Raw genomic sequence first — 57,615 nt, forward strand, 5'->3', positions numbered from 1 at the left:
ACATGTTAATGACTGCTTCCCAATATTTCAGCAAATCTTTTAAAACTGTGGAGGAACTGGATCAATAGCAAAGGAGATAATCTAAACAAATATAAGAAGTGCTTTGTACAGCAAAGCACCTCTATCATTGAACCTGTTCATCCTGGCTATTAATTATTAGACAAAGGGAAATAAGATTGACTAACTGGATCTAAGATATTACAGTGTTTCTTTATGAGGCAGAAACAGTTTACTGATTAGTTCTATTAAAAGCCTCTTTCAACCAGGTAATATTAACTAACATTCAGTTGTTAATTTATTTTTTGAGGCAAAGTCTTAGATGAAAATATGGCAAATCAATTCCAGGTACCTTTGCCTGAAACAGATTGTCTGGATTTGCTTCGGGTAAAAGTTCTAGCTTCAGGGCTAGGTTAGGCAAGTGTCCTTCATCATCAACCTTATTTGTGACCTCTTATACTGAGAAATGCAAAATGGACTTCTTTCGACCTCTCAACAGCTTTTGATAGAACATATTATGGTATCTTGCTGACAGGGTATGCAAATTGGGTGTAAGAGACATAAGTAAATATTGGTAGGTTTCAGAAAGTGGCATGGGGAATTTCTGTTTAATACTATGGCAATTGTGCAATGGGATCAAAAATGATCCATGGGATTTCCCATTGTTTTCAATAATCATATGAATTCACTGGATAAGATCATCAGAATTTTGAATTAGGTCTCTGACAACAATCAAACAAGTAGTAAATATCTGCCCATAATACCACTTCTGTGAGAGTACCACTGATTGCTAATTGCTTCTGAGTGCAATTCAAGGTCACCTCTAGAAGCCATGATTTAGGACCTAGATAAACCTTTGCCAAGGAGTTTCTACCATTCAATATGAACTAGCTGGGAAAACACTTTCAAGTCCAATATATAAAGGATTGTCGTTACAAGGGACCATCAGAGCATGCCTCTTCATTTGCTACCCCTTTCCATTTGAACATAGCTCAAGAAAAATATGGATATTGATTAAGTTGACTGGTACGAGTAGGATCTTTTATGTACTCCCTGCCATTTGTTGTTGTATTTCGTATATTAATATAAATAACATTAAAAAAATTAAAAGTACATTTTGATAAATACATCTGTGCTACAAATATATTTTATCAAACAGACAAATAAAGTATTATTTTGATAAACAGTTTTTCCTCTGGAATTTCCAAGATAGCCTATATGATCGTAAGAACTTCCCCTTGTTTTAGCTCAGATTGCTACATGTTGCAGGTCCAAAGTATCCCAAAGAATTAGATTAATAGGACCTCTCAGGATCCCATTCTACACCTTAACTGCTATAGTATACTGACTCTCATTGATCAGGAATATCTATTGGATGGAATATAGATTCTTTGAACACACAATGAACCTCTATTTATTATCACTCCACCGAAAAGCTTTCTTAAACCAGATTTTTGTTTCATATGTAACACCAATCCCTTTATTAACAAAATGAATTCTAAGTAAATAGAAAAGAACTCCCTATTTCTTTCAAAAAGATGTGTGTTCTCCTATATGTCTTCCTGTGTGCATATATGCATATAAGTGAGTGTGTGTGTGTATCTACACATAAGATTAAGAAATAATTTCATCACCAGAAAAAGTAAAATTACTTCAGAGTTATTAGTAAGAAGTTTTTATCTGTAATTTAGCAGGGCTACCAAACATGAAATCCAGACAATCCATATATGGCAACAGAATTAGTTTCCTGTATCTTTTTACTGTGGTCTAGTTGTCAACTGAAGTTTTTCAGCCAAGATATAGAAGCCATAATTAAGTGATTATATTCTAATGTCAAAATAAAAAATATATGAGTAAAGTAAGTAAGTGAGTGTCTCGGTCTTATAAAGAAACCATTATAATGAAAGTGTATGTGTGCCTCAGTCATCAGAAAGTATATAACTCTAACAGCTACTCATGTCCTCAACAGCACTTGAAGGTTAACAGTACTTTTCTATATATTTCACAATGCCTTCAATCTTTCACAGCTTTTGCCTTCATTTACAGTACTTGTCTCACTTCGTATACTGCTTCTTATTAGGTTTTATCTTCCATTTTTTAAAACTGACCACCAGGCCACATTCTTTCCTATAGAAAATACTGTGGTTGTTCTTTTATATAATTTTGGTTAGAATCCATTGACACATGACTTTCAGTTATATCAATATCTGCCAGCTCATTAGTTTACAAGTACAGTATAAGTCAATGAATGGCTAAATAAAATTTCTCAATTTCATCATATATAAACCAGTATTTAAACCAATTATAGGCTGTCAGTTGTAAAATTAATATATAATAGCTATTCAAGTTGAGCTAGAACAGACTTGTTCATACTATTCTTACTATTTAGAAATGTATTCTTTCAAAATGCATTCTTATTATTTTTATATTTAGAAATCTGCTTTTATAATATTTAGCCTATTCTTTTTTCTCCAGTTATGTTGAAATCAATTGCACACATTCTTATGTAAAACTGTAAAACATTGCAAACTTACTATTTAATATTAAATAATAAACTTTTTAAAACAAACTTGTCCCAGGATGTACAAACTTAGTGTGGAAAGTAAGAAGCTAAGAAAGGTTAGAAATGTTCTGAGTGAATCAAATATGTAACTTTTTGTTCTCTTTGGCAGCATACAATCATATAAAATTGTATAGTCCCTATATATTTCTTCTGAATGTTGAGATTAGCTTTATAAGCAATTACGTAAAATTATTACAGTTTATCTGTCTTAAAATAATGTACATACAGTATATCTGAACAATACTTTTGGGTAGAAGTAAAAATCTGTTATCTCTAATAGCCAGATAATGCCTCAAGCCCCAGGTTAAATGCAACATCTAGGAATATCTATGAACATTATCTTCAGTCTTTTCTTTCAAAGAATTGTAGGTGGGGACAGGTTTTATGAAGAGATATTTGGGGATTAAAAGCAGAAACTGGTAGGATCTTTTATGTACTCCCTGCCATTTGTTGTTGTATTTTGTATATTAATATAAGTAACATTAAGATTTTTAAAAGTACATTTTGATAAATACATCTGTGCTACAAATATGTTTTATCAAACAGACAAATAAAATATTATTTTGATAAACAGTTTTTCCTCTGGAATTTCCAAGACAGCCTATATGATCGTAAGAACTTCCCCTTGTTTTAGCTCAGATTGCTACATGTTGCAGGTCCAAAGTATCCCAAATAATTGATTTCAATAAGTAAAATCCAGACATGTTTGGTTTGGTTCCTTTACTTATACCAGCCTCTGTTTTTAATCCTCAAATATCTCTTCATAAAACCTGCCTCCACCTAATAAATATGTGTCCTGCTTTGTTAATATAATAGCTAACTTATTATTCAGTTGTTTTCCTGAGGGATGTGAATGTCTAACTCAGATAGAAATAGATGTAGCTTAATAATGATAATTTGTATTTCCAAATATGAGGAACAACAGCTATGGTTTGTTTCTTTATTCCTGAAGTTCTAATGACTCTAAGTTCTTCTAATGACTCCTTGCACATGACTGGAGGTAATCTGTATCTTTACAGATTACTCCTTCATTTTACTTAACACTGTAATCATGTCTTTCAAGTTACATCAAGTTAGAAAATAGACACCACAAAAAAGACTGGATCTCTATGCCAATGTTGGAGGGGATAATACAGAACCTGGAAAACGTGTTTGTTTGTTTGTTTGTTTGTTTTTGTTTATTTGTTTGTTTGTATGTATGTATGTATGTATTTATTTGTCAAAAATATATAGGATAGTAGTAATTTGTATAACATAGCGTAAGTAAAAAGTAATGATAAAAGAGCACAATAGGACAGTAGGACATGGATGATAAGCAGAGCGGTCTGCTTATGCACGCCTCTTAGAAATGGGAAGAGGTTGACTGTAAACAATCTAAAGTTACAGTTTTGGGGGTTTGGGAAAGAAATCACAGAGTCAGGTAGTGCATTCCAGGCATTGATCACTCTATTGTTGAAGTCGTATTTTCTGCAGTCAAGTTTAGAGCGGTTTACATTTAGTTTGAATCTATTACGTGCTCGTTTATTGCTGCGGTTGAAGGTGAAGTAGACATTAACAGGAAGGACATTTTGGTATATAAAACATTTTATATACATTTTATATACGTTTTGGTATATAAAACTTGGCAGAGCTTTCCTTTGCCCTTTTTATAGTGTACAAAATCAGATGTGCTTATTTTTTTTTATGTTCTTTCCTATGCTCTCTTCTTTCCAAGGATTGAGCTGTCTTTTACTTGTTTATTATTATTACTTAATAGTTCTAATAACTATCAATATTATCTCTCCATTCCTATCTATATAGTGACATCCCTTTAACACTGCCTATATTTATGTCCTCCCTTCTTCTTCTTCTTTTGATGAAGACTGCAATGTCATTAAAAGATCTTTCAAAATTCTAGTCTTTATTATGGATTTTTGAGAAAATAAAAATGTCCTGACTTTTAACTGTCTAAATCATATCATAGATCAAGTTTACTGTTCCTTTTATTCATATTTGTATGAAGAGCAAGATATAAAAAACATCAGAGACAGATTGAAAAATGTATTTTTAAAATGATCACCTCTAGCAATAATTAATATATAAGCTCAAAGTACTGAAACACAGCCAACGATGAATTGGGCACTATGCCTTCAGAGAAATAAATGTTAATGCACTATTACCTTTCATCTTCAGAAAGATGAAGTATACATTCATGTTTTAAAAAACAACTAGAGGCAATCATGTTAAGCAAGCTTCAGCCTGCAAATCTACCTAATTTTTATTTTCAGCTATTTATTTTGGTTTTTAATTATTTTCATGCAGAAAGGATGCAACTTCATGATAAAGAAATCATTATTTCAATTTCTATCCTAAAATCTTTGAATAGCTAAAATGCTCTGAGTCTTACTTCATTTAAAACTTTCACAGTAATCCTCCCGTCATTAGAAAATCGAGTGTCCATAAAATTGCTTGGTTTTGGCAAAATCGAGCATTGTTGAATGCAATGGAACTGTATGATTCCTGGTCAAAATATTTGCAATAGTTCCCTGTCAGGAATTCTAGCTCTAGTACATCATTTTTCCTGCAAATAAGCCTCATCAACTGGCCTGATAATTTGTAATAGCACTGATGTCCCACAGAGGCTTTTTCAGGAGGCAATGGACTTTCTTGTTTTTTTCTCAGATGTTTCGCTTCTCATCCAAGAGAATGAGAAATGTCTTTAATCCAAGATGTTTCGCTTCTTGGATGAGAAGTGAAACATCTTCGAAGAAAAAACAAGAAAGTCCAGTTGCCTCCAGTTGGGACAACCATGACCTGGATGACTGAGGATCTCTACGGACTTTTAATAGCATTGATTATACTTATGGCAGATGGTTTGCCAATACAACAGGTTGACTACATAGAGACTAAGACTGTATCAGTGAAATCAATTTTAACCTCAACTCCTTTATTCAAAGAAGAATAAAAATGTAAACATTAAAATATTTAAAATGTAGAATCTATTCTCAGCAGATGCTTTTGTTTTTAGTTGGGCTGAATTTGAAGTCATTTATTTAAAATGAAGCAACTTACCATCTGGTAAAGAATATTTGGTAGAGCTCTGCAAATCCAGTGTGTGGACATTTCAGATGCACGGAATAACTGCACATTTGAATATCCTAAAAGGAGTAACAAAAAAAGGAAGATTTTAAAAGGAAAGGCAAGTTCATGTTTTAATGCTTTTATTTTAAATAAGGCAAGTTTATATTTTAATGTATTATTTTAAATGAGACAAACCATGCCCTGTTTGGTTATCATTTAAGAAATATTTTCTCTATCTAAAGAGAAAAACAGAATGATTATTGGGGAGCAAAAAGCAATGGAAACAGGGGCAACTTTTAATACCCTACTGGCTTCTCCATTAAATAAATCTCCCTCCCTCCCATCTTCCTTCCTTTTGCAAGAGGCAAATAAATAGCTGTTGATGGGTGTGGAAGGGAGCAAGGGATTGCGAGCAAGACTAACCATAAAGTCACTTTTTCAGTGCCATCGTAACTCCAAATAGTAGCTAACTATAGTAGTCATTAAGCAAGGACTGTTTATGACAATTCAACAAGTTTATATTTATTCCAATTTTCTTCTTCACATTATTCTAAAAGAAAGTGATCCGTGAAACAGTTCATATGAATTAGTCAGATTTAATCCAAAATAGTTCCACCTAAATCCTACCAATAAAAAACCAATATTTGAACTTTATTATTATTTATTATTATTATTATTATTATTATTATTATTTATTAGATCAATTAAATGCGCAATCTCAATCCTACCAAATCAGTTTAAATATTTAACTTATTTATGGACCAAGCTAATAATATATTTGTGAAATAAAATAGGCATAAACTATGGGTTTATCTGCTTAGCCTTGTTCCGCAAAATTATGCATCATCTAGTTTGATTTAGAAATTTCTCAGTGAGACTTTTGTTACATGGGTTGACTGTTCCCAGGTCTATCCTTCATTAAATTCCAAGACCAAAAGTTTGCTTTAATCAGTTTAATTCAATTATCTTTTAAGTGAGTCAAATAGATGTAGAAATTCAAAACCATGTTGAATACCTGTATAGATTGCAACAGCATCAGTTAGTATGGGCCATTAACCAATTCTTAAAGGTAAGAAAGCATGGTATCATCTCTACTTGTGTCCAGCTTACTGAAAAGACAACCTGCACTCAGAATTTCTTATTATAATTCGGCACAGTGATACCTCATCTTACGAACTTAGTTGTTTACGGGACGAGGCTTGTAAGGTGAAAAGTTTGTAAGACGAAACAATGTTTCCCATAGGAAACAATGGAAAAGCGATTAATGCGTGCAAGCTCAAAACTCACCCCTTTTGCCAGCCGAATCACCTGTTTTTGCACTGCTGGGATTCCCCTGAGGCTCCCCTCCATGGGAAACCCCAACTCCAGACTTCCATGTTTTTGTGATGCTGCAGGGGAATCCCAGCAGGGGAATCCCAGCACTGCAAAAACGGGTGCTTCGCTGGCAACGGAAGTCCGGAGATGGGGTTTCCAGCGAGGGGAGCCTCAGCGAAATTGCAGCATCACAAAAACACAGAAGTCCTCGAAACCCCACCTCCGGACTTCAGTGTTTTTGTGATGCCGTGATTTCGCTGAGGCTCCCCTCGCTGGGAAACCCCACCTCTGGTCTTCCGTTGCCAGCAAAGCGCCCGTTTTTGTGCTGCTGGGATTCCCCTGCAGCATCGCAAAAACACGGAAGTCCGAAGGTGGGGTTTCCCATGGTTTGTATATAGGTGTTAAGTAAAGTTGCTTAAAGTTGCAGGCAAGACAGAAAAGATCTTGGATAGGTAATTTACTATACAGTCGCAATGCTTTTAGCATATAGATAATAATGCTGCTAGACAAAAAAAATCCCACTTATGTCCCATTAGTTAAGGAATTTAACACTTTTGAGTATATTGTTTTCCAACCATACAATATGTGTGACATATGCAACCAGACAATGTTGGTTTTATGATACCTCAGGGTGATCATATTTTCCCACCACTGCCCACATTCTCTCAACATGTTGATGCAAGTGCTTGTCAACAACACTTTTAGTTCTTTTCTGTATGTTTTGGATGCAACATTATCATATAATAAACGTGATCATAGTGTAGTTTCTCAGTGCAACTACACAGTTGCAAACTCAATCTCAGTTAGGAATGGGTCAGCTTGCCACAGCAAACTAGCTGCAGCAAACTCGCCGCGGCCAAATCACCACAGCCAACTTGCAGCGGGTAAACTCACCACAATCAACTCACTGCAAGACAACTCATAGTGGTGGGACAATTTAACAATTCTATTTAATTATTTAAAATAAAGAAAAAATATTTTAATTTTTGTTATTCAGGTTCATTCTTTCTTTCTTTTTTGCATCTTTTCTTTAACTCATTGCCGGACTCCATAGTGTCATCCCCAAACCCCCAACACTTTACCCTTAGATTATCTACGGTTGACCTATCCAGATTCCTAAGAGGTCAGTAAGGGATGAGTACAAGTGCACTAGAGTGCCTTCCGTCCCCTGTCCTATTGCTCTCCTATATCTCCTATATACCTTTCTTCTATTCTTATATCTCTTCTTCTATTCTTTCATTGATATATTCTATTCCTATATCTTCTTTTCTATTATTTCTTAGATATATTTTACTATGAGTATCTCCTCTATTACCTTCATCATGTATTTTACTATGTGTATATTGATATATACCCACTAAAACCCTCATTGTGTATTGGACTTTTATATCCTTTCTTTATATATAATAACTCATGTCTATCCTCTTCAATATGTATTGTGCATTGGACAAAATAAATAAATAAAAATAAATAAAATAAATGATTCTATTCCACCATATCTTTGATATTAGTGTAACTCTTGTCCTGTGGTGAGATGGCCAGGGGAAATTGTCCTGCAGCATGTTGGACATGGGAAGTTGTCCATGGTGAGTCAGTTGGGGCAGATTGGTCCTGATGAGCTGGCTGTGACGAATTGTCACAGACCCATCTCAGTCCACGTCAGAAATGTACCCCAGTACTTTTTACAACCTGATTACAAAAGTTCTTTTTTCCCCTTTAGGCAGCTTCACAAGCAGACTTGAAACCTGTTTACTTGATAAGAAGAGAAGATGCTTTTCCACAAAATATTTTGTCCTTTGAGTGGGGGAAAGATGTTATCTTACATTTGCTGATGGTCCTTCTCTTCACTAGACTAGCTATGCCCAGTTCCTGCAACCTTTTATTTATTTGTTTTTGTTTTGTCAAGTACAATATTGGTAGTATACAAAGATATAGCAATATTTATATACATGATACTATAAAAGAGAAAGATTAGAACAGGGGATGGAAGGCACACTGGTGCACTTATGCACGCCCCTTACTGACCTCTTAAGAATCAGGAGAGGTCAACAGTGGATAGTCTGATGGTAAAGTTTTGGGGATTAAGTAATGGTACTTACAGAGGCTGGTAGTGAGTTCCATGCATCAACTACTCCGTTACTAAAGTCGTATTTCCTGCAATCGAGTTTAGAGCTGTTTACTTTAAGTTTGTATCTGTTGTGTGCTCGTGTGTTGTTGTGGTTGAAGCTGAAGCAGTCGTTGACAGGAAGGACGTTGTAGCAGATGATTTTATGGGCTATGCTTAAGTCGTGTTTAAGGAAATGTAGTTCTAAGCTTTCTAAACATAGGATTGTAAATCTAGTTGCGTAGGGTATTCTGTTGCAAGTGGACAACCTCTCTTGGTATGTTTCAGTGTCCAGTCCCCTCATCATCCCGGTTGCTTTCTTCTGCACTTTCTCTAAAGTTTCAATGTGTTTTTTTGTAGTGTGGTGACCAAAACTGAATGCAGTCCTCTAGGTCATTGATGGCGAACCTTTTTTCCCTCGGATGCCAAAAGAGTGTGTGCACATGCTATCACACGTGTGAGTGCCCACACCCATAATTGAATGCCTGGGGAGGGTGAAAACTGTTTCCCCACCCCGAGGCCCTCTGGAGGCCAGAAACAGCCTGTTTCGCAACTTCTGGTAGGCCCAGTAGGCTTGTGTTTCACTCTCCCCAGGCTCCAAAGGCTTCCCTGGAGCTAGAGGAGGATAAAAAGCCCCCCCCCAAAGGTTCTCTGGAAGCCAAAAACAACCTCCCAGGGCCTCTGTGCAAGCCAAAAATCAGCTAGCCAGCACACACATCCACATGAGCTGAGCTAGGGCAGCAGCTCGCGTGCCAGCAGATATGGCTTCACAGGCCACCTGTGGCACCAGTGCCATAGGTTCACCATCACTGCTCTAGATCAGGGGTAGGCAAAGTTGACCCTTCCATGACATGTGGACTTCAACTCCCAGAATTCCTGAGTCAATCATGCTAGCTCAGGAATTCTGGGAGTTGAAGTCCACATGTCATTGAAGAGCCAACTTTGCCCACCCCTGCTCTAGGTGAATCTTCTCTAGAGGTGACACAACAACAACTCCCTGGGCAGCCAGGAACAAGGGAACTTCTGGAGTTTCCCGCAACAGATGCAGCGATTTATATTTTATTCTCAGTGGGTGTGCACGAATCAAGACAAGGGGGCCGTCTTTTTTTTCCTCAGGAATATTATATAGTAAAATCTATTAGCTGAAAGATAACCACATCGGCACAACGTCGTTCTTTTGCAGCCAAAGGGCTGTCTGAGGGAGAGCTGGGGGGAGGTGGACCCCTTCCTTTTCAAAATCTGGCTCTCTAACGTCATCCGTCGTTAAGCCCCGACTTGTTTGGTACCCAGGATCAAAGGGGGACTGAAGCGGGAACGCAGCCCGGGCAGGAACTGCCGGATCCTCCCTTCGCAACCTCCCCGCTCTTTGTAGTCTCCTTTCAAGTCAAAAGGGTGTCCGGTTTCAGGCGGCAAGCCGTTGGCCCCGCCCGGCCCCCGCCCGGCCCCCCGCCCCGGGCCACCTCAGTCCCCTCCCTCCTGGGGTTGCGGCTGGGAAGGGAAATATGAAGGGGAGTAGTTCTCGGTGCCACAGCCGCCGCTGTTGCCGCTGCCGCGCTTCAGCAAAAGCCGCAGGAGGAGACGCGGAGGGGGGGGAAAGACGGCGGTCGGCGGCCGAGGCTTGCTCTGAGGGAGGCTGAGACTTCGGGCAGGCCGAGGGCCGGGAAAGCCTTAGGAGCTGGGCGCGCACCCCGAGCCCCCTCGCCTCGTCCGGCACGCGGCGGACCGCCTTCCCTTGAACACTTTTGGCCGGCGGTGGGTGGGATACTCTGAGGGCGGCAGCTGCCTGAAGACGCTGAAGGAGTCCCGCGCTGCTTCCTCGCAGTTGGGGGTTCGCCCCGAGCTTGGGAGGGGGAAGGCGCGAGGGTTTTGAGTGGGGAGGGAGGTTGGATCCCGTCAGGTGGGTTGCGCAGATCTGGACTTCACACCCCTTTGCGCGGAACGCTTACATCCTTTTGCGCGCTGGGTTTTGTCTTCTTTCTTTTTTTAATGATTATTATTACTAGCGCGTGTTTGGAGCTTCGTGTGCGGGAGGGGACTTGAGGGATTTGGAAGACCTTCAGCGGCGCGGAAGAAAGGAATTATAAAAAAAAAAGAAGGGCGCAAAAAAAGAAGTTCGGAATAGAGAAAGCGATTGAAAAGCTGGAAATGTCCCATACCTGCTGCACCTTGTTTGGGTACCTGTCCCTAGTCCTGCTCTTGCATGGTGAGTAGTCCGGAAAGAAACAGTGCATCTGTAATAATCTTTATATTATTCTTACAAGAGTAATTCTTGCATTTTTTTAAAGCCAAACTTAGGGTAAAGCTACAAAAGCTATGTCTTGTCTTAACTTCTATGTATTTACTAACCCTGTTCTCTCCCCCCCCCCCTTCTTTAGTGGTGGGTTGTCTTATATCATTTCAAGCCTTTTTTGTTGTGGGAAATTATATTTATTTAATATTTATTGGAGGTATTCTCGAGACAGCCAAGTCTCTTATTTTCTTGGAAAAAACTGAAAGAGGCACATTGATGAACAATTTAATTATGCAACACTTGTAAGGCTGATATTTTTTTTACCCTTAAAAATGTCAGCTCCAAAAGCAGGAATTGCTGTATAGGTGCATTCATTATAAAGTCTGTTTTTAACAGTTGCATATTTGATATATAAGATCCTGAAAGATCTAATGTAAGATTTTGCTTTGTTATCCATATTAATAGAGTCCCATTTTTGCCTGTTACAAAAGAGCTTCACAAAAGAGCTTCCCACATTTATTTTCTTAAATCCATACCTTATTAATATCATCATGGGCTTAATAGAGAGGCCAGGTTAACTTCTAATCCAAGAAGACCTAGAAGAAAGGGTATCAGGCCATTGACCCAAACCAGTGTTTGCTCCAGATGCATTGTTCACTAATAAAATGATTGAAGATTGCAGTCACAGTTTTTTTTGTTTAATGATGACATGTCAAGATGTGTTCTAATGGGAGGGGGGGGTTTCCAAAAGTTATGTAACATAAAAGTAACTACAGGATCACCCCAAGCATTTGTAGAATTTACATTCTGTTCCTAGCAATGCCTAGCTCAGCATTCCACAAACGAATAATGAGATCCATAGTGGTCTTTTGTAGTTTGACCCCAAAATTGGTATCCAAGAGTACTGAACACTGTTTTTAAAGGTATGGTTTTTAGTCATTGTTAAATATTTTAAATTCAACTTAAAAGAAGGGTATAACTTCATTCTAGTAGTGGAGTCTAGAAGCTACAGTACATGCTATGTAAGAAAATAAATTTCTTGGCCTGCCTTGACTTTAATCTTCATTAATGTAAATTGCAGTGTTATTCCATACTATTAGTGATGTAATGTACCTCTGTCATGATACCCTCCAGTTTTCTTATTTTCTAGACTGTAAAGTCTATTATTTTAGTCTTTTCTCAAGTGGAAGATAATAACTGCATCACTTTTGCACCTTTTCCATGCTTTTGAGATGAGATATCTAGAACTGAAACTAAAATTGCAGATGATGTAATACCATACATGTCTGTAATAGTATTATGATATACCTGTTATTTTCATTTTTAATTTTTTTTTACTGTTGCTGCAAAATCTAGTAATTGTATTCCCCTGATACAATTCCAATGTCTTACAATAATCATAGCTGCTTCACATGTCATCATAGTCTACATGTAATTGGGATTTTCTATCTTCATTATGCATTACTACTCTATTATTATTTTACATGATTTTCATATTAAATATTCTGTTTGTAATTTTATTATCATCACAAAGTGATAATGTTGAGTGCCTTCAATTTTCAAGAACCCATTGTTGTATTTTTTTGTATTTCTCCATTCTGAATCATTTGATTACATTTGTAGCCCGATTGTATCGTGTTTTCTTCATCTATTATCAGAACAATATCTGCCCACATAATTTTTTTTTCCCCTGTTGCTTCCCTTTTGCATTAAAGCAAATTTCAGGGAGTTTGAATTAGTGAGAGAAATATAAGAGAAAATTCAACTGTGCAAAAAGCCCATTTATTTATTTATTTATTTATTTATTTATTTACTTATTTACTTACTTACTTACTTACTTACTTACTTACTTACTTACTTACTTACTTACTTACTTACTTACTTACTTACTTATTTTATTGGGTTTGCATGCCGCCCCTCTCCGTGGACTCGGGGCAGCTAACAACAGTGACAAAAACAGAATGTAGAAATCCAATACTAAAACAGCTAAAAAACCCTGTTATAAAACCAATCATACATACTAACATACCATGCATAAATTGTAGAAGCCATGGGGAAAGATTATCTTAGTTCCCCCATTCCTGACAGCAGAGGTGGGTTTTGAGGAGCTTATGAAAGGCAAGGAGGGTGGGGGCTATTCTAATCTCTGGGGGGAGGTGGTTCCAGAGGGCTGCGGCCACCACAGAGAAGGCTCTTCCCCTGGGCCCCGCCAACCGACATTGTTTAATTGACGGGACCCGGAGAAGGCCCACTCTGTGGGACCTAATTGGTCGCTGGGATTCGTGCGGCAGAAGGCGGTCCCTGAGATAATCTGGCTCGGCGCCATGAAGGGCTTTATAGGTCATAACCAACACTTTGAATTGTGACCAGAAACTGATTGGCAACCAATGCAGACTGCGGAGTGTTGGTGTGATACTTGTTGCATCTAATTCCACAATACATCCATAGGGGTTTTACTCTTTTTGTCCCCATCCCATCTTATTCTTTAGTTATATATCAAAAAGAGGACTTTTAAGTTTGTATAGGAGTTTATGTTTATATAGAAGCCTATTAAAAATTATGAGGTCTGGTTCCCAGCTAGGATAAATGAATGCTTGGAATTCTAGTCCAGTGACATTATGTTTTCCACCTTACCATAAATGTTATTTGATATACAGTACATGTTTATCCATTGGATGAATGAGTATCTGAATTAATAGAAATTTGTTTAACATCAGCATTTGAACAAAGATGTGGATTTATACAGATGTTTTAAATACATATATATTACCATCCCATCTGTTTGGGCACTCTCAAATGCAGAAATGCCATTCCATCATGATTAAAAAATATGTGCCTTCTAGGTAACTTGTCATTTTATAGATAAAAGGATTGCTTTAAAAAAAGTACTTAATTCTCCTCCAATAACATATACAAACTATATAAATATATCTGGTTGAAACAGACATGCATGGACGCCAAGGTGTACTTTAAAATTCTTTGGTCTGAGAGTCTAGAAGTTAGAACGGAAGGTTTGAAGTTAGAGGCTAAGTAAGGAGAGAAGGTATAATTATAGGGTTAGACTCATAGGTTCATCTGCTTAGAATTACCAAGCTGTTTTAAACTTCGGCTGAAATGTGAAACAAATCAGGGCCAGTAGTCAGATCAAACAGCCTCTGCCAAGAGAATTTGAAATGGGGAATTTTGCTTGTCCCTCCCTCAGAGTACTATCAAACTTGGAACATGAGAAAAGAAAAAAGAGGGAGGAGAAAGAATCATTTGTTAGGACTACAGTAAGCATAGATGTGAAGACTGCAAGAGAAAACCGTAACCCTTTTGCATTGAATAAGGACAGACAATTGGATGGGCAGTGATGGCTTCTTATGTGTGAGTGATTTTTTTTTTGTTGCTAAATTTATGTAACATGCATAATGATGAAATCTGTTTATGAATCAAAGAATCTATACAGTAAAGCAACTGCCACTTTTATTTTTTATATAATGCAGCTAACTCAGTGGTTCTCGACCTTTCTTATGCCGCAACCCCTTAATACGGTTCCTCGTGTTGTGGTAGAGCCATAAATCTAGCGCCGATTCTCCCAACAGAGCTTTAAGCTGATTGGCAGGAATGTCAGAGGGACACCCCCACTGTAAATGCTTGATTGATCGGATTGTAAAACGGAGCCAGAATAGAAGCTTTAGTTCCTAACACCATGGGAAATTTGTCTTTTCCCATGGTCTTAGGCGACCCCTGTAAAATGATGGTTCGACCCCCAAAGGGGTCCAGATCCCCAGGTTGATAATCACTGAGCTAACTAAAGAATCTATCTGTTTCTGATATGAGTCTTAAACCTTTTATTATTGTCATTAAAAATTTTAAAAATTTTTTTTACTGAACTAATATCCCTTAAATCACTGGTTTTCAATCTAGTTGTGTGTCTCTGTGCGTGTGTGTGTGTCTGTGTGTTTTGCATGATACACCAAACATAGTATCAAAGGGCCTGGGGTCCACCTTGGGAAATAAAAGAATATTTTAATGCTTATATATATTCTGTCATTACATTTATAATGTATTGCCTCAGCAATTGTAGTCCTTGACTTGAGACTACAATTGGGGCCAGAATTTCCATTGCTAAGCGAGGCGGTTGTTAAGTGAGTGACATCCAATTTTATTACCTTTTTGCCATCATTATAAATAAATCACTGCAGTTGTTAAATGAATCACATCACATGGTTGTTAAGCAAATCCAGCCTTCCCCATTGACTTTGCATGTCAGAAATTGGTTAAAAAGGTCACAAATGGTGATTACAAGACTCTGGAGCTGTCATAAAAAACATGCTGGTTGACAAGTACCAGGATTTTGATCATGCGATCATTGTGTGAGTACCAGTTGTAAGTGACTTTTTTTCAGTTCTATTGTAACTTCAAGCAGTTGCTATTAGGTAGATAGGCAGGCAGGCAGGCAGGCAAGCAGATAGATGATAGACAGGCAGACAGATGATGGATGGAAGATAGGTAGGTAGGTAGACAGACAGACAGATACGGTAGATAGATACGGTAGATAGATACGGTAGATACGGTAGGTAGATAGATAGATACGGTAGATAGATAGATAGGTAGGTAGGTAGATACGGTAGATAGATAGATACGGTAGATAGATAGACAGACAGACAGACAGATAGATATGGTAGATAGATACGGTAGATACGGTAGATAGATAGGTAGGTAGGTAGGTAGGTAGGTAGATACGGTAGATACGGTAGATAGATACGGTAGATAGATACGGTAGGTAGGTAGATAGATAGATAGATAGATAGATAGATAGATAGATAGATAGATAGATAGATAGATAGATAGATAGATAGATAGATAGATACTGTAGATAGATAGATAGATAGATAGATAGATAGATAGATAGATAGATAGATAGATAGATAGATAGATAGATAGATAGATAGATAGATACGGTAGGTAGATACGGTAGGTAGGTAGGTAGGTAGGTAGGTAGGTAGGTAGGTAGGTAGAGGGATTTTTCAAACACTGCTAGTTAGGTGGGATATAAATTTAGGCTTACTCAATTAATAAGTTTAGGACAGAGGACCAAAATATTACATGTAATTAATTTAACAATTTTTGCCTTAAGATGTGATGGATTTGTCAGACTATTAACCCTGATAATCATGCAGGAGTTGCATATTCAGGAACAGCCCATTTCTGAACTTAGGTTTCTTGCATGCAAATACACATTGCCTCCCATGTCTTGTTTGTGGGTTTCCTATAAGCATCTGGCAGGCCATTGTTGGAAGCAGATGGCAGAGATAATCTAAATGGACTTCTGATGTCTTTGATTTTTGTTCTAAACATGGAGAGTCTTTGTCTATTATTTCTATGACTCATACTCTCTGAATCTTTTCCAATTCCACCACTGTTCAAAACTTGAAAATCTTGTCTGGAAGATTATATCTGTCGAAGCTGCATAATAGTAATATTACATCCCGATCTCTGGATTTTGCTTTTTCTATGGCAGATTCAAGCTAAATTATTCCTTCAGGTCAACTATTAAAATTGACATTTATCATTAATGATTGATTAGGCAAGATAAACTGAAAAAAATCTGTCAAGATACTAGATAAAATAGTCCCAAGCAGGACTACATGTGGCAATTCATAATTTATTATATATTTTAAATCTACAAAACCTGTTATATATTTAAAAATTGAATTATTTTCCTTATCTACTGACATTATGCAATGGAATAAATCATAAATTGAGAAAATTCACTGTATAGAGGGAATGAGAAAAAAAGAGTAAGAGAACATCTTATCTTAGTAACTTTGAAATTACCTTTATAATCTTATATTTATTACCTGTTGAATGTTAAAGGTTTGAATCATGTGACCAAATATTTTTCTTAACAAAATTCTGATTAAAATGAGCAGTAAAATTAATTTAGAACAATGGAATTAAATTTATTTTACAATAAAATAGGATAGCTTTCCAAAATAATTAACATTTATATTGTACATTAAATGTAATTTTGCTTTTTCAAAATAACTATAATATACATATACTGTATTATATGGTACCTATTGTAATTGACTCCTTTAATTACATGGGCAAGTACATGCAGTTTTGTTGGGAAAATTTTTCAGAAGTGTTTTGTCATTGCCTTGTTACTAGGGCTGAGAGAGAATGACTGGCCCAAAGTCACTCAGCTGGCTTCATGCCTGAAGCAGCACTAGAACTTACAGTCTCCTAGTTTCTAGCTCACTACTTTAATCATTTCATCAAGCATGTTCTTCTCCCACCCTCTTTTTTTCTAAACAAAACATTAAAATGTATCCATATGTTAAGACTTAGAACTTGGGCTGTGGCGGCATCAAAATAAGAACTACTCTTGAATTTTCAGTAAAATTATCATTTCAGATATCCATTTATCCTAGAAAGTAACTTCTGTTAAATTACATTAAAATTCATAATTAATAATTATAATACATTATTCTGTCAAATTTGTTTTTTGTGTTTATTATTTATGTGATCTTGTAAGTATATAAATGTCCTTATTGACTGAAGACTTTCATATATACGGTAATATAACAATGTCACTAACATATTTTTAATTGTGTACTACATTTTGTAGAAAAACATTTTTCTTTTGGTGTCAGCTAAATATTCAAAAAATTGAGAATAAAGAATGTTCATCTACATTATTTAAACTTTGGAAGATTCTTTCTAAATTACTAAATAGTGAATTTACCTAACAAACTGTGCTACAGACTTTCATGGGATTAAACTGTTGCATTTTGTTCATTCTATGTTCTCTTAGATGCTTATCATGGATGGTCACACCATAACAGCCAAATGTTTAGACAGGATTTGGCATTTTATCCACCTATCAAGTCCTTCCCAAGGATCTGGGATAGGCAGATGTTATTTGATGCTGTTATTTATTTATTTATTTTATTTTATTTATTCATTTGTCCAATACACAAATACATAGGAAGAAAAATAGACATGTAGTAATATATATAAGGGTAAAGTGAACTTAGAGGAGAGGATATATGAAAGAAAGAAAATATATATGATAAGTGAGAGAAAGGAAAGACAATTGTACAGGGGACGAAAGGCACACCAGTGTACTTATGTACGCCCCTTACTGGCGTCTTAGGAACCTAGAGAGGTCAATCGTGGAGAGTCTAAGGGAGAAATGTTTAGGGTTAGGGGTTGGCACAATTGAGTCCGGCAATGAGTTCTACGCTTCGATAACTCGATTGTTGAAATCATATGTTTTACAGTCAAGTTTGGAGCGGTTTGTATTAGGTTTGAATCTGTTGCGTGCTCTTGTGTTGTTGCGGTTGAAGCTGAAGTAGTCATTGACCGGTAGGACGTTGCAGCATATGATCTTGTGGACAATACTCAATTCGTGTTTTAGGCGCCATAGTTCTAGGCTTTCTAGGCCCAGGATTGTTAGTCTATTTTCGTAGGATATTCTGTTTCGAGTGGAGGAGTGAAGGGCTCTTCTGGTGAAATATCTTTGGACATTTTCAAGGGTGTTGATGTCTGAGATGTGGTTAAAGCTGTCCCAGCAAAGCTACCTTTTGAGGTTGACTGATGGTGATTTTGTCAATACCTGATGGTAGTATTCCAGCTACTTTGGGATTGTACCCAGTGTGTCTATCACCATTGGTACTATCTTTGCTTTGCTGACTTACCACAGCTCTTCTTTTCAGGCCAGATATTTTTATAATCCTACTAGTTGTTAAATTTAAGACCTTTTACATATAGATCATGCAGTCTATCACTGAGCTTTAGCTCCTCCCCCTTTATAAGTTTTTCTCCTTTACTAAGTTTCCATCACAATCACAGATTTAAACATAAGCAAGAAAACATAAGAATACAATAATTGCTGAACAAAAAAATAATATATTTATCCACAGTATCTTGCAGTTGTTCCATTTTATATTAAATCCTTGCAAAAATACATGTTTTGAAGGGATGTATACTGAAATATTTATTGGCTCACTGGGGGAAAAATAGGTACAGAATTTCAGAAGAGCATCTGATTATCCTATAGCAACTTGGCTCTAATAAGTTACTGTCATTAGAACTCCATGAAACTTTCATTAACTAGCTCCAAATGGAAAGCATTTATTACAACATTGTGCATTCTCCCATCTTTCTGTTTTAAGTGGAAAAGTTACTGTGTTATTAATAATTTACTAATCAGTTTGTATGGCCCTCCAACTCCCAATTGTGACTTTCACCAGCTAGCATTAGCAGAAAAAGACATAAACAAAAGGCAACAAAATTAATTTTAAAAAGACAGCTATTGTTAACCGCAACAACTCTTAACTCTTACACAACAAGCTTGTCTAAGATCCTAGCACCCAATGCCTCACAGAAGAGCTCCTCAAACTAACCACACTGCTTCATTCTGGAGCAGTTGTCTCTTCCAGGTGGATACTTAATGTGTTGTTTGCATTGTAGTAGTCCAAACAAGAGGTGATCAAGTTTGAGAGATCTTGAATAGGGCTTCCCAATCCAGGAACTGGTGCAATTAGTGCATAACATAAGTTTGTTGAAAGGCTTTTCTAGCCATTGCAACAACTTACGGGATAGGAGCTTTGAGTTCAAGAAGATCCCAAATGTGTACCAATTCTGTTTAGGGAAGCACTACCCTATCTAGAACTAAGCAGGGGAAGAGCCTTCTCTGTGGCGGCCCCGACCCTCTGGAACCAACTCCCCCCAGGGATTAGAATAGCCCCCACCCTCCTTGCCTTTCGTAAGCTCCTTAAAACCCACCTCTGTCGTCAGGCATGGGGGAACTGAGATATTCTTTCCCCCTAGGCTTCTACAATTTATGCATGATATGTTTGTATGTATAATTGTTTTTTATAACAAGGGTTTTTAGCTGTTTTACTATTGGATTGTCACATGCTGTTTTTACTACTGTTGTTAGCCGCCCCGAGTCCACGGAGAGGGGTGGCATACAAATCCAATAAATAAATAAAATCCAATAAATAATGATGGAAGGTCATCAGCTCTGGGGAGCCCTAAAACCCACAGCCATTTGGTTTTGAAGTCTATTCTTCTTCCAGACCCTCATAGCCCTCAACACTGGCAAAGAATCTAGGTGGAATCGCTTGGTTGGCCAGGTATAAAGATGTGCAACTGAGCATCATCAGCATATTAATGTTGCTTAATCCCTTAATCTAATCTAGAGGCTTCATGTAAATGTGAAATAAAAGTGGAGAGATAAGCTCTAAGGAACCTCACAAAGTAAAGGCCTAAAACTAGACCTATCTCCCTACTAAAATGATTGGAATTATCTCACAGGTAGGAGGAAAACTACTGTAAAACCATTCTGCCCACTGCCCCCATTCCTAATTTAATATCCTATGATGGTCCAGAAGGATACCATGATTAATGACATTTATTCTTCCTTCCTTCCTTCCTACCTACCTACCTACCTACTTACTCACTCTCAGGGGGGCTTTATTGAAGGTCTTTGACAGATGAGAGAGGGCAGAAATAGCTTGGCTGACCAAAAATTCTGAACAAATGCAACATTAATATGCTGATGGGTGTTGAACTTGCCGCATTATGTTGCTATCACATGATGTATCATGGTGTTTTTTCTCTTTGCAAAGTGGGGTGGGTGTGGCCAGCATCAGACACATTGAAACAGCAAACCACCAGTTTGACACCCTTGCAATTATAGCAACAAATATCCTAAAGCAATGCAAGTCCTTTCAGCAATGATTTGGGACGCAGGGAAAAGCATTGATGTAACTCAGAAATTGTAAAACTCCTAACAAGTTTCTGCTCCAAAAAACATGTCGCAGATTGTAAAGCTTTATATCAATACTGTCATAACAGAGTGAATATTCACAGGTTACATATTTTTCTTATTTATTTTTACCCTACCTTTATTAATTTTATAAATAATTCAAGGTGGTAAACATACCGTATTTTTCGGAGTATAAATTGCAACTTTTACCGCCCTAAAAGAGGGTGAAAATTTGGGTGTGACTTATATTTGGAATGTTGCTTTTACTAAGGTTTTTTTTAAGCCCTAACGAGGTGCTAATACAATCTTTTGTGCTTTGCTAGCTAAGTGATCTTCCCTTTGCTTGCTTCTTTCATTGCTGCTCCCTCCGACAATCAGCTGAGCCTTTTTTCAGCCCTTAATAACAATAAAGCAATCTTCTGTGCTTTTCTAGCAAGTAATCGTTTGTTGTGAGCCGCCCTGAGTCTTCGGAGAGGGGCGGCATACAAATCTAATAAATTATTATTATTATTAATCTTCTGCCTTTTTTTCCAGCCCTAATGAGGTGCTAATTAGTGAAGGGATCTTCTGTGCTTCACTAGCAAAGTGATATTCCTTTTGCCTGATTTTCTCATTATTTCTTTCTGAGAGAAAAGTGAAGTGTTTTAAAAACTATTTTTTATCCCCAATTAGGGGATAAAATACAAGCATGTGGGCTCAAACCCAGCAAACTAATGTGCTGAAGTTGACCAGGCAAAAGACTAGTCAGATTAATACCTGTTAGGCAGATTATTTTTTCCCTATTTTTCTCCCCCAAAACTTAGGTGTGTCTTATACTCCAGTGCATCTTATACTCCAAAAAATATGGTATATGCTACTACTTCCTTCTTTCGTTTTTCTGACAACAATCCTACTTGGTAGGGCTGAGAGAAAGTGACTGATCCAATGGCATTCAGCTGACTTTCAGGTGGTACTTTGATAGACTAGAACTCACAGTCTCCTGTTTTCTGGCATAGTTGTATCAATTTGGATTTCCCTCAGTTTCAGAATTTTAGAAATGGAGTAAAAAAAATACTGTATTTTTCAGCCTATAAGATGCTCCAGACTATAAGACACACCTAGATTTTAGAGATGAAAACAAGGATGGAAAAAATCTGGCTCTGTCAGCTAACATCCATCCGGTATTCATCTGATCTGTTTGCTGTGGCCCATTCACCACCACCCATTAGCCACTACTACCGTGGCCTGTTCACCACAGCCCATTTGCCAATGTGCCCTCTTTACCACGATGCTTTCACTGTGGTCTGTTCGACGCCATCCATTCAGTGTGGCCCATTTGCCACAGCCCGTTCACTGTGGCCTATTTGAACCCATTTGCCATGACCCATTTGCCACCGCCATGGCCCATTCACTGCCACAGCCTGTTCTGGAACAGCGGATCAGTGCCACACCAACCTTCTATTCTAGAGGTGGGTATGAGCTGGAACGTTAAATTGTATTTGTCACCGCGGCTCATAAGTGCTTGTGGGACCAGCGCGATTTTGTTTCTGCACCTGTGGAGGTAGCAAAATCGCGCACGTAGCCGCAAGTGTGCCCCTGTTTCAGCAAACGTGGAAGCAAAAAAACCTCATCGAAACACGCGTACCTGCGGCTCCGTGCACAATTTTGCTACTTCCACAGGTGCAGAAGCAAAGTTGCGCTGGCCCCACAAGCACTTACGAGCTGCAGCGACAAATGGCCCCACAAGCAGTTATGAGCCGCGGCAGCAAGCGCCATTTAGTATTCCAGCTCGTAGCCCACCGCTTTTCTATTCCCTCTGCAGTATTTGCTGTATAAGATGGACAGACATTTCCACACACTTTTTGGTGGGAGGAAACTATGTCTTATACTCCCAAAAATATGGTAAATGGCAGTTCTATACCTCAACTTTGAACGGCATTTATATTTTTTACAATGTATTACAGGATGAAGTGTTTTCATGGGATATTGAATGCTGTATCTAAAGTATATAAAAGAGATATTAAAAGTATATAAAAGTATATAATAAAGACTTGTTTTTCCCTTTACGGTGATTAACAGATCAATGCTACATAGAAAGTAAACTAATCCTGCTATAACTTGTCCAAATATATATAAAAGCTCTTTTCTAGCATAAACAAGAAATTTAAATATATACAAAGAAAGATATTGGGCTCTGCAATTAAAAACAATTTGATTGTTTTAAGGAACAATCCTGTGGAATGAGAATAGAAGAGGGTGCTGAAAATAAAGGAATTACTATGAAGGGCAAAAGGCTCAGCAGATGCTCCTGATGCCTTTGAAGATTAGTTATAGCTTGAAAGGGCTGTTTAACTATGAAATTTAACCCTTTCAAAAATGGGCAAACAGGTGTCTCTTTTCTTTCCTCCCGTTTCTCTTCCTTCTTTTTCTATCCCCATTTCTTTTTTCTTTTCTTTTTTTGAGGTTTTTTTCAAGAAGGAGGACACATGAGTGTGTGTGCGCACACACAGATTTGTAATATGTGTAATATCAATTTGTTGATAAGAAAGAATAGTTGGAAGATTTCATTACTTTTGTTAAAAGTGTAATTTATTTTACTAGCATTTGATTTCATAGCCATTAATTTAGTCAATATTAACTCCTTGCATCCCACGCAGGGGAAGGGGGAATAATAGCTGCTGGCAGATATCCAAATTGGCACGCATAAAATTAAACATATCTCTTGCACTCAGTTACTGACAAAAGGGAATTTTTAGAATAGGCTTGAGCTGATTTCGGTGACTCCAAGTTGATAAATTTGGAAGCTGGGTACTGCACAAAGTGAAGCTTTTTTTTCAATGTAGCGATAGCATGCATGTAATTCGCTATATGTTGGATCCAAGTATTAGAATCTGTCAGTCAGTAAACTTTTTATAATATCTCTACAGTCTTTCAAAATTTCCATCCATCATAATTTCCATTTCAAGCAGATGGTCAGTCTCCACATGTCAAGTTATCCCTCATTGTCAATAAGTGAAATTTATTTTTCTATATCTTTATTTATTTATATTAATCTACAGAATGTTTATGTTTCATTTTTGATTATCCAGGGCTGGGAGAAGGTTCTGCACTTCATGACAGCAGGACTCATCCTCAAACATTAGAAAAGAATGCATGGCGAACTTTCAAGGAATCTCAGTGTCATCACATGCTGAAACATCTTCACAATGGAGCTCGGATTACTGTACAGATGCCACCCATGATTGAGGGACATTGGGTCTCAACTCAGTAAGTTTATAGACAAACAAAAGGATCATATTCAACAACACTACAGGCTAAAATATTTTTCATTTGCAATCAGTTAAAGGATTGGGGTGCATTAATATACTCCCCTCTCTGCCCCTCCCCCTCTCCCCTATCTCCTCCCCTCCCCGCCTCCTTTCCCAACCCTTTCCTTCCTCCTTCCCTCCCTCCCCACTCTCCCCATAAGTATCAAAGTCAATTATGATTGTAACTTGTGGCTGTTGTGATTGGCTGCAGAATTTTGTGACCATAATCGATGTTTAATGCCATTTCAAATATTTTCTATCTTCCTTACTTGGAAATTGCAGCATACCAGAAAATTGTTCCTATGCTGTTCTTGTGTTGGGACTTAAATATTATAAGAATAATTTCATGACTTTATGTTTTATCTTCTGACATTTGTACGAATTCATTTATAAATTGAAATTACAGAGTTATAGTTGACAACCCAAGCATTTGTAAATGTTTAATTGACATTATAGATATTCTTTTAGAGTAAGATTTATTTTATAATCTTCTTTTATAGTGTACTCTAAATGTATTTATTTATTTATTTATTTATTTATTAGATTTGTATGCCGTCCCTCTCCGTAGACTCTAAATTATGTTCTTAGAAATATTCTCCAGGTATACAGTCCCTTCAAGTAAAATCCAGCAGTCCGTACTCAGACAAAACCACAATTAAAGTTAATGGGACGATTACTTTGACAATTACCAGTTTTCATTCAAGTTACTAAAAAATCCTGGTAGAAACTCATTTCTTAGGCAAATTATTTCTTAATTGGCAAAGAGCCGAGGTGGTGCAGCAGGTAGAGTGCAGTACTGCAGGCCACTAAAGCTGACTATAGATCTGTAGGTCAGCAGTTCAAATCTCATCACCGGCTTAAGGTTGACTCAGCCTTCCATCCTTCCGAGGTGGGGAAAATAAGGACCCGGATTGTGGGGAAAATATGCTGGCTCTGTTAAAAAGTGCTATTGCTAGAGAAGGACGGCATAAAAAAATTGAATAAATAAATAATAAATAGACAAATTGGTTCATTTCATGCATCATCTTTTGCATTTATAGTCTGTATACAAACATTTGATACAGATATTTGTTTAGTATATTAGTGTAGCACATGCTACATTATTAATCTAGAGTATAGTTATGCTACCAATCCAAAATTTGGTAGATGGGTTCAATCTTTTAATAGGAATGTGGATGAAGCATCTTTACAGAAATTCCACTAAACTATCTCCATACAGCCTACCATGAATTCTTAATATATAATAAAAAGGAAGAAAAAACAATAAATAAAATAGGAAAACAAAGTGTAGTGCAACAAGTATGAAGAGAAATAAAAGGCTCTTACCTGAATTGTTCTGTTAAAAAATCAAAATAAATATTGTTACATATAGAAACATTAAAACTCAAGTATTTCTCTTATCATTATTATAAATTCTGTGAATATGTTGTTACTTAGAGATGTATTAACTCCAGAACCTGTTATGACAATAACTAAGTTTTATAATTTCACACCTTAACAAAGGTTTTTTCCCCCCCTCCTTTGTTTGACTATAGTTGTGAAGTTAGAGCAGGTCCAGAATTCATCACAAGATCCTACAAATTTTATCATAACAATACATTTAAAGCTTATCAATTTTACTATGGAAGCAATCGATGTAAAACCCCAATCTACACCTTGGTTATCCGCGGTAAAGTCCGCCTTCGTCAAGCATCCTGGATTATTCGAGGAGGGACCGAAGCGGATTATCAATTGCATAATATTCAGATCATCTGCCACAATGAGGCAATAGCCGATAAACTAAACCAGTTAGTGAACCGTACGTGCCCTGGATTTGTAGGAGGAGATAAACCTTGGGAACAGAATGTGAGCTATGATTTATGGAGAGAAGAGAATGGCTATGAGTGCACAAAGGCACTGAATTTTGCTATGCATGAACTTCAACTGATTCGAGTAGAGAAACAATACCTTCACCATAATTTAGATCACTTAGTAGAAGAACTGTTTCTTGGAGACATTCACACAGACCCTGCTCAAAGGGTGTATTATCGCCCATCCAGTTATCAACCTCCACTCCAAAATGCCAAGGTACGTGAACATTTCAGTTCTTTTACAAGACATGTAAATGAAGTGCAGTGATACCTCATCTTACAAACGCCTCGTCATACAAACCTTTCGAGATACAAACCTGGGGTTTAAGATTTTTTTGCCTCTTCTTACAAACTATTTTCACCTTACAAACCCAACGCCGCTGCTGGGATACCCTGCCTCCAAACTTCCATTGCCAGCGAAGCACCCGTTTTTGCGCTGCTGGGATTCCCCTGAGGCTCCCCTCCATGGGAAACACCACCTCTGGACTTCCGTGTTTTTGTGATGCTGCAGGGGAATCCCAGCAGCGAACAAATGGGTGCTTCGCTGGCAACAGAAGTCCGGAGGTAGGGTTTCCCAGCGAGGGGAGCCTCAGTGAAATCACAGCATTGCAAAAACACAGAGGTCCGGAGGTGGGGTTTCGAGGACTTTGGTGTTTTAGTGACGCTGCGATTTCACTGATGCTCCCTTCGCTGGAAAACCCCACCTCCAGACTTCCATTGCCAACGAAGCGCTTGTTTTTGCGATGCTGGGATTTCCCTGCTGGGATTCCCCTGCAGCATCGCAAAAACACAGAAGTTTGGAGGTGGGGTTTCCTATGGAGGGGAACCTCAGGGGAATCCCAGCAGTGCAAAAACGGGCGCTTCGGCCGGCAAAAGGGGTGAATTTTGGGCTTGCACGCATTAATCGCTTTTCCATTGAATCCTATGGGAAACATTGTTTCGTCTTACAAACTTTTCACCTTAAGAACCTCATCCCGTAAGCAATTAAGTTTGTAAGACAAGGTATCACTGTATGTTTTTAAATTTTCTTGGCCCAAAGCCAAGATCCCATGGTCCAGATCCCATGCAGGCTTTGTCTGTTTTCACTAATATTCTTTATCAGGGTTGCTTACCTTGTCTGTCAGGTATGCCTTCTAGACATTATTATCCAGCAAATATCTGACAATCCTATCTGACAATCAAACTGCCTCTTTGCAGGCTTATCACCCATGTTGCCATTTTCTCCGTGTCTTTTTAATTTGCACCTTGGATGCAGACTTGTAAGATCAAATCTGTTTCATATTTTTAATATTTTAATTGGAAACAATGTTGCAATGTAAATATCACAATGGTTGTGGAAAAAGAAACAATAAAGAGTAGCATTTCATTGCTTTTCAATATTTGCCATTTCAAAGTGCATTTCATAAGATTTTTTTCAAGGCCTAACTTTATTTCATCTTTTATGTACTTTATTTACTTAATTTGTTTTATAATATTTTCTCCTTGCTCTTTATCCCAAATATGTTCAGAATGGCTTATATGTTTCCTTTGTCGCTTCTGAAAGGGGGAAGCAAACTCAGACAAAATTTGTTAAAATGTATTAAATATTAGTCTGCCAGCATAGTTGATAATATTCCTTCCCTCAAAATCTTAAAAAAATATGGAAATTATTAAATGGAAACTCCAGTGTCTTCCTTTTGAAAGGAATTGATGCAATCCTCCTCAATGGGCGGCATTCGTTTATATCAGAAGTGGGGAACAATGGCCCTTTTATGAGGGGAGTTGAAGTCCACAAGTCGTAAAGACCTCTGCTTTATATAATCTTCAAACATCTTTGGATCATAATCATTTCATTGGTGGGGAGGGGGGTGGCATCCATTTAGAATATGGCCCTTTTATGACTTGTGGACTTCAATTCCCAAAATTCTCCCAATTCCCCACTTCTAACTTAGAACATCACAAGTTGCAATGAAAATTTAAGGGGCAACTGTTTGTAACAGAATAGAATAACACAGATTCAGAATAAACATATCATCATATGAATCAAATAATTTTTTGCCTTATAAGTTTTGATTGAAATGTAGCATCCAAGACTGACGAAAATTTAAAAAAATTCTCTCATTAATACTACAATTATTACAATGCTCACCACATTATAGTGCAATATCTCAATAGATTTTGATATTTGCATGGTGTGATTATCATTAAAGCTTCAAAAAGGTTAATGCTAATGGGGAAGACTTTTACAGAGAGAGAGGGAGGGAGGGAAAGAAAGGAAGGAAAGAAGGAAGGAAGGAAGGAAGATCTGAGAAAACAGAAGTGGGGGGAGAGTGTGATAGCAGTCAGCCACAGGGACAAGAGCTTAAAGTAGAGTTCCTCAATTGGTGATATTCAGAATAACCTGGGGACCATTCCAGTGTACTGACAGTTTGGCTTATTGATCAGGAGGATTCAGGAGTAATACACTTCCATACTACAGCTAGAGTAAAGAAGTCCACCCAGTTGCCTGTTTTGATACCTATTTGAGGAAGACGGGAACTTGGGAGGAGCTGACAAGAATGCAGAGAGTGGTACTTGGTCATGAGATTAAGATTCTATAGAGTAGTATTTTTAAACTTTAGAATGCTAAAATGTCTGGACTTCCCAGCTGGATGGTGAATTCTGAGAGTTAAAGTCCAGATATATTAAAGTTGCTAACATTGGAAAACACTGGTGTAGAGATTTACTTTTGCATTATGGAATAATTTGATGCTATATCATGTGAGTCCAGTGCAGTGGAACAAATCAATGTAAGATTAACTGTTCTTTTGAATAAGAGGTTACCACAATAATTACGTCTAATTGTTATTATTATTATGATACCTTTCCTGGTAATATTTTTTTCTTATCTTAAAGTTATACAGCAGTAGAAATTAATATGTATTTACACTTTTTAGCTGTTGGAGGGTCCTGAGGAAGATACAGCACCTCAGTGACCTAACTTATTCACAAAAACATACGTAGAAATGAGAATACAGTGTTCCCTCGATTTTCGCGGGGAATGCGTTCCGAGACCGCCCGCGAAAGTCGAATTTCCACGAAGTAGAGATGCGGAAGTAAATACACCATTTTTGGCTATGAACAGTATCACAAGCCATCCGTTAACACTTTAAACCCCTAAGTTACCATTTCCCATTCCCTTAACAACCACTTACTCACCATTATTACTGGTACTCACCATTGAATAAGACCCTTAGTGATCCTGATATTTATAAACATAATTATTTATTAACAATATTTTTTTTTTGTTATGTGTTTGCAAAAATTATTAGTTTGGTGATGACGTATGACGTCATCAGGGGGGAAAACGTGGTATAGGGGAAAAAAGCAAATTATTTTTTAATTAATATTTTTTGAAAAACCATAGTATAGGCTATTCGCGAAGTTCGAACCTGCAAAAATCGAGGGAACACTGTATATTGTTAAAGTTTCACAGTAGGGCTATACATCTTTTCTGATGACATCTCAAAGGAATGTACATAGCAATTGGAACCACATTTGAGATCACAGTTGTTATCAGTTAATTCCAGCAGAATCTTTTTGTATTAATCTTTCAGATTGTTTTTGAGGAAATAAAGTTGAACAGTACATATTTAAGTGAAGCATATGGCATTATTTGAGACTATATAATTCTATTGAATGCAGTGTTACAAATTGTTTTGTTTTCTTGAATGTGCAATAAGAGAACAGAGGAACTGGCTGTCTGGTTCAGATCCAGAACCCTTTGATGTAATGTTCCATTTCAAGCAAAAGTGCAGATATGACTCTAAAGTCTTTGGGTCAGACTATGCAATTAAGTTAATACGTGGGGAGGAGAGGGCTTATTGGGCAGCTTTCCCCAACAAAGCATTTTTCAGACATTTAACTATAAGAATGCTTTGCCAGCGTAGCTAATGGGAAAATTGGGAATGCTGTGGTAAGTCTTAAACAAAAGTATAACATCTATTTGAAGTATAATTGCAGTTTGAAGAAAGAATTCATGTGGCTGCAAAGAGCATATAGTATTACCTTTCCCATGTCCTACCTTTTAAAATATTAAACTTACCTTCAGGTTGTTTAATAGTACAGTTAGGAACATATACTTTTTATATACAATTCTTCCTGGAGGTAATGATTTTGAAAGCATAGATAACATTTTTTTTCATAGAAATTTATCATATTCTAGTTTCTCATAGCTCTTTTTGTAAAAAAAATAACCTTCACAAAAATATTTACCAAGTGAACAATTGCACTTTGATTACTTATGAGATAAGCATAAAACAAAACTTACATTAAACATAAAACAATTGCATAATTATTATTTTATTTTTATTTATTATTAGAGTTGGAAGGGACCTTTTAGGTCATCTAGTCCAACCCCCTGCTTGTGCAGGAGACCCTATGCCACTCTAGATAAATGGCAGTCCAATCTCTTCTTGAATGTCTCTCATGTTGGAGCGTTCACAATCTCCGTAGGCAAGCCGTTCCACTGGTTGATCGCTGTCACCATCAGAAAGTTCTTCCTTATTTCCTGGTTGAATCTCTCCTTGGTCAGCTTCCAACAGTTGCTCCTTGTCTGACCTTTTGATGCTTTGGAAAACAGCATGAACCCCTCCTCTCTATGGCAGCCCCTCAAGTATTTGTAGACTGCTATCATGTCCCCCCTGGACCTCCTCTTCGCTAGACTATCCATTCCCAGTTCCTGCAACCTTTCTTCATATGTTTTAGTTTCCAGTCTCCTTATAATTCTGGTTGCTCTCTTCTGCAGTTTCTCTAGTGTTTTAATGTATTTTTGTACTGTGGTGACCAAAACTAAATCCAGTACTCTCAGTGTGGTCTAACTAGGGCTTTATAGAGTGGGATTAGTACTTCCCTGGTCTTAGAGATGCAACTCAGGATTGTATTGGTGTTTTCCTTCTGTGTTGATTTCTTTTTCTAATTACCTACAGCAACACTGATGAAAATCAACTTATCTTATTTTGGGGACTATAAGATGCACTGGAGTATACGCACCTTAGTTTTGGGGCAAGAAAATAAGAAAAAAGCTGATTGGTGGCTAGATCCCGGAATACCCCCAATCAGCTGTTCTCAGAAGTGAATTTTAGCAACAGATTCATTGGTTGTGAGCTCTGTACCTTGCTTTCCCCCCCCCCCTTCCCTCTGAAACCTCAATTTCAGAGGCTTTTTTTTCTGAAGCTCTGTTTCACAGGCTTTTTTCGACCTCTGAAACCTCTATTTGAGAGGCTGGGCGGGGCTATATTCAGGGTATAAGACGCACCAAGATTTTCACCCTTTTTTAAGGAAAAAGGTGCATCTTATACTCTAAAAAATACAGTAAATACTGGACTCTATTTAGCATCTCTCATCTTAGTTGCTTCTGGAATTGGAAAAGAGACGTATTAAATCACCTTTTTATACCAGAATTTTGGCCCTCAAATACTAAAGCAACAACCAGTTCTCTTGGAAGACACTCCATTGTAGAGAATCTGCCTAGCAAACCTTGCTTGGTGATCTGTTTTTAAATTGTAAAACATAATCCTATTTATAACAAAGAAGATTTTAAAATTGAGGGATTTCATAGCCAACTTGCCAAAAAGCAGAACAGTAATCTCACAGCACAATGTTCTGGAAATTGTCATTGAAATAGGATCAGAACTACCATGGTACAGAGCCTTCACCTCCATGTTCAATATTTTCAGGACGTTGATAATCAAGGAGAATCAACAGAATTACCATCTCTGTCTTTTTCCTGACACAGATTGTTCCACAGAATGACCAAAGCTATTTCTTTCTGATAACTAAGGCTGAAACTAAATAATTTTCACCCAAGAGAATCAGTTACCACCCTCACAAACAAGGGAGTATTGACCACTATGGGTCAGGCACCCATGCACAGAACACTGTATATCATCTGTACTGTTTGCTATTTGCTGGGTGACATAGGCAGAATTTTTTTCCCTTGTTTTCCTCCCCCAAAACTAAGGTATGTCTTATATTCCAGTGCATCTTTTACTCCGAAAAATACGGTACTTAAAACTAAATTGCATTTCTTAAGCCTTTATCTTTTAAAAAAGGATTCTCATACTGTATTATAATTTCAGGTTTTGTGCATCAAGCAACAAAATACAGTAATTCTTCCTTTTCTCTTCTGGTCAAAATATTAATTCCTTATTTTGTTTCAGATACTTTCATTTAGTAGTTTATTCATCATTTTCAAATTAGTAGTCTGGTAAGAATGTATGCTATGGAGAAGTGGCTTTGAGTAAGATTGTGATTTAACAAAGAATTTCATTTTATAATCTGTATTAAATAGAGGAAACTAATACTTAGCATTTGGGGATGGTTAAGTATAGAAAAAAGATCATTCTCCTGAAATGGTTTCACATGCAAAATGCAGTATTTTGCATCTGTGAAATGGGAAAATGCAGATGCATAAAACAGGAATAATAACTTGTAATTAAGAAGTATATAAAGTACAAATCAAGTAAAGTTTTGATTTTTGTTCTAGAATATCAATTTTGCTTAATAATTTTGCTTATAGATTTCAGATTGTCTCATGCATTTCCAGATTCCATATCCTTAACATAGCACAGTACAGTCTCAAATGCAGAATCTAAGAGGTTTCATATAAATCAGTTTTATTTCCTAAAATGCTTTCTTTTTCTATTTATGAGAATGGATTTGAATGGAAATGAATTTTCAGAATATCATTTTTAACAGCCAACAGAGAATAAACAATTATAATTTACATTTTAAAAATTCCATTAAAGTTATGACCTTAAGTCTGGTTTTCTTGAAGGTTGATTTAGAAAAGGCACAGAAAGGTAATAGGAATGGGAGATAATTTAGTGGTTCTTTAAGCAAAGTTTTATTGAATTGATACAGTATTTTGGTAAGGAAAAAACACTTGATTTGGGGAAGGGTTATAACTTATCCCAGTGATGGCAAACCGCAATTGGCACATGGAGCCATATCTGCTGGCACGTGAGTCGTTATCCTAGCTCAGCTCCAAAGCTCTTCATGGCATCGGACCAGAATATCTCCGGGACCGCCTTCTGCCGCACGAATCCCAGCGACCGATTAGATCCCACAGAGTTGGCCTTCTCCGGGTCCTGTCGACCAAACAATGTCATTTAGCGGGTCCCAGGGGAAGAGCCTTCTCTGGGGCGGCCCCGACCCTCTGGAACCAGCTCCCCCCTGAGATTAGAACAGCCCCCACCGTCCTTGCCTTTCGCAAACTCCTTAAGACCTACCTCTGTCGTCAGGCATGGGGGAACTGAAATATCTTCCCCAGGCCTATACTGTTTATGTATGGTATGTTGTGTGAATGTTTTTTTTTTAAAATTATGGGTATTTTACACTGTTTTTCTGTTGCTGTTCTGAGCCACCCCGAGTCTGCGGAGAGGGGCGGCATACAAATTTAATTAAATAAATAAATAAATAAATAAATAAATAAACATGCATGTGTGTTATGATCAGCTGATTTATGACTCAGGCAGAGGCTCTGGGAAGGCATTTTTGCCTTTCAGAGAGCCTCTGGGGGGGATGGGGGAAGGCGTTTTTACCCTTCCTTGGTTCCAGAGAAGCCTTTGGAGCCTGGGGAGGGCGAAACATGAGCATACTGGGCCCACCAGAAGTTGGGAAATAGGCCATTTCCAGACTCCAGAGGGCCTCCGGAGAACACAGGAAGCTGTTTTCGCCCTCCCCAGTCATTGCGTGCATGCTCTTTCGGCACCCAAGGAAAAAAAGGTTCACCATCACTGACATATCCTGTGCAATTTTACATTTATCAAGGATTTAAGATGACTTAACTTTGTTCCTTATAGACCACCATAGGGTAAAAAATACAACTCTTGCATAGAATTGTATGCAAGATCAGAATGTTTATTTTTCATCATTATTAACATAACATACTAAGGCTTGTGAATGCTCAAAGTTTTTTTAAAAAAAAACAAATAGTCTGAAGATTTATTTCCACTGTGATCTCTTAAGCAGGTAACTATAGATTTATAGATTTGTCTCATTTTAGAGTCTAGCTACATTTATGCATGGTATGTTAGTATGTATGATTGGTTTTTAAATTGGGGTTTTAAATTAACTTAAACTTAAATATTGGATTTGTTTACATTGTATTATTATTGCTGTGAGCCGCCCCGAGTCTGCGGAGAGGGGCAGCATACAAATCTGATTGATAAATAAAATAAATAAAATAAATTTAAGAACATGACCCATGTAAAAGTTTTGAGCATTATGCAATGAATTGTATTTCAGACATTTTTTTTTTAAAAAATGCATTTTTTAAAAAATTTCAGAACCACGACCATTCATGTACAGCGTGTAGCATCATCTGTCAATCAGATGAACGTCATCCTCCAATTTTGCTTCCAAAGGCGGATTTGACTATTGGATTACATGGGGAATGGGTGAGCCAGCGCTGTGAAGTACGTCCTGAAGTGCTCTTTCTTACTAGACATTTCGTTTTCCATGACAACAACAATACCTGGGAAGGTCACTACTACCATTACTCTGATCCAATCTGCAAGCATCCCACCTTCACTATTTATGCAAAAGGCCGCTACAGCAGGGGTGTACATTCAACCAAAGTGAAGGGAGGAACAGAATTTGTCTTTAAAGGTAAGATTCTATTCTCTTCGGGTTCAGGCTCTTTCATTCTGGGTGAGGTGGTGATGTAATAAAGTTACTGAAAGAGATGGGATTTGAGGCATCCGTTTTCTCCTCTTGGTTGTGGGGAATGATTTTAAACCTGATGAGGGGTTTAGTATAGCAGTGGGTTTTTGTTTTTCTCTTGTTTCTGTCAAAAAATATCAGGAAGTTACACTGCTTCTATTTGCCTATTTGCATTGTAATTTAGTTAACAGCCTTGGAGGGTGTGCAAGTTAAGGCAGGAAAGTTAAAATATGCATATTATTCAAGGAAAGTTAGAATATGCATATTATTAAAGGGAAAAGATAGGAAGAGCATGTTTATTTTCTAGGTAACAAGGAGATAAATAGGAAGGAAATACTGGTTTAAGGCAATTTTCCTTATCACCTGTATGTAGTTTGTGTTTATATTTGCTTGAACTATGTTTTTCTGTTGGCTGGGGAATTCTGGAATATATCCTGAAGTCGCTGAGAGATATATCCTAAAGTTCATTGAGAAACACTGTGCTAGAATTTTGAGGCAGACCCGTCCCATCAACAAAACAATGTCGTTTGGCGGGCCCCAGGGGAAGAGCCTTCTCTGTGGCGGCCCCGGCCCTCTGGAACCAACTCCCCCCGGAGATTAGAATTGCCCCCACCCTCCTCGCCTTTCGTAAGCTCCTTAAAACCCACCTCTGCCGTCAGGCATGAGAGAACTGAGATATTCTTTCCACCTAGGCCTTTACAATTTATGCATGGTATGTTTGTTTGTATGTATGTTTGGTTTTACAAATAAGGGTTTTTTAATTGTTTTAGTATTAGTTTTAGTATTGGATTTACATGATGTTTTGTACTATTGTTGTTAGCCGCCGCGAGTCTACGGAGAGGGGCGGCATACAAATCCAATTAATAATAATAATAATAATAATAATAATAATAATAATAATAATAATAATAATAATAATAATTGAAGGGCACTCAGTTAGAGAAGGCTGGCCTAAAAGAGATATTTGGAAGCAACTTTCACAATGTACAGCTATTAGTTTGGTTGAGCAAAGTTTAGCCCCTTGATTTCAAACTGTCTATAGGTAAATGTGTGTCAGCTCTTTAACACACATACCGTATTTTTCGCTCCATAAGACGCAGTTTTTTTCCTCCCAAAGTAGGAAGAAAAATCAGCCCCGTCTTATGGAGCGAAGATGCAGGCAGGGAGGGGGGGGGAGGCTGCGAACTCGGAAGCGCCATCCCGCCGGCTGGCTGGCTAGCTGCTGCCTGGCCCCCTCCCTCCCGGAGGAGGGTCTCCCTCCGCACCACCAGCGGCGCTCCCCCCGCCAGCCAGCCAGCCAAGCCCCGCGCCTGCCAGAACCGGCTCCTCGCTCTCCCCCCGCCGCCCGCCGCATTTGCAGGAGGTGGGGAGGGTCGGGCGGCCCGCCAAGGCCAGGAGGGACGCCGCTGCCCCCCCCTTCCCTCTCTCCGCCCGCCGCTGCACCTCCTTGATGGGCAAAGGTTTTCCTCAGCGGAGGTCTTCAATGTCGGGGGCGCACGGGCGGTTGCGCGCGCTCCCTATCTCCCTGCTAGCCCACTCGGAATATTCAAAATAAGAAAAGCCTTTGCCGGCTTTTCTTATTTCCGAGTGGGCTAGCAGGGAGATAGGGAGCGCGCGCAACCGCCCGAGCGCCCCCGACATTGAATATCACCTTCGCCGGCCCCGCCTCTCCTGCAACCCCCTTGCTGGGAGCCCGGGACGAAAGGGCTCTCGGCAAAGGTGAGGCGGGCAGGGCGTGCGCGCGTCACCGCTGAGAAGAACGGAGAGAGAACGAGAGTGAGTGAGAGCAACAGACAGCAAGATAGAGAGAAAGTGAGAAAGAGAGAGTGAAAGAAAGGGGGGAGAGAAAGAGATAGCAAGAGAGAGAGAACAAGAGAAAGAAAGAGCGTGAGAAAGAAAAAAGAGAGAAAGAGTGAGAGAGAGAAAGCAAAAGAGACAGAAAGAAAACAAGAGAGAGAAAGTGAGATGAAGAGAGAGAAAGAGGGGGAGAGAGAGAGAAAGAGAGAGGGGGAGAGAGAAAGAGAGGGAGAGGGAGAGAGAGGGAAAGGGGGGAGAGGGGGGAGAGAAAGAGAGAGGGAGAGGGGGGAGAGATAGCAAGAGAGGGAGAGAGAGAAAGAGAGAGGGAAAGGGGGAGAGAGGGGGGAGAGAAAGAGAGAGGGAGGGAGAGAGAGGAGATAAAGGAAGAGGAGAGAGAGAAAGGAAGAGAAAGAAAGAAAGAGGGATAGAAAGAGAGAGAGAGAGAGAGAGATGCACAGTGAGCCTTTCTTTGAAGTTGCCTTTCTTTCTTTCTTTCTTCCTCTCTTTCTTTCTTTTTCTCTCTTGCTCTCTTGCTCTTTCATTCTTTTTTCTTTCTCTTTCTTTCTTTCTTTCTCTTTCTTTCTCTCCTTCCTTCCCTCCTTCCATTTCTTTCATTCCCCCTCTCTATTTTTATTTCTCTTTCATTTTCTTTCTTTCTCTCTTTCTTGCTTTCTTTCTTGCTCTTTTTCTTTCTCTCTTTTACCTTCCCTTCCTCTATTTCTTCTTTTCTTTCTCCTTCCTACCTTCTTCCCTCCCTCCCTCCCTTCAGTCCTTCCTCTCTTACTCTCCCCTTTCATAAGTTTCCTTGCTTCCTTCCTCTGTTCCTGTCCCTTCCCCCTTTCTTTCTTTCCTTCCTTCCTTCCTTCCTTTCCTCCCTCCATTTCTTGCTTTCCTTTTCCTTCCTCCCTTCTTTCCTCCCTCACTCCCTTCTTTCACTCCTTCCTCTCTTCCTCTCCCCTTTTTGGCTCAAAATATTTTTTTTCTATTTTCCTCCTCTAAAATCTAGGTGTGTCTTATCAGCAGGTGCGTCTTATAGAGCGAAAAATACGGCATATCCTTTTCTAGGATTGTACTGTCATTCTGCAGGGCAGTCACACAATCCTGAGAAAGGCAAAATTGACTTCAGGCATTTCCAACAGGTGCTGTCTAATAGCTTAAGCAGGCACTTGAAAGTCCTCTTCCCTTTGAATGAAAGTGTTTCTCCCACCATATGAGTTGAGATATTGGCTTTGGGCCAAGCAAATGCATTATAAGACTAAGTCTACAGAGCTAATTAACAGCCTTTACTTTGCCTTTAAAAAAAAACCAACCCAGGTGACATGACAAAATTTTAAATGTACCTTTTGCAGATTAATTACAGAATAACCTAGCTGGCTAAATGGTCAGTTAACTGGTCACAAGGGCTGACTGAAATTATACCATAAAATTAAACTTTTAAAATGAAATTTAAAATCTATGTTGGTAATGACAAAGAAAGTTTTGCTGGGGTTTGAATTTTATATATGATGTTGACACCAGAATTGGAATGTAACCAATGTCTGTCTGCTTAAGAATTCTTTTGAAGGAAACTATTCAGTATTCAGTTCAGTTGGAAGACAAAACTAAGCTCATTTAAATTACATGTAGTTATTCTTTTCAGAATCAAAATAACTTGGCTTACATAAATCAAGTTTATTTTTCCACAGCACTGGTCTTTATAGATTATCTTTCCTCAGGAAATTATGCTAGATGAAGACTCAAAATATGAATGGCTGCCATTCTATCTGATGTTTACTTCCCATTTGGCTATAATTTTTAAAAGAAATTTAATTAATTTTTGCATCATTCTCTCCACAATATTTCCATAAATACCAGTTTATAAGATTGGCTGGCCAAAAGCATTAAGAAACAAAAAAAATTCTTCAATTTTCCTATCAAGAAATCAGTTGTTCAAATGGAGCATTTTCTTTTTTTTGAATGGGATAGTTATATGCAAACCCTGAGCTGTGGTAGTTTGTTGAACGCATTTGGAAATATTTGTATTGTTTTACAAATGAGTAAATCACTTGATCTTAACTGATCCAAAAATAAGTCAACAGTGTAAATATAGTGACTGAGTAGACTTAGTACATGCATTTTACGGTCTAATTCTAAAATTGTGAAACTTATGATTTTGTTGAATTTCTATTTTAGAAAAACATATCATTACACCATATGAAAACATTAACGTCTACGTACTGACTGATTATTTGTAGGTAGTGGGAGAAGGAAAAGTTTTTAGATTTCTATCCTCATCATATTTTTCACAAATACTGTACATTCAGTAGTTACAATGTGAAAATCTTTGAGGGATGGAGCTAAAAGGAATGCTGCATGAAACGCATTCTGTCCCCACTGCGTCACAGTTTTTCAGTAGTTATTCAGGAAAGGGCAATACTCTTTTCTACTTAGTTGGAATTGTCCAATTGAGGAAGCATTGCCATCAATCAGATCAGCTGCTTGTTCTTAGTCAAACTTCTGCATTCATTACAGCAGCCCCGAACTAGAACAATAAAGAAATAGAGAGGCAGAAACAAACAATAATGTCAAGATGTAAAGATGGAAAGTTGGCGTTTTAGGTCCCTTCAAAGCATTCAACCAGTGGAATAACCTACCAGCGGACGTTGTGAACTCTAATACTCTGGACATTTTAAAGAGGAAATTGGACTGCCATTTGGCTGGGATGCTATAGGGTTCTTGCTTAGGCAGGGGGTTGGACTTGATGACCCGCATGGTCGCTTCCAACTCTAACAATAAATAAATAAATAAATAAATAATAAAATTATTTTAAGGCTATTTCTAAAGACCAAGCATATATTAAGACCGAGCATATATTAAGAATATCCATATATTATTCAAAATACTCTGCTTAATTTTAATACTTAAGGACTATATCTGTTAGAATTTGTATCGTGAATTCTAATGGAACGGAATGGAAGTTTAAAAAGTGGTATCTAAAAACCAACTGCTTAAAAGGAAATAAAAAATATGATTGTTGACTTTTGGAAAGGATCTTGCTGAATACCATTGGAAATAGAATGCTGGAACAAATGGGAAAATGTTGGAATACTTTTGAAAAAAATTATCTTTAGGTCTATTGCAAGTTACATAAATTTTATTCTATAAAAGCACAATTTAAAGGGAAGCTATAACTTAAATGTAAGGATTTTGATCATGTTCACAAAATAGCATCAATTCATGATGGCTATTATTAATTGGCTATTAATTGCTAGACTACAAAATATAATGATCAATTTTCTTTCTTTGCAGTGAATCATATGAAAGTTACTCCCATGGATATAGCTACAGCCTCTCTACTGAACGTTTTCAATGGAAATGAATGTGGAGCGGAAGGATCCTGGCAAGTCGGGGTGCAGCAAGATGTGACTCACACAAATGGATGTATTGCTTTGGGAATCCGTCTGCCTCACACAGAATACGAGATCTTCAAAATGGAGCAGGATGCCAGGGGGAGATACTTGCTGTATAATGGCCAGAGGCCTAGTGATGGCTCCAGCCCAGACAGACCAGAAAAAAGAGCAACTTCCTACCAAATGCCCTTAATCCAGTGTACATCATCAGCCCCAAGAATAGAAGGAACATTAGAAGAAAAAATTCTAGGATGGAATAATAATGGAGCATCAGCAAGCAATTCTTGTGCATTTGCGCTAGCCACAATAGTGGCTATTTATACTGTGCCTCACTTGAACCTTCTCAGCTAGAAGAACATTTTGAAATTTATCAGATCAGGGCAATACAGGAATTGGGTTCATGAGAATGTCAAAGGGCATTTTTAAAACAAGAATAATTATTTTCTTGATGCACTTGAATGCCTAAGAACTTTTGTTATTTTCTCATGCTTTCCTGTATCGAATCATGAACAGCACTCATTTCTTTGAGCTTCATCCAGTCTGATCTACGGTTTGACATGACTGCACAATAGTAATTGCACTTTAAGACTGCAGTTTCTTTATTTCCTATTAAAAACTCTGTTACAACTAACATATTCTGCAACCTTTCTTCCATCAGCTCTGCTGTTGCAGTCCATTGAATTAAAAATATTTTTTCACTGAATTTATCATACTTTTATAGTGCCAATACTAGAAAACTGCATCTTAAGCTACAATGTACATATGTATATACAAAAAATTCAAACCATGGATGTATCTAAATATACTTTTATAGATTTTACACATTAAATGCTTAGAATAAAACAACTGAATGACAAATATAAAATCATCAAAAATTGAAAATGTATAAAGATTTTGTGAAATTAAATTCAATGATGCAGAATAACACATGACAAGTTTTATATTGTTGTTCAATAGATGATAATTTAATGATTGTCTGATTTCAAATAACTTGTAATTAAAATTGTAAAGTAAAATGGGGGAGGAAAGATTACAAGACTTCTCAGTTAACAGCCAAAGTATTTTTAAAATATATTTTCATGAAAGAAATGTTGTCATATTCATTGCAGGTAAATTGATCTCATTTTATTAAAGTGGGAAATTAATTAACACATGGCTAAATTCTAAATATCATTCTTTACAAGGAAACTTTTAAAACTAAGAACATGTAGCAATTTGTTAAAAACAGATTTATTAACTTAAATGAAATCGCAAACTTGTGTTGGTTGAGCAAAGTAAAGGCATTATAGATGAAGTGTAAACTCCATCTTTATTAATAATGGGAAAAAGTACGCCACAAATATGTATTATTCTTTTTCTTTACCAAATATGACACGTCCAGAAAACACAGTACAGAGGTACCTCTACTTACGAACTTAATTTGTTCCGTGACCAGCATCTTAAGTAGAAAAGTTTATAAGAAGAAGCTATTTTTCCTATAGGAATCAATGTAAAAGCAAATAATGTGTGTGATTGGGGAAACCACAGAGAGGGTAGAGGCCCTGTTTACTCCCAGGAGATTCCTAGAGACGCCCCACGGAGGCTTCTCCCCACCTTTACCGGCCCTGTTTCCTCCTAGGAGATTTCTAGAGGCCCCACAGAGGCTTCTCCCCACCATTACTGGCCTTGTTTCCTCCTAGGAGATTCCTAGAGAGGCCCCACAGAGGCTTTTGCCCACCTTTACCGGCCCTGTTTCCTCCCAGGATATTCCTAGAGAGGCCCCACAGAGGCTTCTCCCCACCTTTTCCAGCCCTGTTTCCTCCCAGGAGATTCCTGGAGTGGCCCCACGGAAGCTTCTACCTGCCTTTTCCAATTACAGTTTCAGAGGCTCAGGTTTGTAAGTGGAAAATGGTTCTTGGGAAGAGGCAAAAAATGTTGAACACCCGGTTCTTATCTAGAAAAGTTTGTAAGTAGAGGCTTACTTAGGTAGAGGTACCACTGTATTCTCCAGATTGTTTTTTGCTATAGCTGTGCATTTATGCACTCACAAATGCCTACATGGTTGCCATCAACTAGTATGTATGCCAACTACCACTGTGCATAGAAATAGTAATGAAACCAAGAGCATATGGATAAGCTAAACCACCATTATATCACAAAATATAACAGAAAGCTCTCTTACATATTATAAAATAGTGCAGTATATAGATTATGATGCAGCCATTTTTAAACTTCCTTAATTTTAGAAGTCTAATTGGAATTAAAAATACAAGAAAGAGTTTAAGTGAAGCTTATCCTTTGAAATTAAACTTTTTAATATGTCATGTTTAACATAGCTTATAATTTTATTCTCTTTTTAATAAAATGCATTATTGAAAGCAGTGCAAATATCTGAATATGAAATTAAGAAAATTCATACCTATTTCCCCCCCTGGTATTATGTCAAAGCTCAATAGCAATTCTATTAAGATTGCTTTTTGTTAATATTTTTGAATCTTTACAGCTGGCAATATATGTAGAAAATCAAAAGTACATTAGTACATCATGATCTTTTTTATTTCTCAAACATTTCTAAAGATTAGTTTAAAATTATATCACCTACATACTTCACTTTGAGAGACAAAGGTATAATTTTGCAGTAATGACAGCTGTATTTAAACTCCTTTATTTTTGAGTTTTTAAACTGATAAAGTAGCAATTTAGTTTTTAATTTAACAGTAAGAAACAGAAAATGTGCTTGAACATCCAGACAGTACTCTAAACCATGTTTTCACTTCCATATACTTCCCATATACTATTTGAGGATTTATGTGCATGTTTATTGACCCAATTTCTTTTCCAAAATTCCAGTTTATATCCTGAGCTGATTGGCAAAACCTTCCACTTTTATATTTAATAGGGAAGATCATGAGGATATCACATCTTTAAACTGAATCTTGCATTAAAATAATGTAGTATATAATGTATTCCATTGTTAATGCTAATAAAGGGATTGAGCTCATGTCCTCCTGGTATCTGGGTATGCTACTGAAATTTACACTAATGCTGGCTTAAATAATTTTCTTCCAATTATTTATTTATTTATTTGACTTCTCTGGAACCAACTCCCCCCGGAGATTAGAACTGCCCCTACTCTTCCTGCCTTCCGAAAACTCCTTAAGACTCACCTTTGCCGTCAGGCATGGGGAAACGAAACATCTCCCCTGGGCATGTTAATTTATACATGGTATGCTTGTGTGTGTGTTTGCTATTACATGGGGGTTTTCTTAAATCGTTAAATATTTTAATTAATTGGATTGTTGTGACTGTTTTTACTTGTTGTGAGCCGCCCCGAGTCTTCGGAGAGGGGCGGCATACAAGTCCAACTAATAAAATAAATAAATAAATAAATGCCGTCCAATCGCAAAGGACTCAGGGCGGCTATATGTATTGTACAGAAAAGAAACAAAATATACTAAAACCAAAGGGAATGGGCAGATGATGAAACTATAAGCTTCCATTAAAATGAAAAAAAAAAACAAAAACCACCCATAAATGAGTATTCACACAATGTATGAAAACTATTGAGACATTCTTAAAAGCAAATTAATATTTGAAGTATTCCATTGATACACTGGCCACATATTAATTTCCGAGAAGAAAAAAAAATAATGAAAACTGCATGTAATCAATAAGCTGTATTTTCTCATGTTGACAGGCAAATGGATTTACATGTGTGCAAAACCATACCTACTGTATTAAAACCAGTACAGTAATCCTCTACACTTAAGAGTGTTGGACTATGGCCAGGATGTCCATCGGCTGTGGTCAAGAATCAGGATGGTGGTGGCTACAATGGTGTGACTGACAGTTTCTAATGTACATATTTTTATACATTACAAGTGGAGTTTTTTCAATGTGGTACACATAAAAAAACAGGTAGAGCTTTGATTGCATCTCTGTAAGGTGATTTTAAAAAGTTAAAATGAAAATAGCAAAATGCAAAGTAGAGATGTGATATAAAATCTATTTCTCTATATTTAGAGAAGAGGCATTGTTTCCTACCTGATATGCCCTTTTTTCCAAGAATTGAAGGAGTTCAGGAGGGGTTGTTCTAGCCACAAAGCTCTATTTGCGGACACGCAAGCCATTGTCCTAGCTCAGCTCCAGTGCCCATGCGCGCTCCAGCCTACTGATTTTCGTCCGACCCCACCCACACTGCCTCTCCCAGGAGTCTCCATGCAGCCTGTTTTAGATGCCAGGTAAGTACAGAGCTCGCGTGGTGGCTCTGGGAGGCCATTTTTGGCTTATCTGGCATCTAAAACAGGCTGCATGGAGACTACTGGGAGAGAAAGTCATTTTCACCAACTCAGGCTTCAAGAAAGATTGGAGCCTGGAGAAGGCAAAAAACTGGTCTACCAGAAGTCAGGAAACGGGCAGTTTCCAGCCTCTGGAGACTTCAGGGAGGCCTGATAGTCCCAAAAATGAGGCACAGAGGCTATCGCACACGCATGCACAGGGACGTGGGGAGCTGTGTGCATTGAATTATGGGTAGGCATGCATTGCGCACTTTTAGAACCGAGGGGGAAAGGGTTCACCATCACTGGAGTATGGGATATAATTGCATGGATTCAAGCATAGTTCCCTTTTTAAATTAGATTATAAACTCTGCCAGGAATTATAAGATACACTATTTCCTAATGTTTTATCCCTTTTCATTTTCTAATTTAAAGTGCTTGGGAAACGTGAGCACATGTTAATACCCTAAATATATGAAACTAATTACTGGAAGAATAACTAATTCTTCTAAGTAGAACATGTTTTTGTCAACTACAGCTCTCTCATTTGTTGCTATCCTGATGTGTTGAGATTGAAACTCCCAACATTCCCTTAGGAACCAGTTACAAAACCTCTTAAAGGTGCAAATCTATGAAAATTGTTCTGCTAGATTGCAAGTTGAAACATTTTGCTATTTTACAAAAAAGTGACATGCTATAGTGAACATTAAATACATTCTAGTATGAATCAGCAAATTCCCACTGATAAAATGGTGTACATAGAGCAGGGCTGTCAAACTCCTGCCCATGGGCACATACGTCACATGCTGGCCACAACCTGTTTATCGAAAGGGGGGAAAAGTCCCGATAAATCATGTTACACTACCATGACGACACAAGTTTGACAGCTTTGACCAAGTAATTCTGGAAGAAATTAACTTTATTTTATTCACTTAGTTGAAATTATTTATATCTAATTATCTTTCCTTTTAAAATAGCAGAGAATGTTCACAAATAGTTTGGCATGATATTGCAGCCAACATTCAAAATGTTCATTTTGTTCTTATATTTTGAGAGGATATATAAAATCTTCACCTGCTATTTAATATTTCCAAATCAATTATTTTTTTTGGCAAATATTGCAGAGAAAAATCCAAATTTTATATTCATTAATGTGCTGTTATGCATACTGGCTATTCTGTAATGCATTAAAAAAGGAATATGGTGTAAGCTTTTGTTGTGGTTCAGTTTGGGACCCCTCCGGGAATGGCTGACCTTCTGTCGGTTTCCAGCTCAGAGGGAGAGGCTGAGGAACAGGAGGTGCAGACTGACGAGGAAGAGGAATCCCAGGCTGGAGAAGAAGGACAGCCAGAGTCCCACCAGGGGGAGCTCTCCCCAGCAAGCAGCCTGGATTCCTTAGGGGGAAATGCTCAAGACATCATAGATATGCGACAAAGGAGAGCTAATCAGAGACGGACTCAATTGGCTAAGTATTTCCAGCATTAGAGGTCACAGCTGGGTTTGGGTGTGGTGCTCTTGGGAAAAGATAAAAGGCGGACCCACCCTTCCTGGCTTGTGGAGTTTTATCTTGGAGATTCGTGAGACCTGTCTGTGAACTTTGGTGGCTTACAATCCTGGTTTGTGCCTTGGACTATTGAAACCTTGGGGGGGGGGTGCCAGCAAGAAGCTTATGGTATTGACTGGACATCAGGACCCTGCTGTAACGTATTATAGCCTGTCTGTTGTGAAGACAGGTTTTCCTTTGTGCTTATTTTTTCCAGCTATAAAATACTTTTGGCTTTTACCAGAGTGTCTGGCTGTTTTTTCAGTTGGTGTTGAGGTCTGGGAAAACCCAGACAGAACAGCTTTCTTTTTAATGAACAGAGCAAGATGATTTATGTAAAACAACTATTAGCCCAAGCCTGTGCTAGAAACCAAAGCTACACAGAAAAATGTTCCAGTGCTTCCAACAAGAATTAAAATATTGCCATCTAGTGGTATTATCTTGCCTCCAAAAGAGGGATAGATTTCATACTAATTATTATATTTATCTAGCAATAAATATTAAGTCATTTATTTACAAGTCAGGGGCAGACTGACAAACACTGTGATAAAGTGTGGAATAAATAAATGAAAATGTGGAATGAAATTGGTAAACGGAAAAATCCTCTGAACTAGTCAACTGTTAGATAAAACTATCACAAACATCTAGATTGCCAAGAGAAAGCCATTTAAAAAAACGGGCTCTCTAAATTTAGTTTGGGCAACTGGTTTTCAAAAGCATGTTGAAAGCGAGCTATTCAATTTATTGTATAATACATCTAAACTTGTTTTATGATTGATGCTACATTAAAAAAAAGTTTGTGCACAAATTAGGTTGCATCAAAAAATAGGAATTGTTAGAATTATATTCTAAGCCTTACAGTCCTTAAGAAACCCATTTTGCCTATTCTGTTCATGAAACCTGTCAGTGTATGTATGTATAAAAAATGTTGGTCAATTCTGACTTAAAGAAGACAGGTGTCCATAGGCTGTGGTCAAGAATTAGGATGGTGGTGGCTACAATGGTGTGACTGATAGTTTCTAATGTACATATTTTTATACATTGCAAGTGGGGGTTTTTCAATGTGGTACACATAAAAAAACAGGTAGAGCTTTGATTGCATCTCTGTAAGGTGATTTTAAAAAGTTAAAATGAAAATAGCAAAATGCAAAGTAGAGATGTGATATAAAATCTATTTTTCTATATTTAGAGAAGGGCATTGTTTCCTACCCGATATGCCCTTTTTTCCAAGAATTGAAGGAGTTCAGGAGGGGTTGTTCTAGCCGCAAAGCTTTATGGACTGGGTTGAATTTTCTGAGGATCTGCTTCCTGATAATGTTCCTGAGTCGTTACAGGAAGTCCAAAACGAATGGTGCAAACTTCCAGTAGAATCAACGTACCATGGTCAGATAAATCCAGAGAAATCTGCAGAAAGAGGAAACCCCACAGCACCCCCTGGGCGGCTGGCCAAAACTAGACCCCAAGGTGGGACTCTTTCTTTGATTCTTGGAAAAAGGGCGTTATCAGGTAAGAACCAATGCCCCCTTTCCTTCACATCAAAGGAAGAGACCAGGATGGAACATATCAAAGACAAGGAATTCAGTAGTGCAGGCAAATACTTAATTGTGGCTCCTCGGCTCTTCGTGCACCCGCTGCAGCACTTGCTGGCCGAATGACACATCAGCAGATGCAAACAAGTCTATAGAGTGTTCCCTCGATTTTCACGGGTTCGAACTTCGCGAAAAGTCTATACCACGGTTTTTCAAAAACATTAATTAAAAAAATACTTTGTGGGGTTTTTCCCTATATCACGGTTTTTTCCACCCGATGATGTCATATGTCATCGCCAAACTTTCGTCTGCCTTTAATAAATATTTTTTAAAATAAACTTTAATAAATAAACATGGTAATAATCTGAATGGTTGCTAGGGAATTGGGAAATTGTAATTTAGGGGTTTAAAGTGTTAAGGGAAGGCTTGGGATACTGTTCACAGCCAAAAATAGTATATTTACTTCCGCACCTCTACTTCACGGAAATTCGACTTTCGCGGGTGGTCTCGGAACGCATCCCCCGCGAAAAGCGAGGGAACACTGTACAATAGTGACAGATGAAGGGAGAAACCAATGTCCCTGTCGCCACCCAGCAAATCTCAACTGTAGCCTGTGTAGGATATGCTTGAGCGTTGCAGGACCGAAGCCACCTATCGACTGTAGAAGGAGAAATCTTGAGGCCAAATGACAAAGAGTGAAAGGACACAAACAAGGCCTCTGTGGTCCTGAGGGGCAGTTCTGTGGATGTAGATGCGAAAAGCCCTCTGCATGTCCAAGGTGTGCCACCAGACCTCTAACTCGTGGCATGGATCTGGACAGAAATTAGGTAAAATCAACTCCTGGGCATGATGGAATATGGAGTTGACTTTGGGCAGGAACACAGGATCAAGCCGCAGAACCACCCTGTCCACATGGAAGGTGCAAAAGTCCTTGCACATTGATACCAGCAGTTCTGAGATTCATCTCACAGAGGTAATGACCATAAAGAATGCCACCTTCCACGATAAAACTTGGATGCAAGTCTCCCGCAAGGGTTCAAACGGAGGCTTGCTCAGAGCCTGCAACACTAGTGTCAAATCCCATGTGGAATAGCGGTGAATGGGTGGGGGTCTAAAATTAGAGGCCTTTCACAAATAAAAGTCAGACCCTTGGATGATGGCCAGGGAAAGCCGATCCCCAGCCCCATAAACAAAGGCCAAGGAAGCGACCTGCCAGCTCAGTGTACTAGGAGAAAGACCCTTAGCGAAACCACTCTGCAGGAAGTCTAGGACATGCTCAAACCAAGGGTCCAATTGGTGCTCATCACACCAAACACAAAGGTCCTCCAGTTTGCTTCTTAAATTCACATGGTGGAAGGCTACCTGGGCGCCTGCATTGTCTGGATGACATGAGTGGAAAACCACTCCCAGACTAATAGGCACTGCTCAACCTACAGACAGCTAGCTGGAAGCACTGAGGTCCAAATGATGAACAGGACCTTGGCTGAGGGAGACTTGATCTGGAGGAATCTTCCAAGGTGGAGTGACTGACAGGCCACCCAGGTCAGCAAAGCATGGGCGCCTGGGCCACTGGGAGCCATCAACAGCAACTCCGCCCATTCCTGAAGCAACTTGCAGACCATGGCCGGACTAATGGGCAGGGGCATAAAGGCATAAAGTTGAACCCTGGGCCAGAGATACAAGAGAGCATCTGCTCCCTCTGGCCCCAGAGATGGGAACTGGCAAAAATAATGGGAAGGTGGGTGTTTTCTGGGAAGGCAAATAGGTCCACAAAAGGACGGCTGAACTTCTGGGACAGATCCTCGAACAGTCGGGGCATCAGTCTACAGATTGGCACATTTGGGCTCAGCTCAGATAGTCCACAGTGACATTGGAGGACCCAACTATGTGCTCTGCTCTTAGCGACAACAGCCCACTGGTATAAGGAATCCAACTCCTGCATAAGTGGTCGTGAGCAAGTCACTCCTTGATGATAAATGTGGGCTTTCATGGCCACATTATCCATCATAAGGACATGCTGACCCTGCAACCTCCTTTGAAAGGACAAGGCGGCCAACCAGGCCACCCTGAACTCCATCTAGTTGATGTACCGGAACCCTAACAGGGACCACCTGCCCTGGGCAACTTGGGAGTTGAAGTGGGCACCCCAACTGAAAAGACTGGCATCTGAAGTCACCAACAGTCTCCCCAGCTCACAGAAATAGGAGCCCTTCTTGATAACTCCCGATACCTACCAACCGAAGGACCACAACGCCTCTGACGGGATTCAAATCCTGGCAAGTGATGAACTGCAACCAGCCGTCTGATAAGATGGCATTAGCCATTGGAGTAGTCTGGCATGGAAATGGGCCAAGTGAAGCACAATTGGAGCCTCGCTGATCGTGCACAACTGGGCCATCAAGAACAGTGATGCTGTCCTATCACTCCTGGGAAAGAAAAACCTGACCTGAGACAGTGTCAATCACACCGCCTAGATGGACTAGTCTTGTGGTAATAACCAGATGGCATTTAGAAAGGTTCATAGATAAACTGTGGTCCTTCTGGGTATGGATTGTAGTGGTCAGATCTCTTTTCACCAGCTGCTTGAAGGAAGTCTGGATGAGCAGGTCGTCCAAGTAGCATTTAATCATTTTTTTTGCCATAATTTTATTGATTTTTAAAATATTTACATCTTAATATTTTCAGGTAGATCGACATCCATATATTTACATTCATATTAATACATTACATATTTATACATTGTGTACACAATCATTCTTTATATTCTTTTCTTTTTCCATGCATCTCTGTTTTTTGCGTTTCTTTTTTGTATCCATTTATACCATTTAATCCAAGTGTTGTAATAGTCCAAGTCCGGTTTTGGACTATTCCATCGTTTAGTTCCACCGTTAATTTGTCCATTTCTGCGCAATCATAGATTTTTTAATAGTCTCCTTCTCAGCAGATATCTGAGGGTCTTCGCATCGTTGCGCATAGACGATTCTTGCCGCTGTTACTATATGTAACATGAAATATTTAAAGTTTTTTGAATATAATTTTTAACCATTTCTAACAGAAAGAATTCCGGTGTAAATTCAATTACAGCGTCTGTCATTTCCTGTAGCCATTTATGGAGTTTCCTCCAATACTTGTTTGCTTCAGGACACATCCACCATAAATGAAAGAAAGTACCTGCTTTTTTTTACATTTCCAACATGCCTGATTACAATTTGGGTATATTTTTGTCAATCTTTTCGGGGCCAAGTGCCACTGATAAAACATTTTATATTGATTTTCTTTATAAGCTGTTGATTTTGTTAATTTGATATTCCTGATCCAATTTTGTTCCAGTCTGCTGCTTGTATGCCCATGCGACCATCGGCCCCTTATTATCATACACTTATCATAGTGCTTATCATATTCAATCAAATTTTTATAGATGTTAGATATTATGTTTTCCCTTGGGCCTGTGAGTAATTTGTCTAATTGCTGGGTTTGGCTGTCAATGCCCGTCCCTTCTAAATCTTTTTTATGTCTTGCTTGGATTTGCAGATAAGTCCACCAATCTATGTTAATATTTTGTGTCACCAATTCTTCCGCTTTTTAGTTTACCAAGCAGGTCTAGGATTTCTTTATATTTAATTATTTTAGTTATATCAATTGTATTTGGGTATATTCGGGCCTCCATGGTTGACAGCCAGTTTGGAATCTTCAGATAGTGTTTTCGTTTAATTTCTTTCCAGGTATTTAATAGGGAGTCCCTAATTAGATGTCCATTGAAATATTTTTTGTGTTTTGTCTTCAATGTCCCAGAGGTAGGCATGCCATCCTTTCTAAAGATTGTGTCCCTCTAATTGTAATATGTGCTTGTTTCTCAAACCTATCCATTCTTTTATCCATAAGGAGGCAGCCTTATAGTATGTTTTCCAGTCCAGTAATCCAAAGCCACCTCTGCTCTTATCCTCCTGTAAATCAGATAATCTAATTCTTGGTTTCTTTCCTTCCCTTCCCTTTTGATTTTACTTTATTGAAATCTGCAAAAAAAATAGAGTCTAATTTAATAGGAATACATAGTTTGAAATAAGAAATCAATGACTGATAATTTTCCTACCAATGACAGTTGTAATTTGGTCCATTTTTCTAAATCAATTTTGTTTGGTTTGCCAATTTTATATAATATAAATGCCAATTTATATAATTATAAAAGTAGCACTGAATCCTGATTGGGATTGATCTTAGAGAGGCTGCCAACACAGCCATGACCTTAGTAAAGGTCTTTGGGGCTGAGGCAAGCCCAAAGGGGGGCACCGCGTAATGATGACCAGCATAGTAAAACCTCAAATAATGGTGGTGACTTGGATGAATAGGGACATGGAGATAGGCCTCCCTGAGGTCTACAGAAGTCAAGAAGTTCCTTTCCCGGATCCCGACTAAGATGGAACAGAGGAAATGCATCTTAAACCTCCTGTAAACCAGATATTGATTTAGTCCCTTTAAGTTCAAAATTGCCCTTCCCCTCCAAGGATTTGGGCACTAGAAATAAAATTGAATAGAAGCCCTGACCCCCGTTGCTCTGGCTAGATGTCCAGCAAATGCTGGATCGCTGATTCCATGAATCTCTGGTGAATCAGGTCTCTGGAAATGGGACAGCAGAGAAAGTACCTTGGGGGATGGGAGAAAAATTCCAGGGAGAGCCCCGACCTAATGTTCTCTCTGACCCAGGTATCAGAAGTTGTTGCCTCCTCCCAGCGGGCTGCGAAAAGGCATAATATTCCCACCAATGGGGGAATTAAGTCCCAGCCTATTTTGCCTAGGGAAAGGCTTGGTGCCTTGTCGCTGGCGCCTAAATTGTTGATGTCTCTTCTGCTAAAGACCTGTTGGTCAGACTGAAAATGGGATCTGTTCTGATAAGGCCTATGCTTACAGGAGAAGCTTGCCCCAGCTCCCTCCTGTCTGTACGAGGGCCGCCTAAAATAGGGCGAGGACCAGAAGGTGGGACGTCTGCCTTGGGAGGAGAGTATCTTCCTCCTATCCCTGGTCTCTATGAGGAAAGGTTCCCAAGACCAGCCAAAAAGATTCCCCCTTCAAAGAAGCCAGAGGCTAGCTTCCAGTGGTTCTTTGCCATCCATGTGCCAATGACATAGCCAGAGGGAGTGACCACCAATGTGATGGAATGGGCCGAAAATTTGACTGCCATCAATGAGTTGTCCACCGTAAACTCCACTGCAGCAATAATTTTGGACAGGTCCTGACAACTGCAGAGATACTCCAAAGGGAGCCTGTCCTGTACCTGACAGCCACCTCAACCCTAGTAAAAAATGAAGCTGTGGTAGCATCTCGAATGGCCCAGGAATCAACCTGATGAGCTCTGTGTAGGGCCATTTCCTCCAGTCACTCATCAGCTTTCAATGCATCGTCCACATCTGGAGGCATAATGGAGCTTGAAGTCAAGGCCACTGGTGCATTTATTTGCAACTGCAGCAGCTGGAGTAGGTCGGGTTTCACTACAAAAATGTCTTCCAGATCGCTGGGCCACTGAGTGCTAGTAGGTGAGGCCCACTGGCACCTAATAACATCCAGAAACATATCGGAGATCAGGACAGAGTCAGGTGCCACCACTTGTTCAGAAAAGAGAAAATCTTCCTGCTCCCCAGGATCCTGGGTTTGCAGAAGGTTGTTAGAGTCAGATCCCAGGCTGGCAGTTGCCAAGCCTTTACAGAAGAGGGAATGTCCTGCTCTGGTCTGCCCTCCTGGAGGAGCCCCACAGCAGTAAAAGGGTAAAACTAGCAGAAAAGGAAGCACGGAGGCCACTGCCGGAAGTTGACACATCCTGGCGAGGGACCATATCCTAAACCTGACCTGCTGTCCCAATTTGGCCAGATGGAGAAGGAGAAAGCTCCTGAGGAAGGTCCAGACAGGGCTCAGCCAAGTCCAACCGCCCCGAAGTCTCCTCAGGCACTCTTTGATGCCCTGCAACAGAGTCCTGATGCCTCTTCTGCTCTGGCGAATTGTTTCTCTAACGCCTTTTGCCATTTCAGTACAGCCTTGAGCTCAGCCTTAGAAGCCTTCTAAAGGCTTGGGGCCATCAATTGAATCCTCTTTTAAGCCATCAGACTGGCAGGCCTAGACTTAGCTGTAGGTTTGGTCACCCTATCAGAGGCGGGGTGGGTGGACAACGAAGACCCCCAATGAAGTAGCGTCTCTATCCAGCCTAAGTAGCAATAGGGCGCCTGAAGACAGCGCAAAGCAGGTACTTACAGATTGATGTCTTCCAATGGAAAGGCAATGCCATTCAGGGAAAAATGAAATAAAAAATCTAGGAAAGGATTGAAAAATCTAAATTTAAATTCAAAATGAAGATCAAACAACCCAAAGCTCGCAAGAGCGAAGGAAAAAGCTTCCAAGAGCTAAGGACTGGATTGAACAACTGAGGAACGTCACCGGGGAAGCGGATCCTCAGAAAATTCAATCCAGTCCATAGAGCTATGTGACTAGAACAACCCATCCTGGACTTTTCCTTCAATGTGAAGGAAAAAGACAATGTAAGATTTAGAAAGATTTACGAACATTGAAGTTGAACATATAATGAACAATTCAGAACATTATAATAAAGTAAACCATTTCTGTTTTGTTTCTCTCCCAATAATTTATAGGTCTCATTAGTATTAAGAACACAAAGATGAGAAGAATGGCATTGTAAGCTCAAACCACATCAATCTTTTGTCTTTCATCACCCCGTAATCCTCATTTGATCTACTTCTGCTTTTGAGTTGAATGTTTAAACTTGCAGCTTTTCTGAATAAAGTCAAGCTTGAGACAGATGTCTTCTTATTCAAGAAGCCCCAGACTCCAGCTAACAGAATAAATTTAATTTTGCAAACTAAGATTGTATCAACTCAAGAATTTAATTATAAACAATAATAGAGAAATAAGCAAACAGAAATATTCACAAAAACATAACTTTAGATAATTTCAAATATTACCTATATAATTTTTATTTTGATAGCTTCCATGTAAATACTTTCAGAATGACTGATAAATAGGGATGCCCACAAGAACTTATCTCCCCAGGCATCCTTTCTAGTTTAGGGAAACAGCTACCATAAAAAGAGCACTCAAATATTCAAGATCATCAAAGCAGCAGCTCGAACATTCTCACTCCAAATACCAAGGTTTATATATGCTGACATTTGGGAAATGGGACAATATTATATATAACTGAAAAAATGCAGAGTAAGACAAACGACAAAATATATTCAACTTTTCAGAGAAACTTTATGTTTAAGCAGCTAGATTAATCAAATCCAAGGTGACTTATTTTTCATATTACATTGAATGCTTATTTGAATGAGCATGTATGAAACGTGACACCTCAAAATTATATCACACATACATTATTAACACGGCACACAAGATGTTCAATATGATCTAATCTTAAATTTAAGTACTGTAGTGAAATTATAGTTGTCTAACTTCTTCAGATTTCTGGAATCAGATTGTATGCTAAAACAAGTTTTCTAATCCAAAATATGTATGCTAAAACAAGTTTTATAATACAAAATACTTCTATGAGATACGGTATGTTGAATCATTAATCCTAGAAAGTATTAGTTTACTTTTGATATATGCTATTTGAAATTATTCTATGATCACCACATAATTAGCACTGGCCTGTTTTAGAAAGAAAGATGCAAATGGAGGCAAGTTAAAAGAATTCCAATTCCAATAATTTCTTGCCTAAAAACTGATCATGCTACTAGAAAATAATCTGCTAGTAACAACTTCGGGTCTTACAAATGTTGTTACTTTATTACAAGAGCAATAGATTGCCACCTTGTGTATTAGGCAGAACAACACAGGAAAAGTATTTGTAATAAGATAGTGTTAGATAATCATCATGGAAAAGTTTTCCTTTAATTGATAAATTCACAAATTAGATAAAAGAATACAGTTGCTGAGTCAAGAACAAAATCAAACAGCCTCTCAAATTATCCATTTATCTTTTGTTAGATAAGAATATGTCTATTCTTATGTAATTGCACTGATTCACAAAATATAATTATTTATCTGAGCACAAATTTCTCAACATTTGTTCAACAAGCCAGTATTTATTGAACATGATAATATTCAAATCCAATGGCCTATTTTATGCACTTGATTGAATAACAGACTATGTTAAAGTTTTATTATCATTACCAAGAAGTAATGGAGCACTCTCCATATTTTTTTGCATTCTGCATTATATTTCTCCTATAATCCCTAGTTTTAATACAGGTATTATTAGGTATATTTATACAAGTATAAATGTTCAAGAATTATAATGCAAAACAATTTGTGTGTGTATAGTTGCAGCTTTCCATGTTATGAATACCAATTTTTAATTTATTTTATAAACTTTGCATTCAACACAACAGAAATGTGTGTACAGTATTACAAAAACCTATGGGTAACACAAATCATTTACCGTAAATCTTTGTGAATGTTCACTCAGTTCATAACTTGTAGTGTTATTTTCCCAATATATTTAATACTACCTGAATGCACAAAAGATTTTTGGCAATGAGAAATTCACTGGAAAACTCATTTGAATGTTACTTCAGCATAATTATTTTCTTTGAAATCAATTAAATAGATTTTGGGCAGACCTTCTCTCTTACTTTGCAAGAAGCAGACGAAAAAAATATTTCAGGACTTTTAAATAATTTTGCTTTCCGCTATAATTTTTTGCCATAAGCAAAGTTGCTAACCTTAAATATAAACCTTGCATCTTGCGAGCTGCAGGAGCCAATAATTCATTATATGTAAGATCTACTACAGTGAACACACTGCAATTTTTTGATGGAAGCACTTACGAACAGGAACAAATATGTTCCTCACATTGGTGTACACAAGCAAACAGGCAAAGTTCTAACCATTTCAGGAACAGACAATTTAATCCATATTACATAAATTCACTAAATACAGTTGGTATAATCCAGAATCACTCCTGAGAGCAAAGTAGTTCAGCATTACATTTTATATACAGTTATGAAAAGATTATTAAAAACTAGAAGCGCATCCACAAACAGGATTTTCTCACTCTACTTACAGTAATTATTGAATCATTCCATAATATTTGTCTTTGAAAGCCTTGCCCTGCTAAGTGGCCCAGCTAGGACCCTAATTCTACACTTAAGATCATCCATATAACCTGTGGAATGCTTTTGTTACTGATGTCTTTATTTTATTTTTGGCAAGAGATCTGCCAAGGTTAGAGTACTTCCTCATACTATGTTTTGCCACAGTTCCGGCTATCTGTAATAAATTCTAAGTTCAGGCTAATAAATGCTAAAGTATTTAGCCAATACAAACTGTTGTAGCGTTTGTTTAACAGCAAACATATCTTAGAAGCTTTCTTCTTTCACAGAAATATCAAAACGTATCTAGAAGTTATAGCCTGCACATAAATCTTCCTTGTAATCTCTTCCGGTGATCAATTTTCTTCAAGAAATAAATGTTTTCTCCTGATAAACCAGTTATACAATACAATATGAACAATATTACTGCTTTTAGAACCAATTAAGTGAGAACCGGATATGAGCACGCTTCTTCAAGTCACCAAAGTCAGAATGCAGATACCAGAAAAGACAAAAAGTAACCGTATTTGCATGCTTTTAAGTGAAACATCAGGCAAGTAGTTTGTTCATCATCTTCTTTGTAAATTGCGAGATGTTTATAAAAGTTTGTCACAGCGAATTGTGATGGTACATGACATAAGTAGCTCTTCCATTAAAAAAAGCAATAAAAATCAAAGGCAACCAAGATGATTTAGATTTTTCCTAGAACAGTTCTCAGCTATGTAAAATCTACATAGCACTGCTTCATTATATCCAAGGACATACAAAATTCTCCTTGTAAGTATAGGCCTTCCAAAATATCAATTTCAAATACTTGCTTATGATGGATTATGTAGAATAGCTGTATTGTGCTTTCAAAATCATTTAATGAAGTGAATACCAGAAATTAAACAAACCACAAAATTGTTCAGAAAAAATATCCAGACCAAATAAAATGAATTTTATAGAATTAAAATATGCATTGCTAACAGGCAGCTGTGCCAAGACATTTGCTGAACAAGGCTTAATTTTTTCACAAAACTAAATGATCGATGTTTTCTCAATCACTATTAACTTTGGGTTATTTGGAAACATTATAGGGAATGTTCTTCTATGGACACTTGGCCTAAATAAGTCTGGATGAAAAATCAAGATACAACTGATTCCA

The 57,615-nt window shown here is 38.1% G+C and overlaps 1 protein-coding gene across 1 annotated transcript; it reads left to right on the plus strand.

Annotated features, from left to right (window-relative positions):
- Positions 1-10,862: 10,862 nt before the first annotated feature.
- APCDD1 (APC down-regulated 1) lies at positions 10,863-41,124 on the plus strand. Its single transcript, XM_070747522.1, has 5 exons — positions 10,863-11,241; positions 24,106-24,283; positions 25,860-26,391; positions 34,484-34,805; positions 39,945-41,124. The coding sequence occupies exons 1-5, from the start codon at positions 11,184-11,186 to the stop codon at positions 40,394-40,396; spliced, it is 1,542 nt and encodes a 513-aa protein (XP_070603623.1). The 5' UTR covers positions 10,863-11,183; the 3' UTR covers positions 40,397-41,124.
- Positions 41,125-57,615: the final 16,491 nt, after the last annotated feature.

The sequence above is a fragment of the Erythrolamprus reginae genome, chromosome 3 (assembly GCF_031021105.1).
Source record: "Erythrolamprus reginae isolate rEryReg1 chromosome 3, rEryReg1.hap1, whole genome shotgun sequence".
Taxonomy (NCBI): domain Eukaryota; kingdom Metazoa; phylum Chordata; class Lepidosauria; order Squamata; family Dipsadidae; genus Erythrolamprus; species Erythrolamprus reginae.

Coding starts and splice junctions, on each gene's coding strand:
- APCDD1 (XM_070747522.1), top strand. CDS start 11,184: ATGTCCCATACCTGCTGCACCTTGTTTGGGTACCTGTCCCTAGTCCTG. Junction 24,284..25,859: donor GGACATTGGGTCTCAACTCA/GTAAGTTTATAG, acceptor GTTTGACTATAG/TTGTGAAGTTAGAGCAGGTC. Junction 34,806..39,944: donor AACAGAATTTGTCTTTAAAG/GTAAGATTCTAT, acceptor CTTTCTTTGCAG/TGAATCATATGAAAGTTACT.